Below are 72,089 nucleotides of genomic sequence, written 5' to 3'. Positions count from 1 at the left end.
GTGGATTTTCGTGGCCAGGGCTACGGAGCATCCGGTTGCCTAATGTTTTTGTCGCGTGAACATACGCGAGAAAGCGCACGGCGAAGACTTTCGCTTTCGAAAGCTGCGCGCCACTTATCGGCGAACTTTCTTCTCTTCTTCTTCCTTTTCGATGAAGAGGTGCCCTGTCGTGCTCGATTTCCGAACGATAGCCCCCGGCGGAAATCTTGTTACCAGTGATGTAAAGATAAGAACAATTTTTTTGTCTCGGTATATTTTGAAATATTTATTATATATATTTGCATAAACAGTTTATGTCTTCCTCTATGGCGCAAGGTCGTGTCTATACCTAGATGAATTTCTTGAAGACTAATTCAACTCTCGATTCTCTATCTTGCACAGGAGTTGCGTTACATCTATAAGCCAAGCAAGCGCGCGACTTCTTTGGATGGGAGAGAAAGCCTTTTGTAAGAAATTGCAATTACATTTTCTATATGTCATTTATAAAATATCTTTTTTTTTCAATATTATTGCACAGAACTTTATTTGCACCAAATATTTTATTTAAAATCAGATCTTTACAAATATCTATTTATTTCCATGGTAGACTCGATAAAGATATTCGATATAATTTTTGACTTATAAATGATTAAACTATAATTATTATATTTATATATAAAGTAAAATAAGTCAATATGCGTTGACAAAATAAATACATCCTAAATTCCAAGCTTTAAATGAGAAAATTGCTCGAGCAAGGCAAAATCTATGGCAATTACATATGTGTCACGTTAACTTTCGCTTTCGAAAACGTACATTTCATTGCTAATCATCGCTAAACAATCCTCTTTCTAGACAAGCTTCTAGATGCGATGCCATGAATGCCGGGTACGAGTGTCATGCAAACATCGAGGGGAAAATCCACCGGAAACATCAGATATACACAATAGCTGCACATAACCGAAGACGAAGAAAATAACGCTCATGCGGCGCGTAGTTCCTTCCATTTTATTTTTAAACGACCAGAGTAAATGGTGACCAGTCACCAGTAAATTACTATTATTATTTCTATGGTCGTTTAACGTGGTACAGTCATATCTTCAAAATGAAGGCGATAACACCAAATATTAATTATTATACATTCCATAAGTAATAGACCTGAGTACTGTAAGTACGTTTGCATTATTTATAAGTTATTTATTAATGGAAATTAAAATATACTTGTCATTTATTAATTATTTTCCTTTAATAGTTTTCTGTATTTATATTAGTGTTATATAATATATTTCAAGCACAATTTTACAATATAAATATAAATCTTTTTATCGTGATAAGATCTTTAACTTATTAAAAACGGAATAGACTAATAATATGATATTAATTCTTGTAAATATATATCATTCACTCGTGTATTTTTTCTATAATTAAAAATGAGATGCAAATGATAGAAGAGAAATTATTTTGAATTATATCAAGCCGAGATATATCGCGAGAAAATTCAAGTGCCAATAAAAATATCCCTTAGAAATCGAATAATATTTTATGATAAAACAATCTTTTAAACAGAATAAACTCCCAGAATAAACATGATAATATCGTGTATTTGTGTTGTATGCTATCATACAATATCGTGTCCCTATGGATACGCGACACCGAAAAAGGAAAGCGATTTTCCGGTGGAGCGAGATATCTGCGTGCGTATTACATTTACTTTTATCGAGGAAGTGGAGCCGCCTCGTTTATTGATACCAATGTTATTGCTAAGCTAACGTTGGGTGCGTCGCGTATCGCAAGCTATCCGGTGGAAAAACACTTGCGGCGATCGAAAGTGCATTAGCCGTGCTTCCTTTCCACGCAATCGAAGCGAAGCAATTAGAGTAGTCGACGTGATTAAAAGGCTCGTCGCGCGTGCATAATGCAGCTACCAGACATTTTCATTTACTCCGCACCGTCGCTATACTATATTGTTGCATGACGAATAGTAATCGTCTAACGGGTTTTCGGGCATTTATTCGTAAAAGAAACTCTGATACACTGATCTTGGTAGAACGTCCATCGAAAAATCGCAATCAATTTTCTTTTGAGGAGAGACAGATGTACAAGACAATTCAAAACATTTACAATTTTGAATAAAAAATTTAATTCGAGTAAACTATAATGTGGAACGAATCGCAAGCGCGGATATAAATCATACGAGCGAATCTGCAATCTGTTGGGCGATATTTGTCTCGAAACGTACATATCGTTTCAGTCTTGCGCAGTCTATAATATCTACACGATACATCCACGAATCACGATACAGCTCGATCCTAAAGAATCTTTTACTACCGCGTTTAAGATTTTCTGACGTATCGTTCATCCACGGCGCGTATTCACTGAGACATCAAAACGTTCATAAAAAAATCCAAATTGTCGTAGAATAACATCGGGCAATTTTAACTGCGAAACAACTATGATATATGCGCGTCTCATTTGACGCCCGTTTTACCAGGATGTAGCATCTCTCGACTCTACGATGTGGAAATGCATCCGCGTGTGGTGATGCGTTTTATGCAACTATCTATTTATTTTTCTCTTTTTATCTACAGTCAGTAAAATAATCGAGAGATCATAATTTGAATCGTGATATTCCTTTAAAGTATGTTAAATCGGATTCTACTTTTTATTTTCTTGCTGGAAATAATTGCCTCTGTAATATTCCGTAATTTTTGTAAAGTATTTATAGTTGTGCATCGTTGATAAAGTTTCAAAGAACTTTCAGTTTTATAAAATAAAGTATAAATCAAAGAAACAGGTTTCAAAGAGTCCTATCAACAATTACATAAATATAATACAATATTACACAAATTATTATATTTAATATTTACATTATTAAATTAATATGTATACGTACATATAATATGAAAACAAATAATTTATTTTTATGAATAATTCAACTTTTGTGTAAATCTAATGTAATCTCTGAATTTATTGGAGTGTGAGATTTCACTTTAAGAAATTTAGAGGGTATTTTATTCAATTTGTCTCATGGTTGTTCTGTTTATTAATAACATAAATTTCATCTTCCTCTGTTCATAATGCAAAAATATAAAAAATATTCGATAATTGACAAGTGCGGAAAATAACGTACTTCGCGTATCGATCGCGAATATAAAGGAAACTAAACCTTCAGCCTCTTCTCGTATTCGTGCACAAAGCAGTGGACACGCAGTACGAGGTCACTCGCGATAAACACATTATGTTAATACTATCTCAAGTCTCATCTGTGACGAAATGTATAATAATCATGTGTGACTGGCAGTAGCAAATATACACTATTTAATACATACAGAATTTGAAAGTATAATTAGGACTACATAGCTGAATGCGCCTGTACAACATTTGTTTTACTACGTCTTGCATTTAATTGACTCTTAAATAGAGATTCTATATACTGGACTTATTCATGATGTGACAATTGAAGCCATTATTACTGCAGGAAATCAATAAATAATATTATAGCACATCGAGTTAAATCGAAGTTAATGTAATCTTACAATTAGTATTATTTCGTTTATACATATTTCTACATTGATATGTATCGCTTTGCATAATAAACAATTTTATAATGTTATTATGTTGTATACGTTGTATGTATGATATAAACTTTATATCAGCATTATTTATTTATTTATATAAACTTTATAATAAGATTTTCCCAATTGTGCAACTTGTTTTTTTTTATGTGAACACATCATTATGTAGAATTAGGAACGCGAGAATTTATAATCATGGTATCATCGTTTTATTACTTTGCAACAATATATCTACAAGATTTATCAAGAATCTTCAAATGATGGTTTTCCTCTTTATCGTGATGTCTTTCAACCTCTGCATCATGATTCTTCGTACTCTCACATGATTTTTACGGGTATGTCACATACTGTTTATGTTAGAATCAATATAACACGTACCACGGTAAAGTCAATCTTTGTAATTTTGTAGGCATATTGATTTAGCACGCTGTAAAGGCGTTTCTTGAGGAGATTCGTTTCTTTCTTAATGGAGACTCTCTTTCTCTTTCCACATTTGTTATTTATCTTTCATACTTATTACAAATGTTCTTTACGTTTCGGTAGTTACGTAAAATTAATCATTCATCCATAATCCCCGAAGCGATTATGAAACCATGACGTGAAAGTTTATCGCGATAACGTGGTATGGATAATGGATTACCGGAGTGTATCCATGAATATTCGTGCATTATCGATTAGTGGAAAAATTGTGCTGTGACGCGACGCTGTATCAAATAACTGCAAACACGATAAAAAAGAAAAAGCGAATGCTCGAACCGAACAAAAATCGAAATGTAATGAATCTTGGCTGTTAGACTTAAGTTTCCACCGTTCTTTCAATCGCATACGCGTGAATTCACGTGGATTAAATGCAATACGAGCGGGTTGCGTTTCGCTCTAAGGTGTTAATTTATTTCGACAAAGTCGTTTAGAAATAAAATAGAAAGTAAATATAAGGGACGAAAGAAATAAAGTGAGCCAATGACTCTCTGAGTATACTGACGTTCAAACTTTAATTTTCACGAGTTTATTACAAAGAGGCTATTATATCTGCGTGATGCGTCCTCCAATGCAAACAACACCGGGCTCAAAACACAATAGCCCGGTTTGCGACGTGGCTCACATAGATATACCTTTGCTCTCTTTTGTTGTATGTAAATTAACAGCCAACAACCGCGAATATGATATCGCGATACAAAGACGCCTTGCCACTCCTCGAACGCGTCTTGCACTCTAAGCGCGGAATTTCTCTCGGTATTAACTCTATGCAAATTTATTCTGTAAACACACGATTGTAAAAATATGCCTCGGCGCTGAAAATTTTGCCGACGAAACCGGACACGTCACGGTTTGCGAGCTCGACTAGAAATTGCACTTTGATCGTGCCTGAACAAGCTCTCCTACAATGTGAAATATTCCACGCTCTTCGTTTTCCATAAAGAAAAAATTTAAATTGTATTCTTTTTTTAACGTTCACAGTTTTCAAACTTTTAATAGAGAACTGGTTTCTTAATGTTTTGTAGTACGACATACGTTCTACACGTACGTAGTACGCACACATCATGAAAAATAAAATTTCCTTCAAGTTGAACGCAATTTCTCGAGTGGAGAAACATTTTATCACGGCTATATCTACTACAACATTTTATGCGTTGTCTCCTCCTCTCGCTCAGCCAATTAGGGCTAATTAGTACTTGGACACGCTAGCTCGTTCTTCAATCGACACTTAGAGTTTGCGTTCTATGCAAGCATAATAAATAAACGTCAGCTTATTTTATATTAATCACGCGATCAGCGTTTTTATTTTTTAAAGTAGACCGTAAAGTGCGTCGTTATGATTTCCCGGAGCAAAATTGACGTCGTAAATTGTAGTATTGCTACAATGTCAGCAACAGCAAGTGATGAAGGATCCTATCGTTGTATGCATACTATGAAATGATTATCACAGATCGTATTAATATTCTCCAAGTTCATATCTCAAATTCATGAAATATTAATGTGTATAGCTAAATATCGACGTATGAATATGACTCTCAATTAAAGATTGAAAATTGTTTACGGTCGTAAACTCGGTTTTTTGAAAAATTTTTTTTACAAATTGATGTTGCATATTGTAATTTTGTAGTTTATTTCTTTGTTACTTAAAAATTCTTTTTGGTAAACCACTCTACAATCAGCAGATGTTTTTAGGGTTCTTAAAAAGTTTGTAGGCAATATCTTTATGCGATGCTGAGCAAATATTGCGATCGCACTCTCGATTCTAGAAGTACGCATGTTCTAAAATGACTCAACCAGACAATTTTCTATCTTTCTCACTGCAGACATTCCTTCCAATTTAATTTGTCATATTTTATCGCCATTAATGATTACACCTGTACACACTTCCATCTGATCCAATTACACCTGCACTCGTATAAAGAGCAGACTGGAAATGTACAGGATATTTTAGGACGTGTTTCAATATCATGTATCCTCATATATTTTGCTTACATTTTAATTCGCAACTGTTCGACGATGGTTTTGAGTAAAGTTACGTAACAATTTTTCGTAACGTGCAATGTGTAATCAAGAAGGATTTACATGGCTGGCCTTGCATGTTTGACCCGAAATCGGCTTACGTGTATTAATAGTAACAAAAAAGTTAATTATATGTAAAATTACCGTTGCAAGATTCATTAAAGTTTAATTAAGAAATATAAAAAAAATGCATAGTATTTTTAAGCTTATGTACGGATTACCAATAAAAATGAAATTAATAAAAAGAATCAAAAATAAATAAATAAGAAACTACTCGTATAAAATTATATGTTAGAAATTAATATTTTTTGTAAAAATACATTATATTGTACATCACTATATATGAGTACATACAGATATTTAAACAATTTTGTTGTCATTATTATTTAAAATATACGATTTAAATGATTATAATGTCACCAAATGCAATTTTTAAAAAATATTCGTACATAAATTTGTTTTAAACTCTGAAGGAATTTTAATTAAAATCAATTAAATTGAATATAGTCAATAGAATAAAATAAAGAAACTTTTTACTTTTCCGTTTTCAGTTTTCTGTCAGGATGCGTTTACGATCGTAACTGTCTCAGCGAACTTGTTTGAGAGATTCACTCTTATCGGTTGTCTTATCGTCGTGCGCCTTATCGCGTGTTGTTTAATATGGTAAGCTTCATTATCTCGTTATTATGCCGCCAGCGAAGTGAGCCGATGAAGTCGGAATGAGTCTTATTGTCGCTCTTATTTTAGTCAACCTAGCGCTATTGTTATTATAATTAAGCAGAATGCAAACGTAAGCCAGTATTTCGACGATACGAAATATGTCTTACGACATGTCATTAATTGACATTGACTCATAATTGACTTAAAATTCATAAATTGCTATTGTGCACGAATAATCAAATAAATTAACGCGCGAGTTGCTAGGAAATGTCAATTTTCTTTTCGTCAGAGGTTTACCTTTAAATCGCTTTACGAGAGCGATTTTTATGCTACAGTATCTTACGTTATCATATAGCTGTGTAAAGCTATTTGCATCGAGATTTAACGACCGTGAGTATCAATTTTGATATCCGTCTTTTGGTTGCACGACGTTATCAATTTATTATTATTTATGCGAGTTCTGCCTGTCACGTTTTATGTAACTAAAACGCCTGTGTGCCAGTTGTGGGATCAGCAGCTTTAACAACACGGACTATTTATTGAGTCGCTTGTCAATATATCAGCTTAGCTGCATTAAAACGCACACTGAGGCAAAGGTTAAGGCGCTATTAAGAAATCGGTAGTACGTTCGCGTACAGCGAGTATAATCTACGCCAAAACAACCGACTATCGAACACGCCTACATTTGTTCTCATTTCTGTCGCTCGAAACAAGCAGCGACTTCAGCAACGTATTCCGCACTTCGCCTGCAATAAACAGCGAGTCAGCGTAAAAGCATTCCACGAGTTGGCGACTCTCATTAACGGAGTCGTTTATATAAAACTGAATCATTATACTTCTAACGCGCGCTATTATCCTTTGTCTCAATGAAGTGTGTTTACTTAACGTACCATTCTCAAATTGCAATTTCATCTGCCGTGTCTGATAAATGTAGGTCGATTTCTCCTTGACGAAAGTGTCGAAATATGTCTGACGAATTAAATGAAATTAAAATAACAGTTTCTTTTCTCCCAGGTTAATTTATTGTTGGGGGTGGGGGGATATATATCGCAATCCGCGCTAAGCAGCGCTCTTGTTCCAACACAAACGACGTAAGAAAACGAAGGCATTGTTCTGAGACCGTTCGCTGGAAATAGCGCGCGAATTCGACGAACGTGTCCCTTGTTCTCTCAATAACGCGCTGACGAACCGCCGCAGAAAGGGAGAGACGCGCGAGGGAGAGGGAATATATCACTCGCATGCGTTTCATTAATAGAGTTTATGAAAACATGAGACCGTCCTTGTCGAGTGCATCGCTCCCTCGCGCGTTAAATGGCAATAGCCTTGTTCTCAAGGAGCGTGTGGTACCGAGTCTCCAGAACAAATTGAGCTGCAGCGGTGCTTTCTTAGTCACAGAAACTTGAACTTTTAGAAACAGTGATCTTTCGGCGATAACATCTGAAAATAGATCTGAAAATAGATCTAAAATATATAAAGTAATTTAATTAACGTCTTTTATATGTAATACTTCTGTAATATTTCTTGTAAAAAAATTTGCGAAGGTATCCGCAAAATTTCTCCTTGATACAACTACGTTAATTTTCAACGTTACATGTGCATGCTCACTGAGATATATTATCGCGGATTTTCCCAGCATCTCTTCTGCGACGAGGGAAATATATCGTTGCGTCAGACGCGATTTATGCTCGGCGTTCGCGACGCGTCGTTATTTGTCATTTCGTTGTAATTAATCTTGAAAACGTCGCGAAGATATTTGGTATTCTGTTGAAAATTATTGCTCGTCACGGTTAACGAGATTTGAAATTTCGAATGGTAAACGAAATTTGACGCAGGAAACATTGTAAACACCATATTATTTTTCTATTAAAAAATATATCGATAGATGCTAAATACATTTATATTAATAATGTTGAAGTATTTTTTCTAAGTTTCTATATATATATATATATATATATATGTGTAATATATATACACATGGAGTGTACATCGGACATTTGATAGCTGTTTTTGCTACATCATGTTTCCTACATTTTCCATAAAACCATGTCTTTCATGATCATTGGAATTTTAATGATTTTTAGTTAGATTTATTGACGAGTTTAAAGAGGATCCGTTATATTAATTGCGATATGTCCCGCAATTATACGAAGCGTATTATAGATAGCTATGCGTTTACGGACTGCGACTGCGAGATATTCTAATTAAATTAGTCGGAAATTTCTATTCTACTCGCAGATTATAAATTAGATTATACCAACCGACTCTCTCGAACCGACTGTTTACAAAGTTGAATAATTAAGCACTATTAACGCGTTAATTACGCACCGTAGTGCATCTAGACGTATTTCCTGTGACGATATCTGTAAACTAAATTATTATACTCCTCTGATTGTGTGCAAGTGCAATTAACTTTAGGTAAAATGTGATAAGATTCTATTTAATTTACCTTCCGGAGCTGATATCAAAATTTGTAACACAGTTCGCTGATAAATCTGTAAGGTGTATTTAATTTATGTTAAAAATAAAGAGCATTAATTAATTTCAAGGAACTGAAATAAAATGACTTGTATAAAAAGAAAAAATATTAAGTATATATGTATTTTAAAATAATATCCCAATTTTTTCAGATGTAACATAAAGAAAATTGAATTAACATTTTTGAAAGAGAGATTTATTATTGAATAGTCTTTAATAGATTTATCGTTTGTTCCAAAGAGTTAATAATTCGATGTTAGATATTGCTTCTGTTTTCATCATTCATACAGTTTGATTGGCTGTTTCGATATGCACTATTTGAAAATCTACAGTATATGTAACATGAAAAATTATAGCTCGGAACACTACCAAAATAATAAAATAGTAAAATAATTACTAAATAATAGTGAATGTATAATATACTTATGTAATCAAAAGAATGCGTACCAATTAAAATTATTTCATGTTTATCATTATTTTTGAAGTGAAAATTTTGATGAATCGCGCGCGCGAGGTCAAGCGCAACTAATGAATATGTAATTATACGCATATTTACATACATTGTAATGTTTAAAATTTTTTATTTTGTAACGATCTAATATAAAAAATCACGGTAGAAAAATTAAATTCATGGAGCTTGGTATTATACACAACGCACGCATATCAAATGAATATGTGTCCCTCGCATTACGATAAATATTGCACGATTGTGTGCCACACGTGACGCAAATTGCGCGCGAGAATTTTAATACAATTGATCTGAAAGGAAAGAAAAACAGACCAGTGTGTACTCGCGACGTTTTGCGCTATCACGTTTTTCTTTTCTCCGACGCTCAGCACCATTGATAAGCCCGTCGTTTTCGCGCAGCAAGTGTCGCACTATTTCGACGCACTCGTGTGCAACGATAAAAAGACCGTCTTTACCTCCGTCGATCTTTTCCCTCTCCCCTCCTACTTTCCACCTTCCCTTCGTTTCTTCCTCCTCTTCTACCGCCATCGCTCGTATTTGCTCGTATCCTCTTCTTTTACCCGAGGCATCCATCCTCGTCGTCTTCCCGTTTTCTTGCGAGCAATGCATACGCTGACGAACGAGCCGAAGTCATGTACACGGTGGCTCATAAATACAGTGATACTGTTATATCTTTCGCGGTGCATTTTCATATTTTTCTCTTATCCTTTGCGCAAGTGAAAGTATCGGACGAAATAAAGCTAGACTTGTTCCTTCAAGCGTTCTTCGGGTTTCTAGAAAATATGCGCTTTTAAGACATGTCAACAAACTTGACTCGCAAATATAAAACTTTCGGATCTGTCGGTTACATTGATTTTATAACATTTTAACCTATGATAACTGCGTGATACGTGGCGATCTCGTTAATAAACGTGGCACAAAATATTACGTAAACTTGTTTCCAAGTATTTGGTACAAACGCAGCTTGCACAAGGTTTTATCGCAATGTATAACTTAGTAAATTAGCTAGCATTCGGTCCAGTTATGACACAAAAAAGAAATAGAGAACTTATTGCTCAGATAAGTTTGACTGGTAATTATTAAAGAAGTGAAGAAATCGGATACCAGATAAACAATGTTGCTGTTACACATTATGCTATTTATATTCGTTTTGCATAATATTGAATAAAAAGTGCTTAAAAATAATTATACAATATAACAGCAATGTAAAATAACTATCTTTTTTATTGCAGTCCATTGAGAAGGCGACATCAAAGAAAAAATTACGCTTCAACTACACCAAAACTAATTGCTAATTTTATTTAAATATTTTTGCAAATTATATCAATAAGTTTATACCAAAATTTTCAAGTATATTACTGCAATATATGACGAAAAAAAAATAGCAGTTGGGTTTCCTATGTCATAATGTCATAATGATTAAACTAACCTTCTGACAGTTGCGACTCTTAGTGGGAACATTCTTTCGAAAATGACACCGTATATACGGTTGCGTCTTCAAACAGGAGATATAGTCCGTCTACCGTAACCTTGCACCGTGGAATCAAGTGTTGCTAACCACGGTAACTTACCTCGTAACCTAGAACGTCGAAAAATACCGTCGACGAGCGGAGTGTACGCGCTAAACAGTGTAATTTACCTTGACGCGTCTTAATCGCGCTAAGATCTATGATTTGGTCCTTGCGAGACGGCGTTGCTCAGGAATCCGCAAATGGCCGCAGACCTCGCTTGCGCAATGTGCAAATCGGTTCCCGAACATCTGAACACAAAAGCACTCGGAATGATATTGATGACGGCACGATACTTTTCGATGTTCGATTTTATTATCATTTATTATTTATAAAAAAAAAATTATTGATTTCAATTATTAAGTAACATATACGATATCATGATCTTACCCGCATTGTGATTTAAAACTTCATTCAATTTTATTGTGAATGTCGCAGCTTTGTTCTTAGACTTAAAATACAGTATCATTAGAAAGCACTGCGACAGTGTGACACCATTAGTCTCATTGTGCTCTGATAATTATATTCAACAATGATCGTTGTTAGCCCAGAAAAGAAAATAGTATGCGGCCCTGTGGCTCGTTATGAGTCTGCGACAACAATCATTAATCTCCGGAGACAACATATCATCTCATAATTATCCAGTAATTGTTTACGACACGTACTTTAGATGTAATTCTCTAATCGGAATCGGCGGTAACAACTAATCAATGTCTCCTACGGGAATTGGATTATATAAATTATAAGTACAATCGATATTTTTTAAGACACAGGAAAGAATACGATGCGTGCGTACACATGAAAAGAAAACATAAAAGCATATGGAGAAATACTAGTGATTACTTATTAACTATTTATACGCTTCCTCAATTCACTCCCCAGATTATTACGAGGGGCTTATAGAACTTAATTCCTTCCATATAAATATTACTAATATCAAAAGTGAAAGTGTGTATAGGTATGTGTGTTCAGAGGAGAAAGTTTTAACTATTAAACGTGATAGGAAAAAATAATCTTCGAAACTGTTTTTAAGTTTTGAGTGTGTGAGTTAATTTAAATGTTATAGCACATTAAGTGTACTGGTAATTAAGTTGTGGGATGAGTTCTTTGACCACTTATTAATTCTTCGAAGCCATTCGCATGACAGAAGAAGCTTTTCAACTTTTTATATATTATTCCAATAAATCGATATCTTAATGACAGAACGACTGGGTTTGTCTGCCAAAGAACGTATGACCCTGAGAGAAAGAAAGAGGGAGGGGAGAAAGAAAACTTTTTCGACTTGTGTGACATAAAACATTGGCGATCGTCTCTTTGCGTACAAGTACAATCACACCGAGTGATATGAAGACATGTTTTATTATATCACGCGTTCATTCACCCCTCTCAACCTCCTTATCTCGCGCGCCCCATCTCTCGACCTCTCCCTCTCGTTCGCTTTTAACAGTACTATTGATAACTCTAATTCATCGTTTCCCCCGCGTATCACTGTCCTCTTCGTTATCTGACATCTCTGCGAGTATTTTGTGACAGATAACATATCAACGAGTAGTTCTTCATATCTCCCCCCCCCCCTTTTTTATATCAATTTTTTAAAAAGTGTTGACTCCGATGTAATCATGTTAAAGTTACAGGATAAATAAATCAGGTCAGGTCCCATCTGTGGCCTCTTAAAAAACTGAAGATATGGTCACAAAAACTGTCAAAGTTTTACTTCTTCAAGATGAAGAGAATTACATTATTAAATCTATACGTTGAATTTAATCTAATTTGAATCGCCGCTGCTCCTATTCAATATGTCTTTATTTTATGATAAAACAAAATGGAGTTAAACAATTAATTTAAAATAGTTCAAACTGGGTTAAATTTGGTACTATAAATTTAATAAGTGTAAGATTCTTAATTGCTTTCTGTTGTCGCTCATTAATACGTGGCGGTATTTAATTAATTTATTTTAATTTAAGTTTCTATACAGCCACATTTGAGATTCTCCGATATGAGCTTCGAAGTTTCATAATGTAAAACTGTCACGATGTATAGTATGTCAGCTACGAGAACCTTATATATATATTTTATAATTATAATCTTATTTATATATTATACGGTCTAATAGTTTTAGTTACGGTAATTATTATCATAGTAAAGTGCGGAAGCAATTACTGACTGCTAATACACTTCAGATGTACATAGAACATAAAAAAAGGAAAAAAACCCATTTTCATCAATCTAGCAGCGTTTGCGCAACACCGTCCGGCCCTGACGAAGAGGCTCGGTGAGATGAGTATGTTTGAAAATGTGACCGAGTCGAGAGATCCGAAGGAGTGAGGAGATGGCAGAAAAGGGAGGAGATAGTGGCGTCAAGGAGTGAAACAGCGAACAGAGAGACGGAAAGAAAGGTGGAGGTTGAAAGAGGAAAACGTGCACGAGAGACGTGCGGATACACGAGCGCGAAAGGGACGATTATAGCGATGGTGAGGAGAGGCAGACAGTGGCCAGAGAGAAAGAGAAAGAGAAAGAAAGGAGAAGCAGGAATACGGGGGAGAAGGAGAAATAAGGAGAGAGAAGAGACCGAGAGAGGCGAAGGCGAGGCGAGTCAAATGTTAGCGAGTGCACGCCGCGCGATGGAACGTCTTTAAGACCAAGGAGGGACTTATATAAGAAAGCAAGATGGCAACCGGTTGTCCCTGAGCCGCGACCGGCGTTTATTCGCACATTTTTATCTATTTTTCGAGCAGGCCAAAAAACTCCGCGCAACCAGTTCGGTCGACGGCACACATGAGCCCGTCCGTCGCGAACGCCACAGAGATTTTTCTTTCCCATGCTCGTATGGTATGCGTTACATATTGTCAACCAGAGGAGTGTTCCGCGAAACGCTGTGCTGAACGTATCGATTAGTTGCGATCAACATTGACGTTGATGTCGAAGATATCAATCTTTCACATTATAGTGTTAATATTTATGAAAATATATCTTTCACTGTTTGTTTAAAATTCATACATATGAGGTCTGTTCTTTTCAGCTGAACTTTTTGCAGCATTCATCTTTTCTCCTCTTTTTGTTTTTTTCTACAACCCAGAGAACTGTGCAAGAAGCTCAGCTAAAAAGAGAAAAACAATTGACTTCGCAGCAGCCACCTGATAATTTTTTACTTCACAATTACCCGGAGATTGCAGTGAAAATTTTCAAATTTATATTTTGGTGTTAATACATTCGAACGTAACTTCGTTGAAATACGAGAAATTAAGGAACTGCATTTCTTTTATAAAGTTACAAAGTTAACATTAACGTTAGCGTGAAATGTCTCGATAACGTTCAACCTCCTCTGCCAGCGAACGACAACAAGCACTACTGTTTGTCTATCACAGATGTCTATTCTCATTTGCGTGTGCATCTGAAAGTATTGAGTGTCTCATTGTAATTTTCGTACAAATACAAATCACTCGTTCATCCCGTAACGTAATATGTATGTACTGAAATAACCGACCGCCCCGCTCTCATCATCCGTACCCCAGGGAACACACACGTTCGATCGTTTGCTCTGTCTGTTTGCCCACATGTGACGACGCTCGCGCGCATCTTCGTTTGTGTCAGTCATGTCAACCTGAGAGAAGAACATGTCCGATGTATATATGAATCGATTCGCGGCCACCGTCATCAACTTGCTCGTTCGATCCTCCTTCGTTTTCCACGTAGAAACGCGATCCGCTTATCGATGTCTCTATTTGAGTAATTTTATCGATTTCTTTCAGATAATCTTCTGCTACAAACAGACCGAGTAGCACGAGAAAAGAGACTTGTTCCCAAAGAATTCTTTTCATTACGTAACGTTACTTATTAATAAAGGATCTCTTATCAACATCATCTATATATTTTACAATTACAGTATATTTTTATACAAAATTTACTTACTTAATTATAAATATATAGAGAAAGGATATAATGAAAGGAGATAAATCTGTTATGTAAAAAAATAGTTTTAAACATTTTCTCCTAAAAATATAACTTTTTTCAGAGTTTAAGCAATTGTGTGCTTGGTTAAATAATGTTAATATACAAAATTATTTAAATGTACGGTCATGATTCCGTACATCTACTTTGTTTCCGTCTACAATTGGCTTAATCACATGTCGGCGTCAGATAAACAGACAATTTTGAAATGACAGAGATTACATATCGTAATTATTCGTTATGAAAGTTAGGACAAAACATTTTGCGTTTCTGAATATACTATCAAGTACGAATGTCACTAACAAGCATTATACGCTATACGATTATTAATCTTCATTTTATAAGATTAATACAGCTTAAACGTGAGATTTGAAAAAGTATTTAAAGCAACATGGAAGATTTGCGGCCAATGCTCTAATTCATTCAAGCGTAAAATAATACTAATAATTCCACCCACTCGTAAACGTGCATTTGAAATTACTAGTCATTGTTCAAATGTCGATGTTGAGTTGGTCATCTTGAATGTTACAAATTACATGTAATTACGAGCTTTTGCAACCTCTTTGATTTCCTTGCATTAGTTAATTAACCTAAATGTCGAATTCTCTTTTATCTATCGCAGTCACGAAACTGACTTTATAGTTCTTTCCGAATAAGCTTGAGAATTTTACATATAACGCAGTAAAAGAAAGCCTTGTAATATTTTACTACTAGAAGAAAAGGTCTCTCAAGCAGTAATTAAATTGATTGCGTACCCTTAGAAGAAAATACTAAGTAATTAATAATTTATTTTGAGTATTAAAAGTATTAAGTATTATTTATATATAATTGGCTAATATTAATATTAACTATAAAGGTGGGACTATAAAAATATATCGACGTGCTTAAAAAAAAAAATATGCTGTAATTTCTAGTACCGATACGGCCGTTATCTCGAGTAATTCGAATCAGACAATCAAGATACGCGATTTATGTAATTCTGCCGTTAAGACGAGGTGCGCGTAAACACCCGAACGTTAAAGGCGCATAGACGGCGCCGCAAAATTCGCTTCGCGTCGTGTTGTTACGCGTTTCGTTCGCCGTATAAAATTAGCCTTTCGTGGAAATTACTCGAATTCGAACTCACCAGTCCTTTTAAATTAACGGTAGTTTACGACACGTAACCGTCACTCGCCGCACATCGCGCACCGCGCGCACCGCTCCGAGTAATGCAGCGTGCAATTCTCGAGAGTGCAATTGTACACCGTATACGGTAATCCTAATTTAACGTTCCTAGCAGAATCCTCGCAAGATTCGCGCTTTATAAGCTTCAGAAACTCGCTCCGACGCCAGAAACTGAAAAAATTATGGCGCACATGTAAAATGAGAAATGGCTTTTAATAACGCGCGAAATGTTAATTTCAGAAACTCCCGAATTAAAGCTTCTATACATTGCAGTAATATAGCTGTCTTTCTGATTATACCCTTTAAGCAAAAGATGCTCACAATCCTTTTGGCGCGAGCTTAAGAATTACGCGTCTGCAAAAATTTGCAATATCGATTAAAAGCCGTCCGTAGTGGGCCGGGCCATTTCGGAAACCGGACGTATCGAAAACGGGAGTAAATTTATTACCTGTTCCCGACTTTTTACGAACAGTAAAAACAAGGTACTATTACTCCGGGGGCAATTCCTACAGTGACGGCAATCGGTTTCTTACGGCGATTTTGCCAGCTCCGGCGGCGTAATTATAAATTCTTATTAACTTTATGTCGTAAAAACGCGCGTACGTGTGCGTCTTTCATTAACTTTGAGCAGTCAGAAATATGAAGAAGGTAAAAAGAACCGAAGAAACCGGGAGATCCTTTAACGAGGTCATTTATAAGAAAAACGCCATTCGCGTAAAGTGTAAAAATGAAGATGGTCTCGTAAATCATTGGCATCTCACTTCAAAAGTTAATACACGTCGTGCCGTTTATACTCAACAAGGCACAGATTTATACAACAGACAACGTTGCGTTGTAAAATTATCGCTGTTTTATGCGACGATAAGAATTAATATTTAATATTTGACGATATACGATATTGCATGAGAAGCTATATATCAGTCCCAATTGCCATCTAATTTTTCTTCTCTTTTATTACTCCAATTTTAACACTCCCCAGACAGAACCAAAATATCCTATTACTTTACGCGAATATACCTGTGCGCTCTGAGATTCTTTCTATTCTTTTTTCTCTGTCTGTAACCGAGTAACCAAGTAACCAAGCGACCAAGTGGCCACGCACCATGGACTCGCGGGATGGATGAGGGGGAGAACGAGATAAGAGAAGAGACCGTTGAGCATAGAGAGAAACGTGTAAGAGCACAGAGATGGCCTTAGACTAAGAGCTAAGAAGAGTAAGAAGAGACGCGGGCAGAAGAAGAAGAAGAAGAAGAAACAGCGACGGCGAAGCAACGGCCGTGCAGAAGCCCGAGAAGAGGAGCACGAGGAAAAAGAGCGATGGAGGAGGTTAATGGCCTTTGGAACACAGCTGTGATAAAGAGCCGGGAGTAACGCAGTAACGGAAACCACAGGGAATTTTGAATCAACATAATGTTTACAGTGACCGAGGGTGCTGTATTCTTCCACAGCAGAACAAATCACTGGATTTATGACGAAAAAGAGATGTTTAAAAGAAAGACGTTCAAAAAATTAATATTTCAAACTACAAGGTGACGAGAAAAAGATCGAAGCGGATAAAATCTTTTTTAGTAGATGAGAAGAACTCCCGAGATCGTTAAAGATACCAAATTTTATATTACGGCATGCAATACCGCATGTTAATTTTATCTGAATAAAAATCCGAAGACACCTATTCGAGATGAGGAGAGGAGGAAAGGAAGACGTGAGATGAGCTATCTTTTTGTTTTCAGTTGCACGCTCGTCCTCACCAATCTTGCTCGCTGTCCACTTCTTGAATGTCGACAATCGGACACCGGAAAGGTCGACAACCTGTGCAGAAGACACGAAACGACAAGGGATGAGAGAGTAAAGGGACTTTTTGGATAATTAAATTCAAAAGTCATGAAGAATAATTGATATTTAACGAATTTTAATCTAATGAATTTAATTTAATGTGTTAAAAGTAACAAAATAGCAGAAAAATAAAAGCGTATATAACACATTATCTAACAATTGTAAGGTTAATATATCTAATGTAATTAAGGACATCACCCATTATGTATTAAAGATGCTTTTCTATCATGTTTTGTAATATAATTATCACATAAAATTAACTGTACATTTTGCCCCTACTTAATCCAATTTGCTTTAGTTTTTATCTTACTATTTTGTTTCAGAAATACGGTGTTTAATTAGACGTTCTCGAGAAACTGTTGATTTCTAGGTCGTTAAATCCGGCAAATCAATTTCGAAGCAGCCTAACGTCGTAACCGTCGCTAATTAGATGCCGTTTAGAGACGGATCCGCTAATAGAAATCAACCTAACACATTCAGATTCGTTATACGCTAATGTACTGCATGGCGTGGCCGAGCACTGCGCCCACGTTAAGTGTAACCGGATGTGCAAACCGTACCAGAGCAAGCCTTGGAACGTGACTCTCGCGCGCGACATGTCAGAAACTTCTCGAGAGTACCGTTTTGAAAGATCCTTCTAGCTAGCATTGACGTCTAAATGTAATAACTAAACGTATAATTTCCACTCGAAATCTGACGTCCGGATCACGTTACCAATTCAATCTTTTGTTCCTAAATTAAAGCGATATCTAATTTTTACTGTTTTTATAACGACAAAATATCAATTTAAGCGTAAACTGGCGTTGATATTTAAATTGAAACGAAATTATTTCCAACTATAAAGCTGAATAGAGGAGTATGTTTTATTACACAGAAATCTTTTATACGACAAAGCTCTGTGTAGATTCCATCTAGTTTTCGCGTCCGCTGCGTTTCATTATAATTACGTACGGAAACAACAAGCATACGCACAGCATTGATTAAGACAGTCTTAAATTAGTTAAGTATCACCGGGTGATAAACTCGCAAATTAGGTCTTTTTCTGCATAATCGTCGGCGGCAGGAGCAACGAGACCGGAACGGTCAGGGCCGGCGAGCAAGGACCTGATACGATCGGGGATAACACGTCGTTGCTTATAATCACTGACGTGATAACTCGCAGCGTGCTTTATGTTTAGTTCAGTTATGTATAATAAAACGATGTTTAATTCACCGACGAATGACGCATTGCGTATTACACCTTTGCAAGTAAAACTAAATTTACGAACACGCAAATATTGTTAGTAGTAATTAAGTATGTTAATCAGTATGATTATCGTTAAAGATAAGAAGGAAGAAAATAAAATTAAGAGCGTAATGCATAATTATAGAAATATGATTACGTATTATAATAATAATACAAAATAATGCGATGCGAATATTATCACAAATATGTGTGCGTTCCGCTGCTATTCGCCTAATTATGTCATCAATTAAGCGTCAGTGTGATAAACGAATTAATTCGGTATATCGTTAATGTCATGTAATGCTATAAATCTTATACTGGAAGGGTCAAATTTTGAATTTCACGCTAAAATGTATCACGCATTATTTTACATTTTAGGATGAATTAAAATCTATTTTTCTTTCAAATCGCACATTATTTATATAAATATATTATGCGACATAAAAGTAATACATCACGCAAAATAATTACTCGTGAAGTCATAATCATAGCAAATTTACGTTGTTCTCATTTCGAAGAGAGAAAGGTGCGTGCAAGAAGTGGAAAAAGGGTAAGAGATGGAATGCAATTAAATGTTGACTGCGAGTGCAGCCTTGTATGTCTATACTGAACGAATTCAGTTAAATGTTATTACGTTATACATAAAGATTCGTAAAAATGTTTTGACGTAAAGCATGACGTTTCTCGGCTTTACAACCGCATTCGCGCCGTCAATGAAAAAACGTATACGCGTGGAATGCCGTCCATTACAAAAGCTTGTGCATGACGGTGAACGCGACCAGTCGCGTCGCTTTCCTCCGACTTCCATTTCACTTGCAATCTTATCATAAGATCCGCACGAGTTATTTTGGTTGATAAAAGAGTTCGAATTAATACAACGTTATTTTTTATATTATATTAAAACTTGAATAGAAATGCAAAAGGAATATACATATAATATGTATATCTCTTTTAAAAAGATATGTACATATCTACAATACTTTCAGAAAACACATATGTAATATAAAGATACACAAATATGTAACAGACGGTTTTTGCATGTACAATTAGCTCATGTCGCAATTAGCTTATTCTTAACGAGGTTCGATAATCTCATTAATTCGGACATTAACGTTTAAGTGAGGAGTGTGTAACAATAAAACCGTTAATGAATGATCGATGAGACGGTACGAATAAAAAGGAACTCAGCAACGACCGATTTGTCAGCTAATTTTAACGATAATTTGCGTATCATCGCGCTTGATCGAATCATTTCGGATGCGCATATTGTTGGCATGTAAAATGTTGCTAGACGTTTCGCAGTCGGCGAACTTACGTCAGGCGGCTGTTTAACTAATCGCGAACTAGGAAGCTACGTTGATTGACCTTGTGACGTCGTTTTATTCGAGAATGAGAAAATGAGCTGACGTAGTCTGCGACTCGTCAATGACGTCGAGGTTAATATAGGATAATAGATAAATCAATCGAAAGCCAATCAATGTCAAAGTGATCAGCACAGCATAGAGTACTAAAATAACGAATCGTTCACTCTTCGGTATAGTTAATAATCGGATCAATATTCCATTGTTGACTCTTATTACTACTCTCTGTCACAGGAATTATGTACAGATAACCATCATTATTTTTCGAGCAAATATATTAGCTGGTCTTAAAACGTAAAATATTAAAAGAAGTTAATCTAAAAAAAACTATTATCTTGCATATTTTTTATAAATAGATAGGTAAACAATAAATATTAAGATAAATACTCAGTGTATAAAACTTGAAGTTGTATATACTTTACTTTCACTGAGATTGAGTTAAGATTTAAACATGAAAAATCTTATGATTGATTTGAGAGCGGATTTTATTAAAAATTAAGGAATTGTAATAAAATGGTATTTATTTAATCTTCCGTGAAAGAAAAAGCATGTTAAAAAAAATAGAAAATAAGTAGAGAAATGTCAATTACTCGTAAATATAAAAATACTGTCATTTTACTTACCTTGTACTTTGAGACTATATATTATCATAAATCTGAAAGTTCAATGCGACACAATAAAAATTGTGCAATGATTAATATCGCACTCGGCTTTCCATAGATTGTTATCAATAGTAAAAGATTCGTTACAAGTTGTTACGAATTATTTACTGAAGAGCTAATTATGAGGTACTCACTCTAGGTATATAAGTACAATATGAATATTATAGCATTATAAGTAATTTAGAAAAAAATCAAAGAATATATTATATCTGTAATTAAAAATCATTTTATAACTCTTATAATCAATATTAAAAATTGTCATATATAGTATCATAAATATCGTATAAAAAATATCGAATTTATTTAGAAATAATGTATGTAGTGGAAAGTATGCCACGGAGATGCCAGTCTATTATAGACGCAGCTGGTGGCTGAACTCCTTATTAATACAATTGCATTTTGGCCATAATCCTACTGAATATAATCAATATAAATTTAAGGCTAATGAGCCATTTTTCTTTGAGATAGGTCTGCCACGCTCTTACTAGACAGACTGTATATATAATAAAAAACAAAATATAATTTCCTCATCTTGATAAAATTAAAAAAATATGTATAATACTAAATGTATCTATTATCTATTTTTGTGAAATGGGAAAGTCAAAAAAATACAACGTCGTTCCTATTATTTTGTAATAATAAAATGTATTAAATAGATAGTGTTGGCAATACTTATCAAACTACATTTTACGTTTCCGTGTGTTACATGAGACTTCGACTCCGTATACTTCGTGTATACTGAGCGTGTTACTTTTTCATAACAAAACAAAAGAAAGAAAGATCATCGGGGAGAGGAAACGGTCGGCTGAAAGTCTCGAAGTGAAAAATCCGAAAAAGTACAAAATAAAAAATACAAATCAAATAATCGACACACACTACCCTCTCTTTCATTCGAGATTTCTCTTCGAGACAAACGGCACTCCGATTCCTTTTCCCGTCACAGTTCTTTTTATAAGCCCGCGAGTCCTCTGACAACGAAAATCTAAACGCATTTCACGGTTATCATTGGTTATATGGTCCCATTGTGGATTAGACCGAAGCCGTTCGAGAATACTCGTTTAGAGACCAATTCATCCTATCTTTCAACGTATAGAACTTTCAACGATCGCCAATCGTTCTTGACTCTGTCAAAAATTTCGTTTGTCCATTTAAAATCAATTTCCTGTCACAGAAGAATATATAAAGTCAAACGAATTCACGACTCAAACAAATCAAATGAAGTTTAAAAAAAGGAAGAAAGAAATGGCGATCGCAATATAAATTTGGGATATAGGAAGTAGACCAGAACTCTCTGCACGAGTAGGACTCGAACGACTTCCGCCAGCCTATCAATTGGCTCCCGTTGTTTCATTTCGATTGTCGCACAAATCTATAATATATATTTAGTATGTATCACCGAAGACACTTTTCTTTTCACAGCTGAATATCTTGCGCGCGAGAGAACATCTTTTTCCCGCGCGCGAGGATAATTGGCCGTGTATCACATTTGAGGCGTTAAGTATACGCGAAAAGCTTTCGCTTTCTTCTCTGTTTTTCGCTCTCGCCGTGCCTCCCGGCAGACATTTCCGGCCAGGAAAATAAATTGCGCCAGCCGACGAAACGAAATCGGAAAAAGAGACTCGGAAGCGTTACAAAGGAAGAAACGGGCCGCGAAAACGTACGCGGGATGTCTGTCGCGTATATATGTGTATGTTGTACATGTGTATGTGTGTGTGTACATATATTTACAATACATACACACACACATACACACACTACGTGTACGTATATGTGTATATTTGTGTGCACAGGCGGGATATATCGGTTTCCTCTGAGAGCCAAGAGATCGACCTGTTTCACATTACATCGTAACGCGCATTATATATATAGCGTGTATCTAATCTGTGAAGAGCGCAGTATAAAATATTGTATAAATATATAAATACTTGATGAAAAAATAAATATATTAAATTAAAAAAGAGACATACACGTAAGGTAGATTATTTGTTACTTTTAATTATTTTATTCTTAGATATTTAGACGCAGAAAAATTAGATATTTGATATGCAGGTCAAGAGTCTATAGGAGGATATAAACGCGAGGCTGGCTGGATGCATGTGGAATCCATTGATGTGTCCGAGCTTGAGTACAATTAACCCTTTAGTTGCGGTACATGAAACAGTTTTCAAGTTTGCAATAAACGAAATAGAAATGCACCGGTACGACATTTTGCTCAAATTTACTATTTTTCTAGCTAAATTAAAGTAATTATCTCACAAATTAACAACGAAGAATTTTATAGTTGATTATTTATTCCTATAATTATATATTCGCTTTTATTATAAAACTTCCTAATTCTGATTATATATATTTGGCAACTAAGGGGGGTTAATAAGTTGACTTACTTGACAAAAGTTTACGGAAGATAAATATAGATTAATAGTTTAATTTAAAAAAAAAAATTATATATCGATTACATTGACATCGGAATATTGAACTTAGAGCGGTAAACCAAAATTTATAAAATCTACAGGATATTTTATGAAATAAAAATAAGCTAAATATTTGGCTTTATCTTCCGCATTAAGTAATGTAACGAATCTTATTCTACAAGTAAATAGCACACAAGAATAAAAGATATCGGACTCAGAAAATAATTTTAGTTCGAAATTAATGATACACGTGATTTGCAATAATTTAAATAAAAGAAAATATTAAAAATGGAATTTGTTAAAAAAAAAGAAGTTTCTTAAATTTGGTATAACGCTGATCTTACAATCAGTGATGAAAACAAAAACGTTTCCACTTTTTAAGGTTCCGTGAAAAAAAAAAGAAAAAAAATATCTGCATGCATTCAATTCTATTAAAAAAAAAAAGAATCTCGCAGGTTCTAAAATCAAAGATAAGTGAAAAGACTCGAGAGATCGGCGATTTCCGATCCATTTGATAATTAGAATCGAACGCGACGTCTCGGAACGCATTTTCGGGACTCCAATCGTCCAGCCATTGTGCTTCAATCGGGGCGCCGTCGTCGCTTCCATGTACATACACTCGGCGACGATGTCCATCGCGATGCATACGTCTCGTGGACATGTCGGTCTCACGATGAACAACGTCGAACATTCGTAATTTTCTTTTCTATAAAAGACTAACTGACAAGAAATTACTTTTTGTACGCACTTTTTCCCGGTCTCTGGTCCTCTTATGAGGCCTGGACGTCTTACAACTCGTCTCTGCGTAAGGAGAGACTTTCACTCTCCGCGTCTGTCTCAGTCTGTCCTCGTCCCACTCTCTCTTTTTCTCTCTCTCTCTCTCTCTCTGTTTCCGTCCCCGATTTCTAATTGCACGACTGGCACAACGGTGAAGATTGAAGGCGTTATTTTAGCAGCGTTTCAATTGCATTTTCCCTCGAGTAAAGAAACTTGCACACCTCGCAATTAGGTACGTCGTGTAATTAACGCTAAATGTGATTTCACAATTATTACTTAAAAACTAAATTTTGTTCTTTTCCTATCTAGCTTCTCTATTTCTTTTCGATTTTATTGGACATTTCTTCAAATTCGAATTTTAAAATCGTTTTATTTTGTACATTATGATGTTTTATTTGAATTTAATTAAAAGTTGGAAATCTTAGTGTCTCTCGAAGAGTCATCATTTATTACTAAATATAGTGAATGTCCAAATATGAATGTTTATCAGAGATACATCGAAATAATAATTTTTTAAAATAATACATTTGCACGCGCTGCAAAATATTTTTATTAAATTAAATTCTATTATTACCTTAATACGTTTTAATAATTACACGAGGTAAAATGTAACTGCCGCTCATAACGCTTTCAATTAAAAAATAATCTTCATGTTTCGTTCCTGTAAGCAAAAATAGAATTTAGTTCTGATTTTCGCATTGACATGCATATCCTTTGCCATTCGTGTCTTAAAAGCGCTCCTACACGTGCAATTTAGGCGTACATTTTATTTTTTAAATAGTCGTGATATAAGAGAGAATGATAGAATCATATTTCTTTGATTTGATTGATTCGATAAAATTTCAAGAATTTTTTCAGCAAACTTAATTTTTAAGCTGTACATAAAATCGCGTTTGAAAAGGAAGAAAATTACAATAAAAATTGTGATATTCAGAAAATATGATTCCAATATAATAGAATCAAATGAAGAATAAATGCCATCACATTCACGTCATAACATATTTACGATACAATCAGTTCCTAAAACGACATGCCTTAATTACGCGTGACTAAAACACGAACGGCAAGGAGAGGTAATGGATGTCAATTCGAAGATCAGGTACGTTTGCGTCGTAAAACGTATCACTATAACAATTTTGAGGTTTTATATATAGCGCGAACAGTATACAATTTATTACGAAGCACGGTTTTTTGGTTTAGCGACGACGGCAACGAGAGGTATAAAAGTCAACTGAAAAGAAGGAATGATTTGTTGCTAAATAGAATAGATATGCCGATGAAATAATAATAATAATAATAATAATAAAATATACAATAATAATAATAATATATAGTAATGTGACACGGTAGTAGCAATATAATTATTAGAACACCGTCGACATCGCTTGCACGTCGACGATCGGGTGGTGTGTCGTATGGATAGAAAGCACTCGCGTTTATTTGTATGAAAAAAAGAAAAGAGAAGAGGCAACCGGCAGAACCTTTCGTTCGTTGCTGGAGGCATTAATTATAAAGTGACATTATTTGCGAATAATAATAATATAATGATACAGCGATAATTATAATAATTAGTTAATAATTAATAATAATAAAAATAATTATATTAATAATAATATAATAATAAAGTAAATCTATAATAACAAAGTTGCATCCAAGTATAAATTAAACGAAAACATTTCTCGTGTAAGCATAAGAAAGAGTTTTTAGCGCTTATATACAGAATGATATCGATTTTCGTAAACCACGTCAGTTTGTAGGCGCTCGTATTTTTTTGTTTGTAATAATTATTAATTCACGTCGAAGCAACGCGGGGTCGGCGTTTTCCCGTCGAGATTTGCGAGCAACGGACTTTTACAGTTTTTATTAATTTCAGGTTTGTGTCGCGAACGAAATGTCACAAACAATTGTCAAAAATGTCTCTTCGAGAAATCACACGGCCCGCGCGAGCGTTTCGACTTCCGCCTCTCACGCTATTTTCTTTCTCTTTCTCTCATTTGTTCATTCATCCTTCATTCAATCTTGCTCATTCTTGTCTCTCATGCATTTTTATTCTTTGCATTTTTATTATTATAGCATATTTTTTTATAATAGTAAATATTTCTATATGCAATAATTACCACATTTGTTTAATATAGTATTACAGTTATCACATTTTTTTGTTGGGAAAGGGCAATACATACGAAATAAATCGGCATCACCATAGCTCTGTCATTCGCGCCGAAGTGAGTCTCTCTCTCTCTCCTCGTCGCGATCATGGGTGCAACATATATCATTAAATATGAAACATATACATGTATATATATATATATAAAAAAAATGAAAGGCAGAAGTCAACGAGCCTCGCGACGAGAAAGAAATGTTTTCTTTCATCCGAAAAAAAGGAGAACGCCAGTCGAGAATCGACATGAGCGTTCCGGATAATTCACTCATACAAAGTATGTATGTCTTTCTCGATATATGTGTATGTGTGTGTGTGCGTGTGTGTCTCGTGTATTATGTATATATTTTATAAAATATATACACATGTAAAATATAACTACATTTTTCATACACTTATTTTGCCCAAACGCAACACATATCAATCATACTATTTTTTATCTCATTATTGTCCATTTGATTCTTTTCAACTTCCTCTCTTTCTCTCTCTTACATACACACACATTCATACATATACTCTCTTTGTCTTTCAATATTATCGCCATTCTCTCTCACCTTTCATACGTGTAGCCTATTCATTGTGATATGGAAGACAATCGAAGTTTACAAAAGGCACTTACTTGCGCGATCAGACGACCGCTATCACTGGAAACGACGTCGCTGCGTGAATTTTTTCGTATGTTTTCAAAAGAGGAAAAGTCTAACTATAGTTAGTTAGTTAAGTCTAACTATAGTTATATATATATATATATATATATATTTATCTGCTCGCTTCTCATACGATTAATAAAATAAAATTAAAAAAAAAATAAAGATCCTAAAACTATTCTACAGTCTCAGCTTTACAGTCCATTTGTGAAAATTGTGAGGAACAAACCTTTTGTTCTAGCAACAGCATGGATGTTGGTTTTAAAACAGAGTCGTACATACGTACAACAACCGTAATATTGAAGCGTTCACGTGTGTTATGCGGGCGTAAAACAAGTGGAATTGAAAACATATTGTCATGAATTTATGCCAACAATCGGTTTCATTTTTCGGAGATTTGCTAAATATTTCCCGGGATTAATGAAACCGATTGGAATAATAAAAGCAGCAGTCACGATAAAACGTATTCAATCCACAAAATGTAATTTTGTGATGACCGCTTTTGTAGCAAACGACGTCGTTTACAATGCGTTAATTGGCTTCACGCATCTCTCTTTCTCTCTCTCTCTCACTCTCTTTTACTCACTCACAAACTCATTCACTCTGTCATATACTTCCTCTTTCACTCGCTCTTTCTCTCTATCGTTCTTTCGCTCGCTCGCTGGAGTGCTTATTCTCCTTTCACTCTCGAGACAACTTTCCCTACCCTTCCTTCTTCGGAAAAGAAACTCGACAAAACGTAATCGTATATGTTATTTGGATATTGCAACATTTTACCTGCCCCGGATTTAACAACGTCGCTGTTTGTAACTCGAAAATCGAATGAAAGAAGGGAACGGACGTAGACAGAGTGGATTCATGGGGACCGTAAGGCGTAATGAGGATCTACCAAGTGAGATCAATAAACAACTTGCTCGGAAGAAAGTCACGTTTCGGAATAAATTTACGCTTGGTGTCCTCTGGCACCTACTGATCTATCCACAGAACCCTCCTCTCTCTCTTTCTCTTTTCTCATATCCGTTCTCCAACCATTTTCATATTCGGGCCTAAACAAGCAGACTGAGATTTCCGGGCTGATCTCACTTTTTTGCTAAAAAGTCACTCGCGTCTAATGATATGCGTCCAACTCTAAGAATATGAGAAAGAAGAAGAAAAAGAAAGAATATTAAATGATAAATATGTATCAATAATAATATGATAATATAATATATGTATAGTAATATAATAATATATTACAATAGTACGACGATATATATGAAAATTATGGTTATAATAATATATAAAAAAGAAGAGGAAAAGATGCTAGTTAAAGGGTAATGAAACCTGACGTGTGCCTAAAATGCTTCTCATGAATACGGCCGATGAAGGAAAACCGCGTCACGCAAACTTCTTTCTGCGTAAAAAATGAAAAAAGATGTTAATTCCATGTATCGACAGAATCCATTGCGAAGAAGCTATCGCCCAAATCTCGAGTCAATTCACGTGAAAACTCCTTTTTTATTCCGAACGCAAGACTCGTCGAGAATTCGCGTCTCTTTTCTTTACGGTTCGCGCGGCGACCGCTCTAGATCTTGAGGTTATCGAAGTCGCCCAGGGTGCTGCTGATCCTATTAAAGACTGGCAACCTGGATTCCGTGTTAGGTGACAACGGGGAGGGAGTTCTGGGTGTTACCTCATCGGACGCGAGGGGACTGCATACGCCATTATTGCGCGGGCTCGGGCTCTGTCTCGAGCAGGCGAGCAAACTGAAGTCTTGACTATAACTGAACGGTGTCGTCTGCATATTCCCGCATGAAAGCGTCTGCTGACTGCAGTCATCACTGAAGAAACTCGCCATGGAGTTCGTTGGTGATTGACTGAGGCTAGACGACGGCGAAACTGAATCAGCGGAGCTGCCGAGCGAGAACGTCGGGCTAAGATTGAGCGGTTTCGGTTTGGTCATTACCGTATTCACGGCGTTTACCGGACGAAGATGGTGTACCGCGTGATGATGATTCGTAGCCAGGCTCAGCGACGATGTTCGCAGCAACTGTGGCTGATTGAAGCCATTCGCACTGGTGGCAGCAGTACTACCGAGACTCAATGAATTTGTTCGCATGAGATTTGACGTAGTGGCAGCAGCCGCCGCAGCCGCGGCCACATGCGACGATGCGGCAAGTTGCTCGAGTAAGCTGACGTTGACGCTGACGTTATTGGCAGTGGCATTGTTGTTCGCGGCGGTACCGTTGCCGGTCGCGGATGCTACCGCAGCGGCAGCCGCACTCATCAGCGGATTTAAACCCACTATGTTGGGTTGCGTTGAGCCCAGCTGGGCGCTCACCTTCTGATTGTGTATACGAGCTTCCTCGAAATTGTGGATGAAGTGGCAGCGTGGTCCATACGGGCAAAAGCCAATCGTGTGGAAGGTGCGGCACAGCTCGGTCTTGTACTTTGGATGGCGTGCCAGGTTGCGCAACTCGCCATATCCATGCGCGAACTGGCATTTATCGCCGTACTTACATGAGCCACTCTCCTCATACGGTCGACAGAGCTCTGTCTTGTAGCGCGATGTTGGTTCACTCACGCTACGGTCCAGTTTTCGATGTTGTTCGATTAATGTGGTCATCAAGGAGGTGTAGCTGCGTTTCAGAGGTGCGTGTCCATTGCCGACGTTGTTGCCGCCGGCAGTGCCGCTATTCGTGCTGCTCGTCGTCGTTGGAGATGACGGAGGATCCTTCGTCTTAGTCGAGGCTGCATTCTGTAATTAAAAAGAAAAAAAGCGCGTTCAGTTAACCGTACAATTCCGAAATTGCAGTTATTCACGCGCGATGATAGACGCGTTATCGAATAGACGGAGAGGTGTCGCGCGGGTAATTTGATCTTAAAATGGCTGCGCGGATGATAACCGAGGCTTGGCAATTTGGCGATGTCATCGTGACGGCAAGATAGCGTGTCGGACAGATCGGCAGTGAGCTGTCGCCGCTGGTACGATCATTCGTTTCAATGGGGACTTAAATAATATGTCGTTTGCTTAAAAAAAAAAAAAAACGGAAGGTAGATGTTGCGACAGAGACTTATACAAGTGACAGATAAACTTTGGGAAGATTCGAAAGTGCTGAAAGTTCATAATTATACTTAATTGTAAGTATAACGTGCTTTAACTCGACTTTCGCAATATTTTTTAAGAAATTTCTCATATGCATAGCAATATTTGAACTTGCACAATTACCCGATAAAATTGAACTAAACAGATGTGCTTAATCCATCGAATATTTTACTGATTTTACAATAAGCGTAACTTGTTAATTTATACAATGTTATTTATTATATTACGTGAATATTCCTTTCGATAATTGTAACAATATTAATACGATTACATGAATTTTAAACATTTTTCAAAATTGTTATTGTTAAACATTGATTTAAATTAATTAAATAGCGTTAACTAATATTTATAAAAATAACTGTATGCAATATTTTATGTATAAAATTTAATATAATAGAACATGTGGCCAACAATTTCGACATTATCACAATCAGAATTAAAATAACGAATATTTTTATCGAACAAACACGTTACACAGTTCAACGCACTAAAATGGACTTATAGCACAGACATATAAATCAGCCTCAATAAGATCTCATTTATAAGCCCTTATCTCTCCTCACCCAGTATAATCAATAGATAATAGAAAATAGAAAATAAAAAGTCAGATAAAACGTATCTTCTTGAGTGATGCCACTTCAACTGCTGTTGCAACAATTAGTTCCACAAAGCTTTTTTTTGTTTAACCCAGATCTCTCTTTCATACCGTAAAGATAATATTTTTCTTTATTACTTCAGTAAAAATGAAGATAATCATAACAGATTTTAGATGGAAAGAACGATAAGTCTCTCATAAAATAATAAATCACGATAACTGAAATATGAGCAAGTACATTTACGAGCCACCTTTCGAATCACTCAAGGTAAATATTTTTTTTATTTATTATTCTGAATAGAAAGATTATTCTTTTGCAAGAATTTTACTGAAGTTTTTCAAGAAAAAGACCGTTTCTAGTTAAAAAGTAAGAACATTTTTTTTACTAAAGAGCTAATAAAATTCTGATACGTTTTCGCTATTATATTATGAAGAATATATCATCGAGATATGTGTGTGTGTGTGTGTGTGTGTGTGTGTGTATATAGAATACGAAGTGCATATAAATATCACATTGGAGCGATTCATTCATTATGCTGTCAACTAATTTGATATGGTCTTTCATAAAGATTGATGCGCACGAGGAGCACAAGTAGGGTTCTAACATTCTACTTCCTAGAATCACATGTAGTTTCTCTTGGTAACTACAATTCCTATTATTGTCAAGCGACTACACGCTTCTAGAAGTCATGCTCCATTAGGTGACTTGATTCATTACACGAGATGTATCTCTTTGAAAAAAAACAACATTATCATAAATTATGTGGCGCCAACTTTATGTGGATGTTAAGGCGCTTTTAGAATTTACGTGATAGTACTGAAATTTCTCTCTCAATAAGCGCTCAGAATTAAGTAAAATTTTAAAATAAATCACATAATTAATAAAATCACATTTAAAATAAAATTACATTTTGAATTAAACAAAAAATGGCTAAATAACAAGTAGATAATATGTGAAGAAAAAAATTTCAGAATATTACTAACAGAAGTGTATGAGTAGCATGAGTATTCATATGTTAATGAATAATGATCTTTTTTCAACATTTATGCAATGTTGCGAGTTGATGATACGATAAGTCACGTAAAATATACGAGTAAAATAATCATTTGTAGATTGACTAAAAAATAACTTGAGCGAGACGTGACGCGTACAAAAAACCATGTAGTGATAAATAACCAAATCAATATATCGACGTCAGAGTACCAAGAGATTCATAATTTTTTTAAAAAGTTCTTCGCAAAAAGAATCTATTTAAAAAATACATATCTGTATGTAGCAAGTTTTATATACTTAATTAACATTTATCATAAAAAGATGAATATAATATCTTCCACTCCTTAATAATATTAATTATTTTACCGTAATATTAACTATTTTAGAACGTTAAGATGTTATCATGAAAGAGAGAAGATATTATCGTAGATCAACTCTAAACTTTCAATCTTATTTATATCGCGCAATCGATAAACGAGATTATAGAGATTTTATTATATTGAGGATCAGAGATCAGATTTTGAGGACAGTAATTTTGCTTTTAGCCCGTACTTTAATGTAAAGGACAATAGAAACGGGACTTCGATAGTGAATTATCGCAAAAAATTGAAGTAGACGTAGAGTATCTATTAAACTTTTAACACGGCTTTGTATATTATCAGATTTTATAATAGGTTGTTATTCTCTGATGAAAAACGATTAGGCTCCTATACATAGCCTTCCGTGAAGATGCAAGTTTTTATAGTTTGTCACAATATTTTCTGATTATTGGCAATAAATTGCAGAATCTGAGCAAAATGAACTTGCAAAAAGCAGATAATATCATCACTAAGTCCATTATTTATATCTTTTTTATACAATAGATTCTTAATATTACATATATGTATGTATATACCGAATTGATTACATATGTACATATGTATAAATTATGCGATGTAGAAATTCACGGGTTATCTCCGTGTCTAAATCCATTCTTAGAATGCCTAAGGCAAAACGTATAATAATTTCTGTATGTGGAAGCCTCAAGAATATACATGTTATCTTTAAAAATAAAATGAGAATGTCTAACTTATATTATTCATGACACTGTCTGTCTGCTTTTCGCAAGTTTATGATTTTGCCCAGACTTAGCTATCTAATGCAATAATACAATCTATTGGCAATAAGCGACGAAAATTACGACAACCCATAAGATATCGTTATCACGTAATTTTCTTTTATACCGTCTCACACGACACACTACTAATTGTCAGTTACGCGCCCGGTGACGTATGCAGAAAAAATCTGACGTTTTCCCGAGCGTGAGATCGCAACGCGGGAGGATTCATGAGTCTGGAAATTTCCATCAGCACGTGCGCATACGTGCCAGAGCGAATTTGTTTGTTTCATTTGTCAGTATATGCGAGCGCAGAGCACGTACACACACAGGCGTGCGCGCGCGCGCGCGCGTGCAGAAGTAACTGCACACACTATACTTCATGTCGTAATTATTCCCACGTAGCCTCCGCGTGTTAAAGTGTGCGTTTATCGTAAGAGCACGATCGTCGGTAATCATTCACACGCATACGGCGCGCCTATTTATCGTTCACGCGTGCGTGCGCGTGCGTGATTACGAGTATGCATAAATCTTCGATTCGCACGCACATACGTACACCAAGACAAGAATATATCGCGTATCTAATCACGCCGATTTGCGCGCTCTCCGGAAGAATATTATCTATTTTTGATATTCGTGACGTTAAGGCGGATTCATCCTACTCAGAATCGTTCTGGGCAAGGAGCGATCGTATAATTGTGAAAGTGTAGAAAATTTATGCTAATCAATGATTGCGCGTTTTCGATGGAAAAAGTAGCTGTGCAACTGTTGTGAAATTCTTTTATACGATTGGTTTACACGTTTACGTCCAGGAACTAAAGGACAACAAGAACCAAGAATCTTACTGAATTTGTTGCAAAACTACTTTTTCTGTTGAACGCAACCAATTTGTTTCGAATTTTATTTTTAAAATATTAGGAATATCATATACATCTCTTTAAGAGAAATTAAAGTTGATAAAGAAGTTATATCCTCATTTATAGTATGATCGTTACGCTCTAAATATATAATTATGTATTTTACTTGACAGTCATAATATAAAACTATGTTAAATCAAACAGTCAGCTATCAGGAGAAATGAACGTTTTTAATGCAATTTATGCTACTCGCTAAGTTCTAGATAATTACCTATTAATATTAGACAATATAATATTAAGCAGTATTTTACATTTTTTGATGCTTCGACGAAAATTCTTTCATGTTCAAAATAAAATACCATTTTTTGTAAATTTGCAATTTTTAAAACAAATAATTAATTTTTTTATGTCTTACATAAATTCTTTTTTTACGTTTTTAAAGAAAAATATAAAACGCATGGAGGTTACTATTCTTTATTAAAATAAAAAAAGAAAAAAATTAAAAGTTTCAAGTCTTTTTCCGGAAATAGATTCCACCAGTTAAAGTACCGTATATATTTCTAGCGCAGACTTTTGACTGTGTATGTTCCACAGCGTCTATAGTGAGAGGAAGTACCGCCTATATTGGTAAGAGAAAAAATAAACCGGTTGGATTTTCTTCGTAGATGTTACGATCCTATGAAGCCGACGACGTATGGTTATGAGCGGCGTTTCCTCCATCGTCGTCGATGAATCACTATAATAGGCTAACTCGTCCCAAAAAAGCGTGGCATAAACTGTGTTTTCAATTATTTCAAGACGAACGTGCGACTCCGCAAATTTAATTTTTACTCACGTTGCGAAGTTGCGACACACGTGGCGAGTCCATTCATCCATTTTGCTGACAAAACGTGAGGCCAATAAAAACAGAGTCTATTTTTAAGCCCATTCTAAGATATAAAGCAGTGCCACTTGAACTTGAACCAAATTATTTTGGCGCATGAAAATATGATGATATTATAAGAAGAGAGAGTGCATTTAGTATTATTTTTCTCTTACGGGGAAAATCTATTTTTGCTTTGAAAGTTTTATATTTTAATAATTCTTATTTTTCACGAAAAGATATCATTTACAAGTGTTATACTTTGCATTTTATCATGTCATTTATCAATTTTTGCAGCTCGACGCTAACATCAGATTTTGAAATGTATTGCTTGTGTGAAGAGGTATGATAAAGATTTCATTCACTTTTTGGCTTTTGGCTTGATATAGTTAAAAATCATATTGTGCAAGAAAAAATATACCTTTTCAAAAAAACAAGAAGAAATTTTGTTTTTTTTTTAATACTCTTTTTTTCTACAGTACTTTTCTGTATCTTTTGAAGATATGTACTCTATTATTGAAGATAATTTATTTTTCCTATAACGTAATCTAATTCTATTCAGTTTTATTTATTCTTATCTGCATTCTTTTCAGACGTCGTTACTTTGAATGCATAGAATGACACCGGCAGTAGGTATGTTCAATTATAGCCGCGCGTGTTACTAGTTCCGCTTTATTCGCCCTCTTACTCACATTGAGAACTTAATATTCGCATCGCGCGTCGCATTCCGCGTATCGAGTGTTGTGAACAATGACGATTATTTAACAGTCTCTGTTTGTAGATATCGATCTTAACAGCCCGGGCAAGTTAGTTTTGCGAAAGTGGCGTGATGCGCGCGACTCTCGGACACGATATATGTATGATTCATGAGCATTTATATGCCAGGGCCGACGGAAAGATTATTTTTAATGCCTTTGCGATACGGATTTTTAACGGAAAAACGATAATTCTTATATATTCTTATATTGTTGACAGGTTGAGAGTAAATTAAAATCGATAGAGCATTCTTGTTCTGTTTATGCAATTGTAACAAATAATAAAATGTGATTATACTGCAAAAGATTTTAAAGTAATATTTTAAATGATATATAATGATTGATATCATCATTATGATCTATTTATTTATAATCACATAAGTTCCAGAAAACTTTGTTATGTTTTTTACTCAAAATCGTCAATAGACATTCGAAATTTTAAGTACATGAATTGATTAAAATAAACAAGTTTTTGTTGAAGTTCAGCGATTAAATTTGTTTAAATGTGCTTCGGTAACAGTAACGAGTCGAATATCTTATCTATTACACATAGTAGAATACATAAAAATTGTAGTATATGTATATTAAACTTTCATTTTAAAACATTTTATTTCTGCGGTACGCACGAATTGTTTAAATGTGCTTCGGTAACAGTAACGAGTCGAATATCTTATCTATTACACATAGTAGAATACATAAAAATTGTAGTATATGTATATTAAACTTTCATTTTAAAACATTTTATATCTGCGGTACGCACGAAATAATTGCAAGTTACGTCATTTTTATAATTAATAAGACAATTTATTTTCATAATTAAATAAAAAAGCATAGAAACCACACACGCCGGGTCTTTTTTGCGCATCAGATAAATTCAAATTTTATTCTATTTACTTAGTAAAAACATAATAATATAAACGTTTCTACCTACATTAGGTTATCCTTGGTATATCTTTATAATTTCGTATAATTTCGGAACAAATAATAATTTACTAAAATATATGTCTCCTTATTTTAAAATAAATTTTTTTACAAATTATTTTTATAATTTACATTATTTAAAACTTACTATTTTTGCAATTTATTTTAATAAATTTTTTATGATGCAAGACTAAAAACTTTGGTGAATTCCAATATATTATTATACTCTTTGTTGGATCCTGGTATGACTATAATAACTATAGAAATGTCATAACTGTCCAAGGATGTCGAAATCACACTAGAGACGTTAATGACAATACGTGTCGAAGTAGGTAGCTCCTTCGTATGAGAATGACACGTGCCATTTCGAGAGATCAAAAGCAGGATATGATAGGTCAAAGGTGAATTCATCATTCGGTGTGGAGAAACTTGCCCGTTAAGATCTTACATAAATTGAAAACGATGCGAGCATCGCTTTATTGAAATGTACATCCGTAATGCACATAAAATATTCATATTTGCAACGTTTGGAAAAAGAAAGGAAAACGAAGTTGGTTTATGTGTTGCGCTTTCACTTTATTCTAAGGAAGATAAAAAAAAAACGCGCATTGCTCGAAGAGTTAGATTATTCAAGGTCGGTCGACAGTGAAAGTACGCTCGTGGATTGAAGTGTTAATAGATGATTTGTTTAAACCACAATACATATCACCGCGAAATTCTTTCGATTGCGTACATTCAGAAGAAACAAAAAACACATATACACTGTAAAAGATAAAATATTAATTTTAACTCAAAGACGTTGAGTGGATTTTTTGGGACATGTAAAAATGTTAATTTGTAACATTTTATTTTTTTACAGTGTACATAAAAATCAATTGTCAAAAAATATGTTTTAATAGCGAAGAATTTAATAATTTCATAAAGAAATCACCTGTTTGTATTTCATTATACAAATATTATGAATTATTAGTAAAAATCCATTTTTTTTAAAGAATAAATCGTCAATTGGGAATTGACAGCTCAAAATTAAATAATTAGAAAAGATCCGCGTGTTCCACTCTCTTAACTATAAGATTATAATACTTAATTATATCTTTCAACTGGCAGCGAAGACGTGACCGCGCTCAATCACCTCACGGCGCGTACTCGCGTTAGAAGAAATCGCGCACGTACTCGCGGGTTAAGAACGTGGATCCCGAAGGTCAAAGGTGAAAGTAACGTGGAGAACGAGGCAGAAGAATCGAGATGGGGGAGGGGAAGCGAGAGAAAGAAACCGACTAAAGAACGAGCATGGCGCCGGCCGGTCGACCGACTGAATGGAACAGCGGCGCTTCGCGCACTGATTCTTACATAAGTACTGCGCGGCGCGGCGCGGCGCGGCGCATCGTCGGGACTCCTAATTATCCTAATTATTCGCTTGTCCGGTATAGAACCGCCCCGCCGTCTTGAATTCCTATGTTGATCGCCAGCTGTCTGTCCTTTAGCCCAACGAACCTTGCGCTTTTATAATCGGTTGTGAAAAAAAATATTCGTTCCCTCCTCCTGCCTCGTTATCTCGAGTGCATTAGCGGCTTCATATACATTTGCATTATATCTGCATTCTCTCGTTTTAATCACACGTACTTGTATTACTCACGACGTTTATTGATACAAGTACGATAATTTACCAGCGATGATTCAATATTACGTGTACATACATAAAATTCTTGTTATATCGTTAACGTGAATTTTTTGCAGTTAGCTTTTAAAGATTTTGTCTTTTATGAATCAATTATAACGTAATTAAAATAACTTATTGAAATACGAACGTTTTGCTCCATTAAATTCGGAGTTACATTGAATTCTACTTAATTACACACGAAAAACCACCAGCAGTTCCAATTATAACGCATGTCTACTACACTTTTCGATACCCGATCGACGTCGTGCTCGATTGCGATTGACCTTTCGATTGGACTTTCAACGGATAACATGCAATGTATTTGCACGCGCGAATTGTGCACAGCAATGGGTTGACAATGAGTATCGATCGAAATCAATTAGATCGATATTGATCACGGGCAGGAGCAATGTTTGAAAGTGAATTTCGTTCTATCTTGGTCGAAACTGTTTTAAAAATAAATTATTCTCTTTTCTACCAATTGTAAGTCATTTAATGACATATAGATTTTAATCTTGCATTCTAAGGTTTCGTTCTAATTGCATTTTCTTTTCTACTCTTTAGAAATAATTCTTACGTTCATACATGACTCCTCGTAGTTGCACTTATTCTAACATAATGTTTTAAAATAATAAAATAGATTACTTTTTCCTTCTCGTTCTCTTTCGTTTCGCTGACATCCCTACATGTCTTTTCTTTCTTCTTCGTCTTTCACTCATCGACGAGCGGACAAAAGAAATACAAGAGAACCGGCGAACATTTCGCTTTCCGACCCAGAAGAGCGTGTCGCCCCTTGAAACTCTCCCTCGTCCTTTTTTGCAAGTTCCTCGCGCATAAAGCGTGCGAAGCGAAAACAAGTCGCGTTAAAGGTCTGAAAGACTGCATACAAATTTCAGTAGCACTTCTGATACATGAATTTATCTGCAATGCTGCAGTTTTCTCAAATCGCTCGTAGAGGAGAGATCGCAGCAACTGGCGATTGTGTGAGTTCAAGCTCATCAGTTATAAAAGATTATACAAAAACTTGATGAGTCAAGTAACAATAAAAAAAATGTCCTTGTAAATTTAAAATATAGAATTGATTTGAATAAAATTCGGAGAGATTTTTTTTAATACTAAAATTCTTTCAAAATTATAAAATAAGAATTTATTTAAATTTAACCGATTTTAATACACATGCATTCTCTAAAAGTTAGGTAAAAACTCGGAAATCGTACTATTTAGAAATGATCTTTAAATGTCAAGTCTTGCACACTAAAGTCGATACGGTGCGGAAATTATCCAAAAGTTACAGTTCCACTCGCTGCGCATTTCACACCGAGCACTGCTTTTGCGACGCACAGCGGCGGCTTTCGGGAAAAAAAAAGTTACGATTAGCATTCGCCAATACGAGAAGTGCGGCTTTCCACTCTACTTCCTCCGTGAACCTTGCACGGTGCACGCGTATGAGACTGACTGTTCGGTGCGCGGTAAATAAATGAGAAATATATGAATCACGGACTCTCGGCAGCGTGGACTGCGCGGGTTGCGAAGAAACCGCACGCGGAAAACGGAGTGCAGCACGCGCGCGCGCGCGCGCGCCTTCGTACCACACAATGCAACTTGGTGCACTTCACGCAATTATCTCGCGTGCGAGCGTGTCGCATGCACAACAGCGAAAAGTGAAAGTACGTTTAGTGTGAACTTTAATTTCTTTTTTCCCCGCCCTCGCGCCGCGCGGCCGGGAAAAACACTCCCAGGATCGAAGGCGAAGCGAAAGACGTGAAAACGATTAGGAAACACGGGATAGCGATTGAATCGCATAATTTATGCCCGGGTAATCAGAATGTAATAGCACGTTACGGCGTCCGTACGCGTAAGCGTATTGCATCGCATGGCGTGAAAAAGAAAAGCTGGCATACAAATCGTGCGAATTAATCACGGTAACAATGAGGATTAAGGCGGCAATTATATCACGCTGGTATCACAACGATAAAATAGCGAAAGTGCGCACAGGATTTTTTTTAATCGAGAGCATGAATCATTATTGTATGATTGTGAGCTGCTGGATTAATCAGTCGACGATAACGCTTCTCTGAATACGAACACCGAATGTATATTTTTAGCGACCATCATTTATACTTCTTCATCAGAGTCCTCTCTTTCGATATATTGCGTCTCCTTATAAGTATCATGGTATATTAAGTTGAACAGAGAACAGTGTAAAAACGGATAAAGCAACTTGTAGATGTAACAATCATTTCCTGGTTTATATTTATACGAACATTCTAGATCGGATAACTGCGATGGCTGATACTATTGCCGCCTTTCCTCTTCGATAGAAACGCGCGAGTGCGCTCGCCAGCAAGATAATCGCGATTCAGTGGCTTTCCGCGAACTTTCCACGTGGCGGCCTTCGCAATACGTTGCAGAGCCGCTGGTTTCGCGGAAGTGTTTTCATTGTATCAGCCTGAATTAGAGAATTACGGGCTTTTCACGCGGCGATTTTCACATTTTGTTCACGGTTCACTCGGCTCGCCGATTTTTTGCACGCCAGCATAACCAAAAATGCCACACTAAGAAAAAAAAAAATTGCCGAATGAAAAAAATAAAGACAAAGCTATATAAATTAATTCAGTCTCTCGAATGGACAATTTTTTTTTCTCAAAATCTCAATTTACATTCTTGCATTTTTCTTATATTTTCTGCAACTGTAAATGCAAGAGCGAGCGAACGATCGAAACTAACTGGCCGCGCGCAAACCAACGCGGTAATCGTTGGTGACTTGTTCGCCCACGTCTCGTAAAAACATCAAGAAACTTTAACAGGCGCACAAGTGAGAGCGTTGCACCGTTATTGTGCAACGAAAGGACGGGAATTGAAAATCGGAAAGGGGTCATACATTTTGTAAACGCACGCCTTTCTGTGTCCACAAAGAAATGTGCAGCCAATCAACTTGCCACTTTTCCATAAAAATTATACATGTTGAGTGGCTATATATTCCTGGATCCAGAAACCGAGTTCTAGCGTGAACACAGAGGCCAGTATTCATAGTCAGTTCTTATATTCGAGACCGTCTTAAGTTCAGTCTTCAGGTCACGAACCATGAATCGGAAGACCACATTAGCATCTTAAGACGGTCTTAAAATAATCGATTATAACAGCCTCTGGACGATCAATATTATTGCACAATGTTATTAATAATCGGCAAGCTGTATCGAACCTCTAGATTACTTGTTTTAAATTGTTCAAAGGGGGCAAGAAGTAATATTGTACAAAATAATATACAATATATTGAATGTCTCTAGAGGTTAAAAGATATTGTCTGCATAGTGACGTGTGCGAGAGACAAAGAAAGAGCAATATGTTAAAATGAAGACTAGTAGTCGGTAATCGAGTTAGTAAAGTTACGGTATGAGATATGTCAGATTTTATCGGTGATTTAGTGCTTCGTGCTCGACATCCTCTAGTTTATCCGCAGTGAATCTAATAACAATGTTTGATGCTGCTGCGTGTTACATTGTACTAGAACGATAAAGAGGATAAGGAAACGGATTTGTCTAATGGACAGTCCTTGCTCAACATCTGCCTACATTACATGTTTCTCTAATGTATCAAGTCAATTTTTTGCATTCTTTTATTTTGTAAAAATTGTTGAAATATTATATCTTTAAATGTAATAACCGTTCCACATAAACATAATACATATTGAATAAATTAGTTTTAAAAAAGGTTGAGTAAAAAATGAAAATGATGCGTAAGAATGAAAAATTAGAAAGCGTGATTTAGACTTTCTCTTCTTCTTTGTTCAAATGAAAGTAATTCTTTATACCTACATGGGAGAATTCATAAATTGTACCATAGTTTATACAAACAAAAGATTATTTAAAGTAATTCACAGAAAGGAAAATGCATTACTTACAACTCTCAACCCTTTACGGTTAGCGATGAGTTAACTTCAGATTATTAAAGCCTCTTTTCTCTCGAGGCAGATAATTATGAATCGTAGAGAGCAATAACGCGAATGGGGTATTGCAGGCTACAGCGGTTGTTGACACTGTCATCATGCCGTCAAGAATCGGTCACGGTTCAGTCGGTCACGACTGCCTGCACATAGACTTGCACGCGTAGGTCGATTTACGTGTGTAGGACGTTCAATTGGTGAAGCTGAAGCTTCATGAAATATGTTACTGCTCAACAATATATATAACCTTCAAAAGATCATAATTCACAAGAAAACAATACGGCAAGATTGCGTGCAACTCTTTTAAACTGCCTCACTATAAATAACGCTTTTAAAACTGTACGTGGAATTTTTGTCTCAGTATATGCATATTTTTAACGATACTTATGCGTTATTTATGTATGGTCGTTATAGGATATTTCAAAATATTTTGTGGAGATCTGTCATTTTCCATTCAGTTCTTAGAATATAGTTGAATATACGAATATTTACAGATATATCCAGGATTTCAGTCGAAGGACAAAAATTAATTAATTAATTAATTAATAATAAATATATATATATATATTAATATTTATTTTTATACAAAACTTATTAAAATGCTTATATACAGTCAGAATCTGACCTCTGTGAAGTTAACATCTCATGTTTCAAAAAATAAAATTTTTATCACAGTTTAATGCATCTCGAAAAATTTTGAATTCTGTCAGAAGCTGAAGTTCAAGGATCTTCAGTGAATTTTCTTACAAATAACATGTGAGCCATATATTGGGCAATAAGCATTTAATTTTTCATCGTAAAAATTTTCATAATTTAGTTGTTTTTTCTTGCGTTCATCTATGAGCATATTTATCTTCTAAAAAGAATCCGTTTACGTTTCTGTATTAAAATGTAGCAAATACAATTAAACACAACAAAGAATATTTTATGGTCAAGTTAAAGAATGGCATGTTGAAAAAAAAAAACGCGCACGCCAAAAAGTAATTTTCAAATGTCAAACGTAATTCGTGATATTAGTGACAGCTGACTTGTACATTTCGTCGGCTGAGGGTTCAAGGGTTCGTCATAAATCCACGTTAGCAAATTTGTAATCATAGTGCCGCATGTGTTTCACAAGAATTACCGGTCGACAAAGCGGACACTAGTCAGCGGCCTGCAGCAGCCACGGTTGAATAATCGCGGAACTCGGTGACATTTTTCCATCCGCCGCGTTCCTGCGCGCGCACGTGAACACGGATAAGGTTTAATTACTCGCGAAATACATCGCCGCGTGATTCAGTCTCATCGGCGTATTGCGCTAATGACTTCAAGGTGCATTAAATCGACGCTTGTACAGCGGGAGACACTATAATTTAAGGTAACTCTCGGCTAAATTCAAGAAAGGGTCACGCCCTGTACAATCTGTCGGCGCTCGTTCCTTCTTCTCGCAATTAGCGGAAAAAACCGACACGGTAAGTTCGTTACGCGTTCCACCATTTTCTCCGTGACTCGTCATTAAGGATGAAATAACAGAATCGTCGCGCGAGAGAAACAATGCCTGCCTTTCTGCTGTCATTAAACGAGATACATAAGATTCAATTTAATCGTATTAAACGTGAACGTCAAAAATTTGATTTTAATTCATTACTGTAATAAAATTAAGTTTTTAATAAAACTAATAAAAGATACATTAAATGACTTTTTCATCACTTATTTTTTTAAATTTTTCTATATTTTTATTAAAGTTTTCTACGAATATTAAATATTTAATTGTTATGTCATAAGATTAATCGTCGAATCAATTCTACAATTATCACTAATTTTGTAATTGATGAATAAATTAAATTTTTTCATCGCTATTTTGATTTAACTGAATACACACGCTTTTATAAGTTTAATTGTATTCACTGTAATTTACGCTGTAAAGTTTATTAAAAGCCATTACAAATAATAATAATTATCAATAATTCAACACAAGAGATAAATTGGGAGGAAGATCTTCGGCTTTCAATTAATCTAATTACGACTACTTGTATACCGGGAATTACCCAAATCGCAAAAATGTAACATCAATTAAAAAATTATGATATAACTAAAATAAAAATAAACAATGTTTAAAGTACATAAACCAGCAAAGTAAAATAAATCAGGATCGGAATGCATAATACATAAGTCATGGCCGTTCCCACTGCGAATCTCCGATGAATTCAATTAGTCTCTGAGAGATCGTATCACATGCAAATTAATCGAAAATTAAGCGCCGGCATTCCCTGGTTGCGAGATGTTCGAGATGCATCGAGCGCATCGGCGTGGCGATTCGCGTGCAACGCGCATCACGCGCACGATCGTGCGCGCTACGCATAATACGCGTCCGACGTGCGAGGAAAAAGTAGTATCTTTTTTCCTCTTCTGGCCTCACGAAGGAACTCCAACTCGTACGTCGATTCGAGATAAAGAACAATGCAATGGAACAATACGAGGAACGCCGTGCCAATGTTGCATGCTAAATTTATCCCCGTGAACTGTGCCGGGTTGATAGCTACCGAATATACGCGACAAGGCAATCGTTATCGCAATCAGTTTTGATGAGTGAACAAGCAATGAAAGCGACTTAGACCTGCATTCATACGTCCATTCGAATGGTCGAGAAGCAAAGTGGTATGACTCATACCGGTCTTAACGGTTACAGCAACTAAAAGTCGTACAAAAATCATTCATAGTACGATAAATAGAAAATATTACAAAAAAATTATTAAATATCTTAGTATAAAATTAATAAAAATTATAAAATATATAGAATTTTGCAAAACTGTATTAAATCTCCATTTGCAATCTAGGCCTTTTTTGGCACAAGCAAAATTTCACTCTCAAATTTCTCCGAAATAAAGGAAAGCATAGAGTCCAGTTCCGCCTCTTAAAAATATCTTATTAAAAAACCTATTTGGTAATTTAATAAACATATTGATAAGTAATTAAATTTTTCTACAGTTTTTGAAAGTCTATAGACGAATAAAAAAAATCTTGGACTGGACAAAAAAGACCCTATGATAATTGCAAACGAAGGAGTAAAAATATAATTGTAGACGGAAAGCGTTAAGTAATAAAAAAAAAAATGTCAACTAAAGACACAAGTTAATAAATTTGTCTCCAATATCTCTTATATTCATTACGAAAACTCGAACTAATCGAGATAATGAATTTTGATGGCTGTCAATTAACGCGCGGTGAGCGGGAAAAATGGCACTGCTGCGCAATCGCGAGTGCCATTTAGTGTATCCGCATTCACGGCGAAGTTTCACGTACGATTCTTTCCGTCCTTCGCAAAAATGAAGTAATCTCAGCTATTATAATTGCGCAAGAGTGGGAAGATACCTCTATATATACGTTTCTCAAATACGGCAGAGAGATTCAACTATCGAGTGTCGGACCTCATTCACGCACCCGCGTGTGCATCAACGGCGGTGAAACACACGTGGATGATATATGGATATACTAAAATACGCGTGTACGAGGCCCCGAGCGCTCGTAAAATAAGATGCGTGATTCAGGCGCGTCGGTCGGCCGCGTGACCGCGAAGACTTTCCTGCGCGCGTAAAAGACGCGCGCGGCGGGCACACGTGCGTTTACGAGCGGCCGTTGCATACACAACGCGCGGGTGTATGCGCCATGCGTCACTGTATTGTGTGTACGTGCGTGCACGGTTACGTTCACGTGGAGGTCTGCGCCTGTTTTCATGCCGCCGGCTCTCCCCAGGCTCCTTTGTTTCTCTCTGCTCCTTTTTTTTTCTTTCCCTCCGTCTCGTGACCCCACGCTCCCACCACCACGCTCGCACTCTCTCTCTCCCCCGCCTTGCTCTTTTTCGCAGAAAGCCGGGGAAGAAAGAACGTGGGAGACTTTCGGGTCCGCAGCTCCGCGGTTTTTCATTCTCGACGACGACGACGCGAAGACGCCACGTCATTATGCGACAACCATCGGAGACGTTCCGCCGATTTTTATGCGCGACAAAGTCAATTTACACCGGGAAATACGCAACCGGCGAATCATTTTAAGAACTATTTGTGGTTTTCGGATGATTCCGTGTGTATCGATCACAGAAAATATTTTGTCGATCTTCTCGCGGATATCTTCATATAAGAAAAGAGACGAAATATTTTACGGTTATTCTTGTATTATTGCAATCTTGAAAGTGTACGATTTTTAAAATATAATTTTTAACAGGAATTCAATAGTGCATGATTAATAACCAATCGATGAATTAAGACATTATTTTTAGAAATAATAATTAATTACAAATAATGCACAAAATCATTTAAATAGATAAATAATTTATAAATTATAGATAATTACTTATACAGATTTTATGTATAAGACTCTATTTAAAAATCTCCACGAGTGGAATGTAATTAACATAGCCAAGAAAAAAAAAACTCGTCGACAGATAAGAAATCTTATTGCTGACATGTGCACTGGCCAAGCCTATATATAAGGAGGTTTCAATTATTTCCGAAGATCGTCTGCGACAGAAAAATAACCGAGTTGGCATATCGCCGGTATCACGCAATGAATTAACGGTAATATAGAATTTCCGGCATTGGAACGAAGCGTGGAAATACCTGATTGTAGTCACGTGCGATCTGGTACTGTAAGTTTCGATCATCTCGAAAGCGAACGGTGAATGTAGACAATTATTTCGCTGTAGGCGATACATGGATACATTTCCGTTTCATATTAAAGCGTGTGTATTATTTCACTCTTTATTACCCGCGCAATTAATGGCGCTTTGACCGCAATAATCGGGACTTAATCTTTACCTTCTGCTGCTCGTGAAAGGAAATGCATCTTTTTATTTGTACGCGTAAATCAAGTCGTGCAGATTGCTTGCATGAAGGGATATTACAGTCGCATGATTGCAGATTTACCTTGTTTTTGCCGAACATGTTTTATGCGTGCAGTGTGTTTTATCAATTTTTCGTGAACAATATTGCGATTTCACTGGACCGTTTAATTTTTGAAGCTTTAATTCCACGTTCGAATGCTATTGGTGCATCACAAACATGCACAGTGCGATCGCCTCCCTCATCATAATAATTGGTCAATAAACGAACACGCGCGTGCACTTAGATCACCGTCTTATCTTTCGTTGCATTAAAAATAATTGTGTAAATATTGCGCGCAGTCCTCTTTTCCGAGCTGCTGTAAGTTTTAAAACTTTGCCGAAAATATTATTACGTTTGTTCCATATTTTCTCTTATTCCGATAAACTAAATTTAGGATTATTAACGCTAATTACTTAAGTCGCATCACTGTGAAGTAAAATAAAAAAAAAATATCGGATTCTCTGCTGTGAAAGAAAACACACTTCATATCGAAATTGAAGACCGGAAGTACCTACACCGTAGCATGAAATACGAACTCTCGTCAAATGACCAAAATTGCTCAGCAGTTTTTCTGACCAAAGATCAGGCGAGCGCTGCTTGAGCAAGCAATTCAAATGAATGGTAACTGCAACGCAGTCTAATATTGCAAAAAAAGTTGCAAATGTTAACGCGGAAGGTCTCATATGATTTATCGTTGTTACTTTAATGTTACCGGTGGCCAGAAGATAAATCGCGATGCAACGTGACACTCTGAGAAAAATAATAACGCACGCGGAACAGGCATACGTGCAGATTAGCAATTAGCAATTTTAATTAAGAAGAAAGTATGACGGCTGTAAGTCAGGGAAATCTCTTTCTTCTAGCGTTAATTGAAACGCGCGTTTGTTAGCTTTCGCACATGGTTAGCTTAATTCATCACAGCATCAAGATCGAAGAAACAAATTTCATACAGTAATAATGGATTTTAATTAAATCCATTTTTAAGCCGACGTGACTTAAAATAATGATGTATTATATTATATGTGTATAATGGCCTAAATTTTACTTCAGACCATTTATGTTCCATCCTCATAGGAACATAAATAATTTGAATATTTTATAGCTGTGTAAACCTAAATTAAATTAAAAAAAAAAGCACTTATCTCTTTTTACATACAGAAACTGTAATTTTTATTACACTAAATTACAGATAATGAGATAATGATTTGATGATTAGTATTCGATATTTAATTTTCTCTTTTTGCTGCATTAATCATACAAACGAATATAATCGATATAATTTTTTTCCTATTGATACAAAAAAAAGCGAAGATCGGTCCTTGAATTATCTTAGAGCGTGACGCTCAGGTTGCCGAAACAGCTCAGATTGGAAACTTGGAGAATCATCGTTTAAATCAAGCGTGAAAGTGAAATCGAGAGCTGTCGACGGACGCTTCTCGGTACTCTCGCTTTCTCTCGTGTGAGGTAGAATTTAACCCTTTGAGGCTCAATAATCGATGATTATGCTTATCGCACGTATACATCGCATCGATGTTTCATGTACAAAAAATATTGTAATTTTTACAGCATAAACTGCTAGACAAAGGACTTACGTAAGTTCCTTATTTTCCTTATTTTGAAGAAATATGATATTCGTAAAATTATTTTATGTAAAACGTTGCTATCTTGCGGATAAAAAAAACCTGAATTTTTATGTCCTACTAATAAAATAACTAATATTATACTCTTTTTTATTGATTTTATTCTGCTCCAAGTTTCTGATATTTTTCAATTATGTAATGTGTTATTACACATGTGACGCAAAACTTCATTGACGTTACGCAACAATGACAATATTGACGTAAATACAGAACGTTCAATATGATGTAATTTCTCCAAATTATCTCGGATCGCGAAAGGTTAAGTCGACGTTCGAGGAGCATCGACGAAGGCGAACCAACGCGGAAAGTGCAAGGTGCGCGGAAATGGCTCGTGTCCTTCCCTCTTTACGTCTTTTGTGTTCACCAGTCCCTTTTCATGAATACGGGAAAAGGGACGGCTTTTATCGTGAAGAGAACCCGTTGCCGTTTGCGTAGCTATATTCACAAATTTACGATGAAAAATGATGAGAAATATAAATCGCTTTGTACATTTCTTTCAAAAAATGCCATAACGAACGTCTTAACCATCAAGAGAAACATCTCTAATTTATACATGATTTGTAATATACTAAAATCTATAATGTATATACTAATCATTTTTATTTGAATTAATATAATAAATGTAACAAACATGATAAATGTACTCACAATATACTAAAATAATTTATAATGTTTATACTAATCAGAAAAATCCGAGAAGTTATCTATAATAAACCAATAATATTTATTTGAATTAATATAATTCAAATTAATTTTTATTATAGATATTTTCAATGATACACATTTATTTGATTAAAAAATTGCAGAATATACCTATAAACTTGAAATACATATATTATATTAATATATACTACAAAAAAACGTATAAATATTTAAATAGATATCACTAAAATATATAAAAATTAACGTGAATTTATTTGAAATAAACATTATTTTGATTCGTTATAGATAATTTTGGATCTTCAAAAATAATTGGATGTATACATTTTGTATAAAAAACATATAATAAAGATTCGAGATTTTTAGATTACTCAATTGAAATATAAATAATTTCAGTGATGGTTTTTAGATTATTGTTTAAATATCGTACTGCAAAGTAGATTTTAAAGTACTGTGTTTAAAATATATTATAAAATACAATTTTTTTATTCGAATTCCTTCTGTAAATTTAATGTTATCCATAGTATCGTGTTGTGTAGCAAAGCATGGTTATATAATAGTTTCATTATGATTATCGAACTTCTTACATCGCGACTGGCATAATTCCTCGCTCATTTTTGTATCGTGAGAAGCGTTCGTGGCAGACGAAAACAGGCCATTTCAACCGCCTAAACTAAAAGATCAAGATCGCACAAAAATCCTCCTGTAAAAACCGGCCGAACCTGCCTCACAATACCGCGCGAAAAAGAAGCAGTTCCAGAAACCGATGCAACGAGTTGCAGAAGAACGGTCGGGTCTTGGCGTTATCCTTTTGTGATGGCAGTGGATCTTTTCAAAAATATGGGAAAATTTGTCGTGCCGAAGGGAAGCCCAGGGAATACAAAAGGGTGGGAGGAGGGGGCTCCAAGATCGTGCTACGCCAATGCTGGCCAAGAGTCGGCTACAGGAGAAGCAGGGGCAGATCGGTGCACAAAGAGGGGTCCCCCGAGTATCCCACCTTCCTTCTCTGGTTCCCTTTCATTCTCTCGATCACTCCTTCAGCACCGGCAAACCTGAAGCAACAGGTTCCTACGCCCCTTCTTCATGGCTCGCGTTCACCGAGCGGCTTTTTGTTGCCGCTACCAATGTACGGACACGCTATACGCTCGGGGCGAGGTTTTCGCTTTTAGAAAAATCCAAAGGATTCTGTTGCCGTGCACACGTATCTCTGCTGCTGCTGCGGAGAGCCAGTTTCGCGAGAGGGTGTCGAAAGAGGTGGGATATATATATATATATAGATTTCACACGTAGTAAAAATCGAATTCCCGTGTTAAGCACTGAAACGAGTTTTGATAATTTCACTCAGATTTGTTTCGAACACTGGTTTGTTTCTATATAGAAACGGGCTGTGAGTACCGCTTTAAGAGAATTGAACGATTATAATTTTACGTACATTAACTTATTTACAAATATTCTTTTGCTTGATTATCTGCATTTAAAATTTGATGGGTGTTTCATATATTACCAGAAAAGTTAGTCATTTTTATCGATTATATCCACAGCACTTGTTTGTTATTGCAATGAGCGAGCTATTTACTTAAATTATATGCATCATTTTACTTTATTTTTGACTTCTGACTCAGCTCCGTATGGCAGATTGTATATACAGATATAATGATCGATTCGGTGACTCATCATGTCGTTCGATGTATTTCAGTAAGGTCAAATTAACATCGCTAATCAATGCAAATACGTGAACTTCTGAAATTTACAATAAAAACGGAATTTTCAGTAAAGCTCAAACGGAGCGTCATGCCTCAGCTCTTTCAACCAAAATTTTCGCATCTCGCAAGGATCGACAGTGATTTTGACGGTGCCCGTCGAAATATCGAAAGTCGAAAGTCCACCCGATCGAACGAGTTTCGAAATCGAGCTGAGGAGAAATTGCCGAGGAAAGTTACGCGCGGTTACCGTCCAAAAGGGAGAAAAGGAAAGACTCTCGTCCGCGCAGCAAAATCCAAGGTTGAAAGGCAAAAGGAAAACATCCGAAAAATGATTACGGAAATTATCTTCTAAAAACATGTGCGTTAATGACGAATCTTATGATACTGAATTCAAAAAAATCGCAGGAATGACGGAGTTTCAAAACAGAAAAATATTTCTTACACAAATGTCAAGTAATCATCGTATCGTGAAGCAACATGTATCTATAATTACGAAAGCACCGCGCGATATCCGTGAAATAAAATCTCAGCGCTGTACATGTAAAAAAAAATATATATATATATATATCTTTAAATGGCGTATTTCGCTATCACGAATAAACACGGAGATTATTTTCGCGTATTTGTAATATCGCGATTTGATTTCGCGCAGATTACAGGCTATCACCACCGCGTTGGCAAAGGTCGACGACGACGTCGCGGTGGCGACGCGCAGTAATTATTTCAGAGGCAGTCAGTTTGTCCTCCCACCCATCTCTCTCTTTCCTTTTCAGAATTTGCGTACGCTTAACCGCATACGCATGATAATGAGACGGGAAATGACAAGTGAGCCAACAGTTCACAGTAGCGGACTCACCGGAAATCGTATGATACCGTGCGCGCTCGCGCGCCACGCATAATTACGCGACGAAGAGACGACGTGTAACGTCGCGACATATGGGCATGTGCTTTCAGGAAATAACGCGTTGCGCCAGGATTGTCGCGAACCCGACGATCTTCCCGTTCTTTCTTTTTCCGTTCGCTCGATGTCCGAGAATGGACTGGATGCGGCCCTCCTGACCGCAAATAAAGCCGAGGAGGGAAACAGTAGCTGCGATTCTCTTTGTCGAGAGATTGAGAGTTTCGTTTCGTGCCAAATGTGTGCGCGAACAATCGATTTCTTGTGCGCGTGTTACTCACGTACCAGACGACGTTGAGCAAGAGAAAAGCCAACGAAGCGTCGATGTGTCGCCCGTTTCGTTCGCTTAGCCTCTCGATCGGTATCAGTTTCAATGACAATAACGCAAAGGCGATATCGCGTCGTACACGCCGGGAAAATGGCGGTTTCGCAATATTTCTGCATGAAGCAATCGCGTATCCTTGTATTATTCACTGTAATGGACGAGCGAAGGATAAACAACGGATGAAAATGATGTTTACAGAGAGAGATCGTAATCATTCCTCTTTCGTAATGTACGTCATATCGTCTAATAATCGAATATTAATTAAATAATACATGCAGTAACATTTAAAAATTCCTTCTATTCACTTCCATTTACCGTGTGATTGTCCATTCGATTTTGCATATTACATTAAGTTACATCATTTTAATTACAAATAAGTAAATCGATTATTCTGTATGTATACAAACAGAAACGATATTTGCCAATATCATAATATCAAACCTACTTCATATAGTTTTTCAGTCTATAAAAATTTCTTTGTATGTATCGAAAGAAACTTGATGTTAATCGTAATCATTACGATACGTCTTAATATGATAATAATTATCAGAACTACATTCGATATCGACTTGTCTTGTACGACAATTTCATACAATAGCTTGTGTAACGAACGAGATAGCGGACAATCCTGTCAAGGTCGCAGCGAGAATTCCGCGTAAATACGCAAAACCGCACGGAAACACATGAAAACAAATCGCGTCATCTGTCTGACACGTGAAACTCGGAAATAAATAAAAGAGCCAGAATACGATTTCGATTGGCTGTTTAAGAAGTAGATACGAAAAAGTCATTTCCGATGAGAAATGCAAAAATCTTGGTACCAAACAAATATGTCCCTTTAATAAATGTTATTACGATTGCAGAAATTAAAGTCTATCTGTACATGGAATGAGAAATATTTAGAAAGTCTTGCGGATTCACGAAAAAGAATAACAATAATGATCGGAAGCGCCATATTGTCATCTGGTATATGTCACTTCTTTCCTTTTCATTAGCAAAATTACGGTTGATGAATACGGCTCGCACACAGTTCGTTGACGACACATTTGCTTTGTCCCGTCAGAGATCCAAGTCTCGTTTAATGCCTCGTCGCTATTAATGTACGCGCGAGTTTTTCCGAGTAAATATTCACATGTATTTGTCGGAGCGCTCGAGGGGAACACTACGCCTCGCGGGACGCATAATAAATATACGCCTTTCTGTCTCTGTCATGTTGCACGGCGGTGCAATCGAGAGTGTGAGGTAAGAACGGAACCGCAACGGAGAGCAAGAGAGAGACAGAGAGAATGCATTTGTTAATTCAACATGCACCAATACACTCGCGCGCGTAAGCGTGGTACCACCGAGTACCAGCGCGATTCCGCGCGTAGAGAATAGCGAATTCTCGCTGCGACACGTGCGATGTCGATCGCATCGCATCTCCCCGCGAGAAAACAGTCGAGACGTAATATGATAGAAAAATAACACGTCTCTAATGGAGAACGAGTGTTATGAATTGTTCTCCAAGAAGCGGTGAAGAAAAAAACGTTTATCAACACGAAAAAAAAAAAAGTTTTCAACGCTACAGCTAATCATGATTTGCTGAAATTGTATTTGTCGTTGTAGCAAAAGAATTCATCACTGATGTTATTACATGGATTTCTTAGCGAAATGTATCATACTTGTCTGTGTCATCATACCGATTACAATTGAAGATTTGCTATCGCATCTAAGAATTGTAACTAACGCAACCGAAACAGCATTCCGGCAGCGTTCATTATGAATTCGGAGAACGCACAGGTACGTTCCAAAACTTGACTCTGTCAACTTCGAGTATCTTCAGCCTTGTTCAACATTCAATGAACAAGAATAAAATGATACTCGAGTTGGTAGAGTCGAATTTTGGAGCGCAACCCAGATGATAGGAAGTCGCGTAGCAATACGAATGTAAACGCTGTTTGTTTTGTTTTCACGATTGTTTTTGCCTCTCACATAATAGATTAACTAAGAGAATCAATAATTATCTTAGCTTAATGAATATAACGGAGCCATGAAACAAGTAGTCTATAACTCACGCATTTCTAATTGGAGAACAGAGATCCGACGACACAATTATTTAAGCGGAACTTCCTACCAAAAGAAATTCATTATATACAGAAGAAACAGAAGCCTCTTCAGATGCTGACTCAATGCTCCTCTTATGCTGAACTTTAGAACACATTTTGCACAAATGTGTTTAACGAGCGTGTAAAGAAACCTTCGGATAATTTATTATTTATTGTCAATCCATGAAACTCAATAATTTTTTACATATAGATAAATTAACAGATAATGTTTAAAACAACAGTACTTTGGTCGTCATTAAATCGTCTCGCTATTCGGAATTTTCATGAAAACAAGTCTGCACTCAGAGAAACAAGTTTCGTGTGTAAAATTAATATATGTGACTGAATGCAAAAACTATATGTATAAAATAGTTTATTCAACTACATTAATTCTACTCTCTAAGATTTTTGGAGTAGAATTCAACTATAAAAAGAGAGAGAAGTCTCACTTAAAAAATGACAATCGAATCACTTTTTATAGCTGCTACTGTTGTGTCTTTTTCTCTGAATGTTGTATCTCTCTTCTACCATTGGATTGGTTACAATATATTATGTCGATGTACAGATATCAGAACAATTAAAGATAAAAAAATCAGCTCTACTCCACATTTGTTCTGAAAATTACGAGCGGTGTCGCGTGAGATTCGAAGAGAAGCTTGACTCGCGTCACACAGAGAAACTCACTCGTCGGAGGAGAAACCAAAGAGAGTGTTGTGTGCCTAGTTCTCTCTAAGGTGAGAGTCTCCGACTCGACTCGCGACGGCCTTTTATTTACGTCGTGCGAAAACGCGCGACCGCCCGCTCGTCCGAACGATAAAGGCCTTTCGACCTATCGACGAAGTGAAGAATAAACCGCGTGACTGGCAGCGATTACTTTTAATAGGTACACATTCGATTACCAGTTTGGTCACGATCTCGCTGGACTACAGTTATTAACGTAGGTCAATTTTTACGAATTTCGTAAATCAAGTTCCAATTTAATCACGTATGATTACATTCAAAATAGAAATTTAAAAGTCGAACGTAAACTATGGAAAAAATATAAAAAATTCTTTAGTAATTAAAAATAATCTCATTTTGATTCAGTTAATCAGTTATAAAAAAGTTTAAAAATATCATAGTATCGTATCGTATTTCACTGATTTCACATTAGATAAAGGTAGCGATCGATATATATATCGGTTAAAAAATATTGATATTTTCAGATTATGCATATATCTCGCGAGATAATGTCGAACTGATAAACAAGAATTTTCAAACAATAGATCTGCAGGAATATACCGTAGCTGCAATCTGTCATCTATTTAATTTAGAAAAACAAGTCCGATAATGACTTCAGTGTCGATAAGAAATGTATATATTTGTGATTAAGCAACTGCGGTCTCCGATTTAGAAATTTGTAAATTATCGTCTACAAGGTTTTTTTTTATCAAGAGTACTTTAATGTTTTCGTTCACAACTGATAATATTCTACAATTGTCGATCACATCGATGACACAGCGCCGCAAGATATCGAACGATATCACGAGAATAAATATCATTGTGTACGTGTGTTTTTATTTTATATATATATAAAATAAACATCAAGAAACATCTGCGATCGATAAACGTCGCGTTTGAAATCTCGATACACCTGCCGATATCTCGGAGAAAATTTCTTTCGCTTTCTAAATGTCGTTATTTTCTTGCTGTTATAGACGTAGCGCCATTAGCCACGTAAACGTAAACGCGTGTTGGTGCTCCTAGGGTTCTCCCACTCTCAATCCACTTGCCTGATATTTTTCCCGCTCGTAGATATGCCCACGCTATCTCGCGTTGTACAGCGCGGGTTCCTGAGAGTTCTTAGGTCTGTTTTTTTTTAGCTGAACTAGTATATATATATATATATATATACTTTTGGAACTTAAACAGAAAAGCAGGTACACGTGGGCAGTTTGATGAGTCAGAGACTTTTAAACAGAAAACTATGTTGAACAATAAGTGTCGAAACTTGATAAAAAGAAAAAGTAAAAAGAGTCACTGACTTAACTGTTCGCGTATGTTTAATGTATTCGGCTGAAGTGAGACGAGAGTTCTAGTACAGTTAGGTGCAAGAATAGAAAAAGAAAACGAAACAGATCCTTCGAATCACGCGTGTCGCGGTCACGTCCGTGCTCGATCGCCTTCTTGGAAGGATCGGCAAACGCGAGTGACGATGCAACGTGGAAACGAGATTCGATCGCGGAAGACCGACCCGAAACGATACGATCGAGGATTTTAATATCCACCCGGCGGCAACGTTATCTTCGACCCTTATCGCGTAAAATAATTTCTAGCGAAAATAAAAGCGCTAAAAGAACACGAGTTCGTAATTATACGGAGAGAATGGATTGATCGGCCCTTTGATCTCGTATACCGGGAGACGAGAAGAATAGAGAATTTGCGAGAGAGAGAGAGAGAGAGAGAAAACTTACAATCTGTATACATATGACGTGGTATTTCATAAATTCGAGGATCCACGAGGAGTTCGGAAACGAACGAATTCAATCCTCGAACATTGTCGACATACCAAGGAATCGAAAAAATCCACTTTAAGATTCTATTCTGAAAATCCTATGTACTTTGTAAGATTTCTAAAGAAAGCTCGTAGAACAAAGCTAAAGAATCGGCTCCTTTTTTTCTCCCTTTTTTCTTTCTCTTCGCAGTGTGATTACAGACGTAAACAAACGAACGCAAAATCAAGTATATTCGACTAAATTCGATGTTTATGCCGTTTTGCGATATGAACCAATTGGACCGAATGCGAGGGAAGGCACAAATTCGCATTTTGTTGTTCGTTCTACGTATACCTGCTGGAGTAGGAAAATCTACCTGTGCACATCCGGTCTCAAAAGGCATGGGACCAAGCAAAGAATGGTAACGGATCAAAGAATATTTCGGAAAAAAAGTTCGATGGGGAGTCCTGTATAATACCTACGAATATCGCAAAATATAACAATATCCTTCTTCCAGGGTTATAAGATCCGTTTATTTAACAATACGAGGTTCGAGCGTGACGAAAACGGGGTCGCCCCCGTCCTTTGTGTATTCCGCATATTCTACGCGTGACGTCGAACGCATTTCTCTAAAACTAATCGGCAAAAAAAATACTTAACTTGTCGATACGTTTTATCAGCGAAAACTTGAACGATCCACATTCGAAGAGAACATTATGTACGATATTTAAATAAATAAAGCCTTGCGGCACAGACGGCGCCGATTTTTCTCGCTGAGGATCGCCTGCGATTTATGCAGTAAATTAGATACTATAAATTCCGCGTTCTGATGCAATTCTAGTAATTTACTAAATCGCAAGTAGAGCCAAGAGGAAAAATCACACCGTTTGCCGCAGGCTTAATTATACACGACGACGACGCGCGGCAGATCGAAATCGACGAGACAGATCGGCGAAGTGTTTATTTTTGTTCAATCGTAAATTAACTTTAATCTCGCTTTAATTTACTCTCCAGCCTATTTCCCCAATTTTTCGAACTAGAGGACAACGTAAGATAAAAAGGGAGTTCGAGATTGAAGTTAATCTACATAGAAAGAGCCAGAAACGCACGCACACACACAAACAGACAGGAGTCTTTACCTTAAAGAGATGCTCGCCGCACTCGAACATGGACGTATTACTCATGACGGCGGTCGACATGGTCCTCGGGTGTCGCACAAAAACACACTTTGTATCTGGAGTCCGCCTTCCTTCTTCCGATCCTTCCTTCCCTCCTTCTGCCACTCGTCCCTCGGGCGCGAAAAATGTCAGAGCAGCGCGCAGGTCGAACAGGTCGGCGTTGGCGGTCAGCGGAAGGGAGAGAGGGGGAGGTGGAAAAACTTTCTTCAGAACACAATAAAACTGCCACTACGACCGTATGCGTCGTTATGCGATGCCGCCGCCGTCGCCGTAGATCGCATTGGAAGCACCCACGCGTAAATAAACAGTACGCGCCCCGATCGACACGTGTGCCTCGGAATAACGTTAATAATAATAAAAAACAGGAACGAGCGGGCGCGCGCGAATTCGGAGAACGTACTTAATTCTCGGATTCGTGCTTCCTGACCGGCCCTTTCTATCTTCTCCTCCTTCTCTCTCTTTCCTTCTCTCTCTCTCTCTCTCTCTCTCTCTCTCTTTTTCTTTCTCTCTCCGGCAATCGACTTCGCGCGATAGCGATAACTTCTCTTCGTCGCGTACTCTCGTCGAGTTTACGAGTCGTCGTTATGAACGCCGTCAGACGTTTTTCTCTTCGTCGAGATTGAACGTTTCTACAATGACTAACTTATGAACTTGACACTTTCGTTCGTCGACTACGGCCCGTCTTTCACGGAGAGGGGAAAAAAAAAAAATCTTACCGGAATTTTGCGTGTGCCCGGTATATACCACCGTGTTTAATGTTTAAAGCAGAGCCTCCCAAAGCTGACTGAGAGCGCCGCAGACTGAAGTCCGTAGCCTGTGCTCCACGGGAGGACATGCAGGCCGGGGTTACTCCGCGGCACCGACGCGCCGACCAATCGCGCGCCGTCTCGGCGCGTCACGTGGTGGGGAGAGCGACCGATCCCGACGTGGCAATCGTGCGGCGCGCGGCTTCGGGACTCACGTGAAGTTGGCTCTCTGTCGGCATGTCGCGTCGGCTCTCAATTGTCCGCACGACTCCGTTCTACCGTTCCGCACCTCTCCAATCCTGCAGGGCGTCCGTGCCCGAGCTCCCTTATTGGATGGAATTCGGGGTCGCATCCCTTCGACAAAGGGCTCGTTTTAATCCGGTCCGAGACGGTAAGATCTCGCGTGATGCGACCTTCGAAAACGCGATGGACGACGCCGAGGCGCCGGCCGCCGCCGTCTCTCTCACAAAGCGCGGATCTCACAAGTTAGTACTCCGAGTCATTTGAATATTGCCAATTGTTTTTTACATGTCAATTAGCGGGTAAAAGGAGCGAGTTACTCCAGCCTTTCTGCGGAAATGATAATAGGATCGTAACAGCATAATGGAGCGTTACAAAGGGGCTAACAACTTTTTATTGAGATTCCAACAATCGCGCGGTAAAAACGTTTCACTGAAAGGTTAGATTCTCTTATAAAAGGATCGAATTTTTACTCGAGAATCTTACAAGGCATTTATATAATAAATTGCGAACGAATGCACAAAAAGCATTTTATATATATATTTATGTAAAGTGTTTTATGCGTTTGTACGTAATTTATGATATAAATGAATTGCAAGATTCTTGCAGACATCCAATTCTTTTACAAGAGAAGCTAACCTTTCCGCGAAGCGTTGCAGCGAAATTCAAACAAAATTATTTTCAGATTTGTATCTAGCTATTTTTAGATATCGCAGTTAAACAAAGAGAGAGAGAGAGAGAGAGAGTAAGACCGTATTTTTTTGTATATGAAAAGAAACCCAACAGAAATAATAAGAAAACGTCTCGCTCCGAAAAGTATGTTTATCAAAATTTGATCGAGACGCTGACGTGTTCTCGAGATCGTCGTTATTCTCAGTCATTATTCCGAAAACACATAGCGAAAGATAAACCCGCGTTGAAAGCAGTTACGGGATTGTTTCCTTCTCTGAATGCAAAACTATATACTCTAGATACGACGGCTCTCTCAACTGCTCGACAACTCGAGCGCATTCCAGCGGTCAAACAGCGGCATGAATGAAATTCAACTTCTATTCACCTGCGGCGTAGACCGCAGATTCTAAACAGTAACTGTCTACGTTCGTTATGATTTTTTGTCGCCAATTGCTTTTATGATTTTATGACCACAAACGTAAATTATGTTGCCAGCAGCAATCGTCCGTAATTTTATAACGATCGATTCATTATGGGGTGAGATATAGTTACCACACATAAATTAGCTTAAGTAATAAAGTACTGCCATGTCTAAATGAAGTACAAGTTGCGATGTATAAATTTCTTTTGATTCGTTTCTGACGTAAACACAGTGCAACTTTTATTATATGTTAATTAATTATTTTATATACTGTATATACATATGTGATTTATATAATATATGTAATATATCCTATATAACATAGAAGATTGCAGCAGCATTGTAACATTTTCAATCTTATTGAAATATTACTGGAACAGTTTTGCCGTAATATTGCTGTTAAATAATCTGTGTTGCATATATGGAACAAAAGAGAGATATTCTTTATATAATATATATTATTTAATCATATTTATGTAATACGTTTAATAATTAGTCATTTGTTACCAATACGAAAAAGATCTTTCCAAAAATGCTTTCGCAAATTATTAACGTCAACTATCTGTATCAAATAGATTAGATTTTAATATCAATAGCTTTTATAATTTTTACTGTTTTAATTATAAAAATGTATATAACGAGATACATGAAAAAATGTACTTGTTGATTTAAGAAAAATATCACGTATTGGGTTAGTTTAATCCGTTGTTCTTAGCTATACGCAAGCAAAACAGGAACAAACGTTTTTACGGAATTTCGCACGTACCAACAACACCATTAATCGAAGAAGGAAGTGACATTTCGCGAAGGGAAAGCCGGAAGTTCGATTGCTGCGAGGTCGCGTGAGTAGGAAGTGAGACTCTCGCTGGTTTCACAACGCAATGTCAAATGCTGATTAAAATTGTACTCAAAGAACAAAGGCCTTTTTCGTAATTAAATAATAAGCGATAAAATATCTAGATCTCTTTTGATAAAAGAATATGATTTATTGGAAAAACAAAAAGCTATCTTGATTCTCTTAATCGCTTAAACCAATTATATTATTTTGAAGAGTAACAGTATTTATATCCAACAAAGGAAAGAAATATCTAATTTAATATCGTTTTAATTACATCGAGTGTTGTGATTTTCTTTTCCTTTTCGAAAATTTAGAAGCTTAACGTGATAACGAGTTAACGATACCAATTTGTCAATCACGAGGGATGATTTAGCTACTTCATTATCGTAAATATAATCGACCATATACGTATAGCAACCAGATGAGTTTGACTCCTGTCTAATTAGAGAGTGTCATAGTATATGCTGCAACATACGGGTCTATGAGGGTAAGCTGTCGAATCTCATGGGGAGGTGTTTTCAACCCCGAACAGATTCTCATGCCACTAAATATAACGGCTAATGGGAGTCAGTTTCCGTCATGGTGGCCGGACTATATTCAGAGATATCAGACCGGGATATGCGGGCTCTTTGTGAAGGGTGTGTGCATGAGAATGAGAGGAAGGGGGAAAGACAGAGAGAGAAAGAGAGAGTTTCGACACTCCCATTTCTGTTATAGATTTATAAACTGTGTACAATTAAGTGTGAAATTTTTAAACTAATTAACATGAACAATATTTTCGTAATTTATCGTTAACCTGCTTTTTCTTATAAAATATATTATTTTTTATACTTTAATAAAAGTGTTAAACTTTGTATTTGAATATAAAATGTTAAAGGATTATATTTTATATAAACCCTTATTATTAGAAATTACAAATAATTTTATATTATTATAGAAATACTACAGAAATGAATGTTTCGTACATAAATTTTTAACAAAATTTAAAAAGTATAGACTACTTTAAAATGCTAGAATTTTTTTTATACAATAATAACGGGGTGATTTAAGAGATTGTAATTATTTACGTCGCGTCGTTCTAGTAAGATAACATTCGTACGTAATAATATTTGCATATTCGATGCAGATTCGTTATGCATTAATAACGTAAATGAAAAGATATGCATCTTAGCTATTAAATAAAATACGACCGTTGAAGGTAACTCGTATCAGGTAAATTAGAGACTACAGGATAAACTACCTGATAAAATCGTAAAAGAGCAGGTATATTTTTTGTGTGCAACTTACGGTTCTTTGTATATAAAATACTACATATATAAATATACACACGAAATGTAAAATGATTTTAAACGTGTATTTGCGCACGAAAGAGTTACGACAGCCTTGGGACTTTGGCACGTTCGGAGAGGAAAGAAAATACGTCGTAATTTTTCCGTCCGGGAATGTATAGTTCAACAGTACAAAGAAATAGGAAAAAAAAAAAAAATAAAAGAAACGGATAGTGGCAAGCACCGTCACGTGCGTGGCGTATGTATCCATTATTGCGGGAGAACGCGTGAAAAGTGCGCGGATGTAACATGTGTTGCGCAGAGCAACGTTTGCGTCTAGCCAGGAACCTTTCTTGCAACTTCGCGTCTCTTGCACGTCCGTAATGTCTCAGACAGCGAAAGAAGTGGGCGAAGAGAAACAGGCAACGAGAAGCAGCCGTATTCAATTTCGTTCGGCGTTGTGCAATCTGACGAACAATTTGCTTCTTTTAAAATTTGACAGCATTTCTTCCTACAAATATTAATAATAACGATAATAATAATAATAAAATGCATAAGACATTTAATGGAAAAATACTGTTACTTGTGTATGTTGAATGCTTTGATGACAAGCAGAGTAAAGATCGCGGAGTAGATCGACCACGCTGGAAATGCAAAGTCCGAGACACAATTGAAGGTGCGGTCCACTTGACGTTACAAACGCTTCGAAGTATTTGATTGACCAATTGGAAGAAAGAAAGAATTTCAATTGACCAATCTGAAAATGCTTCAAAGTATTTATAGGATCAGTGGACCGTGAAAGGAGTACAGATTTAAACCATCGGAAATTGATGTATTCTGATATATACGGTTTTTGATAGGTTGAAACTTGTTATTCCCTGTTCCCATGTGTTGCCATGTGTTCTTAATTGCATCTCAGGCTTTACGTTATGACGTCACGTAGGTTTTGTTCTGTGCTGGATCTTTCTTCAAAGCACCACGTCAAGACGCTGCATTCTTTCTCCTTGCTCACGATTTCCAATTGTTGACATCTTGCATTTTCACGTGAATGCAACGATGACGCATTTCAAGGCACGACGTCATTCGAACATTTACGTCACTATGAATTTTTGATAACGTCATTTGTGTCGAACGTATAGTTGTGAGTCATAGTTGACATACGTCATAATTGTGAGTCAGAATGGCTATATACGTAATTATATATTTGATGTATTAAAAAATATTTTCGATATTTAAACGTTTAAGCAACAGTTTAGTATTTGAATTCTATATTGTGATTTCTTTTTCTGTGTGAGTTATTCCTTCCGCTGTTTATAATTCTTGATAAAAAATTACAAAGGTTTCTTTGGCTTTTTCTGTTCTTTTTTCTTCTTTCGGGCAGAAGAAAGAGTTTTACGATTGTTGGAAAATCTTAACTATTCAGACTTTTGATTTTTAATTTTCTGTGATGCGCATTTACGCATAATACAAATCAATGGCTCGCTTATTTCATCTCATCAGTTATATTATATTTATATGAGAGAACACACAGTACACGTAAACATTCGTAGGATTATATAAAATATATGAAGAAAAACGATACCGTAGAAAATGTCACATGCTGAACAGGATGGTATAATGACTCAACAAACGTTTTTCTCTATTCTCCGTCGAGAAGAAGCATGAGGAACGTGGGATATATAGGAAAGTCATGATCGTGAAAAAAATTTGTACGCTTAAGTTATATAATTAGAAAATCGCGGAGTAAAATGTCACGATGAAAATGTCACAGGATGAGCGAGATGCAGAAGAAGCTTCTAACCGCAGCATTAATCAATGATCCTGCATCATAATGTAGCCTATTACACATCATATGTATATATATATGCGTAGGTGCGAGACATCAAAAGATTTAATATAACTAACGTCTGAGTCATTCGCGTGACTGAAAGGCTATGATATTTACGGCTATATCGAAAATGTTACTAGCACTGTTATCTTTTAGTCAAAGATTTCTTTTATTACGCGTTATAAATGGCACATGATTTATGCTATAATAATATAAGATTGATAAAGGACTCTTATTATAAACATAAACGGAAAAAGTTAAAAGGACGTTGTAAGAGTCAAAAGAAATAATTTAAAACAACAATTAAAGAAAGAAAAACGCATATATGTAATAAATTAATTTCAAAAGAAAAAATTCCTTCGAAGATGTACATTAAAAATTAACAATATAAAAAGACTTGTTTAAAATTCGAAGATGTACATTAAAAAATAACAATATTCAAAAAACCTGCTTAACGTTTCGACTCGTAGATTGAGTCTTTTTCAAAAGCGCAAACATATTGAAATTAATTTATTACATATATGCGTTTTTCTTTCTTTAATTGTTGTTTTAAATTATTTTTTTTGACTCTTACAACATCCTTTTAACTTTTTTCGTTTATATTTATGCTATAATTAGTATAAGAAGAAACTTGATCCTCGCTCACAATCTTACATTTTCCGAAATATGTTTCATCTTTCAGGTAAAAACCTTACGCTAAAGTACCCTCTTAAGCAAATCCACAGCTGATTCTTCTGGCGTCTCTACGTCGTGCACAAGTACTACCTGCGTAGATCTCAGATCGATAGATCGGAGCAGAAATCGTTCTGAGAATCGCAAAGGCCAAGGCAACGGCAAGCAGGAAAGCAGGTATGTAACGACACGGGTAAATGCACGCGGCTAAACCGGACCGAGCGGAAAGACGGCTCATGTAATACCGGCTTAAGATACTTCTCCCAGAGTCCGTTTTGCGAAAAAGTTGTCGTTATTGGCGCGCATTTCTGGTCGCTTCTCCCACACTCTGTGGATGATATCTCTTGAGGCTCGTGAAGAAACACATATGATACTTCTCGAGAGTAGCATCGAAGTAACCAAGCTAATAGCTAATATCTTGATTTATTTCTAATTTATACATATTTTATTTTTTTAATCAACATGGTGAATTGAACAGCTTGGTTCTTTAATGGCATCGTTTTGAGAAAAAAAAAATAGAAATCTATAAAGTGGATTAATAAGCAACGTAAGAATATTTCACTTATTAAGCGAAATGTTAAATTATGTTACTTTTGTTTTTGAAAGTTAAAGTTTAAATGAGAAAGGATTTAACACGGTATAATTTAATGATTTAATTGTAATATTATAAATCTAGAAATATATATCAGATCAATTGTTTCGAACAATTGATATTGAACATGTAAATAGCGAAAACGTAAAAATAAAAATATTTTAATATTTCTCTATTAAATAATAATTAAAATTTTATACATTGACAAGTTTAGTCATGTTAAGTATTTATTAATTCGACAAAAGTAAAAATAAATCTGACAAAAAATGGCTATATTATTAATTTTTTAATAAATTTGATAATTAATAACTGATAAAATTACTTTATTCATAAAAATATAGAAAATATAAATAGTAATAGTGACACAATATGTAACATTAATGTCATGACAGTATTGGGGGAACTGGGGAAACTTAGAATTATACAGAATGACAGGCAAACCAGTAACATTTATCTACATATCATGTGTAAATTTAACGATGCCTCTTGACACACTTTTTCGAGACATTTATCATTACCTGTCTTTGTAGCATATTTTTTACATAGTGATTTTGCATATTTATATAATTTCGTTAGTTTACGTAGTGCACGTAGCACGCGCTCGCGCGCTATCCATGGTCAGTAATAGCATGTATTGTGCGTATAAGTGCTTACGTACGCTGCGATTTATGCTCTTACTTTCTTATTCTCCGGTATTTCCGTGGCCAGGCGCCACTTCGATCGAAACTTTCACATTTCACATTTAATCTTAAATTAACGACAACCATGAGCGTTGCATAAATCGCTATAATTTCTCCTGCAGTTGCACTTGGGAATCTCTGCGACTTATACATATAATCGTATGTTTGATAACATTCGAGATATCTTCCCCAGACATATGTTAGTTGGTACAGGAAACTTTCGCATTTTCATTGATGTAGAGATATTAAAAAATGCGCTGTGAGGAATAATCTAAATGAATAGAAAAGAATTTTGTGTATTAGAAAGAATTTATTTGCAACGGTCAAAATAGTTTCATTCTGAATAATGCGATTCGATGGCACGGACCGACTCGCGAGCGCGGATTATTCCGCTCATTGATGCAAATGGGTTAATGACCGCATGCAACAGTAATGTTGGCCAGAAGTAAACGCTATTATTCTATTCCACCGATCCATAACGTGGCTGGTTTTTCACTACAATCGTTCGTGATTTTCATGAGGTAGCCAATAGCAATGTCTCTCTCCATTTTTTAACATTAACTAGTAACATAAATAATCGAGTTTAGAATTGTTAACAGTAATCAAAGTTTTAAAGAAATTACATTTTTATGGTAACTTTACGGGATTTTAAACATTAAGAAGAATTATTATTTTACGTGATACGAGAAAATGATATTACTTTTTAATAAGCTAAAGTTCTATAATCAGCGACGATCGCCAGATCCTAGATGGTGCTCGAAAGGGCGTTCTATTGTTGTATCATGTTGCAACGAATGATCGGTGTGAGGCGTCGTGTGAGGCTTGAAAAGTCATTGCACTTTGAGCTGTAGCGACTAACGAACGGCACTCATATCGTTGGGGTATACCTACACACGTGACTCTCGTTTTCCTACCGGCGACAATGGTTTCGCACTTGGAGAGGCCGCCTATCATTGCAACACGCAAACGCAGCACGAGCTAAGTCGTACGCGCAGTCGCAACTTTTCTTCCTACCCAGTACACTGTACGAATCGTTATGCCTATTGACTTTTGTGCATGAAACGTGAATGCATTTTATTATTAGACAGAGGGCCACTTTAATGAAGTATTTATCGTTCTGATGCAATGTGACAATAGATATTCTTATGACGGAGTTTTAAATCAACACTCCTGAATATTATGATATTCATGAAAATTAGATAGAAATTAAGAATTAATATTAGTTACATAACCTAATTTAATGAACAATTAAATTAATATTGAGAATAATTAAGTTGAAAATATGAATTGAAATTAATATTTGATAAAAAAGACATTGAGGCTGGGATTACTTCTGACAGTATTTAGAAGTTTCGAAGTTTTAAAGACAACTTAAATTTTTGAAGTTATCTATGAACTTTCCAAGTTTAATATACTTTAAATTTCGAAGAATTTATAGTTTACTTCAAAGTCTTGAATTTTTTCGAAGGTTTGAAACATTTGAAATTGTCAAAAATTATAAACAGCCTTATATTTGTTGAAAAAGATTAGTTTCTCAGGCGATGAATTTTGATCTATTTCTTCTGTAATAAAAAAGAATCCATAAAGATAACCCAAGCAGGTATTTGAAAATCTAAAATAAAAAAAATTTTGATTTTAATGCCTGTGTTACTTTTTGTAAATTTAAATGACAGTTGAAGTTTTAAAGTTTTGCAATGTGACATCTATTATAATATGTACAATAAATTATTTTCTGTTTCTGAATTGTTTCTAATTTGACTTGAACTTTGAGTAACAAAGGCACATACTTAGATACTACTGCTCTTTTCACTCTTTACACTTTGTACTTTGTACTTTATTACGCTATATTGCATGCGTCAGTATAATCATTAAATGCGGTTTTAAACATATAAAGATATGACACATAATTTTGTGGTTTAACTGATATAATTTAACACATATAAAGCACTGGAATAGGAAAACGGATATTTGTACAAAGTCCACGTTTGAGTATTAACGTAAAAACCCTTCGCGACCAAATAAATTTGGGCATTATAAATTAACATAAGACCCTCTCATATCCTTCTTTCCTGACTTATCGGTTCTTTCACTCCGCGTACCTTTTTTCCTTTACAAACTTTAGGCTCCGTTCCCTTGTTCTGAAAGAATTCGTTGCATGATGCAGCAGCATTATGTCTCTCATTCATTAGCACTTGCAACGTTCGCAGGACAGCTCATGTTTAACCATCTCGAATTGTCGGTTTTTTCACGACTGTGCTCTCAGCATTTCGAAACTCTCGACTCATATATCGTTGCACGAAAAAGAAAAGGAGGAAAAGACGGGTACAGAAAGTTCGAGAGCGACGGATCTAGCATGCACTTGATCAAACAACAGAGCCTCTATTGGACTCCGCGTTTATTGGCACTTCTAATTCGGGGGCGGAAACGGTCGAAAGGCGAAAACAGACCTCACATATTAAAATAGTCCATATGTCTAACTTAAGCTCTTTACATTAATAATTTAACGCGATCTACTATTAACATTTTTGAGCAACCCCTATCTGCAACATGTTCTTTGTTGACTGTTATCCCAAGCAGGATATGTTTAAGAAAATTGTAACATATACCTATTTGTATAGTTAAATGTATAGTATTTTGTGTGATCTTTGAATTTTATTTTGCATTAACGATAACGAAAATAAATTGTATTGTAATTTACTCAGAAATTACAATATTCTTATATTTTATTGCAATTATTATTATGTATCAGCGAACTTATCTGCATAAATTTTGTATCAATATTATCACATAGTGATTGAATATTTTACATTTTTGGGTAATATCAACAAATAATAGTAAATAATAGATTTAATAAATACATAAATCCATTACCGTTTATTTTGTTTATATAGTATTGTGAATTTTGTATTGAAATTGTTGGAAATAATTTTGTACGAAAAATATGCAGATACATTATTGTTGGTCATAAGGAATTAAATTGATTATAAGAAATATATATATAAATAATTAGTTATTAGGAATTTTATTATGTATATTTGCGGATAATCAGGATAATTTACCTTGTTTATAGTATATTCTAGGGCATTTTTCGGTACAAGAAGCGAACATGTTATGTAGCTAGATGCAATTATTAATTAAAATTCATATTATTATCTCTAGCGAATACTTTATAATGAATACACATTAAACCGGTTTTTAATACATTATAATACCTGAGTGGTGTGCTATCTGTCTTCACGCGTTTCTAACGTATTCTTGATATAACTATGAGATAAGGAACGAAATTCTTTAACCTTTTCTATTCCCTTTGTGATTTTAGAATTTTTAAATTATTTTAGAAATTTTATTATTAAATAGATTTTTCTTCTAATGGTTTTGAAGAAGAATTTAATTGTTTTCAGAAGAATATCTTCAAAAAAGCAAATATTTTATCTTATAATGTTATCATGTTATAAAATTGTATTCATCGTAATCCATAAAATTATGTAATTTCTTGATAAATTTTATCGTATCATTTCCGTTCAAAACACGATTCAGTGTTTCCTGATAAATCGTGATAATAGGTTTCTTCAGCTATCTTTTTTCTTCTGTGTTACTTATATAGCGAGTTTGTATCAAGATTATCTAAAATTTTTCAAGAGTTAACAGAAAGTTTAGGAAAAATATATGAAATATTACGCAAGAGATTACTTACTAGAAAAATATAAAGAGAACGTTATCAACTAATAATGGAGTTAAGTAGTAAAAGTTATTCTTGTATTCTTGCTACATGATTATTGTGACAGAGTTTTATCTAACATTATCTATTTAATAATAAATGTTTTATCTGATTTCATTGAATGGTAAGCAAAGTTTTGATGTATATCAATAAAAAAACAAGAAGTCTAACTGTTAGGTACGTCATTAAATATAAAATATAAAATGAACACAAGTTATATTTTTCAAATATTTTCCTGTTTCAAAAAAAGTTGTAAAATTTTAATTATATATAACATATAAAATATTTTAAAATAGTATTATTGTAGAATAATACAACATATATATGGCTATTATCGAATTCATAATAAAGTTCTCGAACAGTGATTACTCAAAATAAACGAATAAAAGATCGATAGCAGGTGCATGTTTGTTGAACATTAGAAGAAAACGTCTTTCTGATGTTTGATGTACATGCACGTACACATATACACGTGTTTGAGGCTTTCCAGTATCAATTAATGAACTCTAAACTCTCGGATCGCTGGCGGGCTTGTGAACGTAAACAGCTAAACGATCAGAAATGGCTACGCTTGATCCGGAAGTGGGCCAACAGATTCTTCCGATGCCAGAAAGAGTCAGTCAGTTAGCCGCGTGTCCAATTACCTCCACTCGCGCTGTAGAGAGAAAGGGAAAGTCAATCAGGTGAAAGTCACTTGCCAAGATAGTTTTGCCTCTGTTTATCCGGTGGGGCTTTCGTAGCGAGAGTGTGAGACCTTAAAGGCTTGTTGCATGATATTTTTTTTTTCTGTTCCTTCCTCGCATTTTTCGGCGAATCTTATCAATTTTATCAAATATCGCCTTGCGATTTATGAATTATTTTTCGTATATGAATATTCAAATATACTCGTAGTTTCTTTTTTTGGAAAGGCCGTTCTTAGCAACTGAAAAATTATCTAGTTAATTATCTAATTGCGTCTATAAATAATTGTAAAATTATCAGAAACTATGGCTGCATTTGGGCAGCGCGCTATTAGCGCCATTTGTGTGGTACGTCCTTGTCTCACGTCTAATGGACGACGAAGATAAAATGAAACAAATAGCGCTAATAGCGTCTCCCCGAATCTAGCCTATATCATATTTTTCTTCCAATATATTTATATGTCACCTGATTTTTATGAAGCGATATCGATACATATTCAGCACATTCGTATAATAATCTTTACGCATTATCCTCTGCTCGTGCGACATTTGTAGATTAATTTTAATCTCAGGTTTAATTTACATTTTATCTTTTTTCTAGAATTTCTAAAACTAGAAAAGAATAAAAAATTAATTAAACCAAAATTAAAGTTAATCTACTTTAGAAATAGATATTAAGTACGTCCAGAATAGTTGCATTTATAAATTTTGAAATGATGTGAAATTATTTGCATTATGAGTTCAGGAAGAATAAGATTTAGGGACGAATTACATGCATTAATAAATATATATCGCTAATTTAAACGAAGCGACTAACGCGAAGCGCTTTGTGAAGAAAAGCATTCTCGTTCGCAGCTGTAACATTGACCTAAACTTGCGATGTTAATCGCGCCGTTCTACCTAATGACGCATGGTGAAAAGGAGGCCTTCATTAACATAAATTGTTTCTCAGACCTTTACGATTTTTTTATCGCACGCTGCCTGCAACAACGGAACCAGCGAGAGCGAGAACGTGAGCACGCTCACGATCAGAAGGTATATTTACGTTTATGCCTACATTACTTCATCTTCCACTGCCACCATACTACAATATTATAATAGTGCAGTGTGAGGTATACTAGATTCCTTTATGCTTCGCAGCCGATTAAAGATTTTACGGACGGGCATACACAGCGATTTATCCCGATCGCATTGTGTTCAATATTTTAAACTACCAGTTCTTTGCTGTTCATTCGTCCCGCAGGCACTTTGATTATATTTCCATCCTGATGTGCAGTAATAGCGTTAAATCTCGCGACTTCTTGCTGAAAAGTATGTATTCCGTAATATGGCGTGGCCTGGTTGCGCATGAACAGTTTAACATTAAGTAATGTTTATTACTTAATGCGGTTTAACATTGCTACAATATTTACCGTTAAATTTAACCAATGTGCTATTATTGCCGCTTTATAATTCTATCGATATCAATGTAATTGATTAAATTGATCATATTGAACAATGTTCGCTATCGTATTAATTTTTTATTCTTAGATTTAGTCTATCTATGACTAAATCCAATTTGTTCAGACAGCTAACATAATATATAATTTTTTTAAAAAAGTATATCGATTTCACTGTTAAATTCAATGTCAAATTACATTAAAGTTATTTTTAATTATTTCTGTAGATCTCTCGCCACTGCTCCTATTTAACACTAAATAATGAAGTTAAATAAACGATTTAATAGTTTTTTGGTGATTTTCAAAAAAATGTATTAAATTGAATTCAAATTTAATTTATTACTTATCAAATGCATACACT

At 35.7% G+C, this 72,089-nt stretch overlaps 1 protein-coding gene across 1 annotated transcript; it reads right to left on the bottom strand.

Annotated features, from left to right (window-relative positions):
- Positions 1-28,912: 28,912 nt before the first annotated feature.
- Tis11 (Tis11 zinc finger protein) lies at positions 28,913-58,050 on the bottom strand. The gene is made up of 2 exons (XM_018538436.1): positions 57,896-58,050; positions 28,913-30,085 (listed from the first exon to the last, which is right to left on the bottom strand). Exons 1-2 carry the CDS (start codon positions 57,953-57,955, stop codon positions 28,913-28,915), a joined length of 1,233 nt encoding a protein of 410 aa, XP_018393938.1. The 5' UTR covers positions 57,956-58,050.
- Positions 58,051-72,089: the final 14,039 nt, after the last annotated feature.

This window comes from Cyphomyrmex costatus, unplaced genomic scaffold (assembly GCF_001594065.2).
Source record: "Cyphomyrmex costatus isolate MS0001 unplaced genomic scaffold, Ccosl1.0 scaffold193, whole genome shotgun sequence".
Lineage (NCBI taxonomy): Eukaryota > Metazoa > Arthropoda > Insecta > Hymenoptera > Formicidae > Cyphomyrmex > Cyphomyrmex costatus.
This window is presented reverse-complemented; position numbering and strand designations above follow the sequence as displayed.

Bases quoted from the DNA above. Each gene is read 5' to 3' on its own strand.
- Tis11 (XM_018538436.1), bottom strand. From the start codon at position 57,955: ATGTCGACCGCCGTCATGAGTAATACGTCCATGTTCGAGTGCGGCGAG. The intron at 30,086-57,895 runs GTAAAGACTCCT...TTTTAATTACAG, and splicing joins GCGGCGAGCATCTCTTTAAG to AATGCAGCCTCGACTAAGAC.